Source organism: Notothenia rossii (assembly GCF_949606895.1).
Source record: "Notothenia rossii genome assembly, chromosome: 10".
In the NCBI taxonomy this organism is placed as follows: Eukaryota; Metazoa; Chordata; class Actinopteri; order Perciformes; family Nototheniidae; genus Notothenia; species Notothenia rossii.
The window spans coordinates 23,151,361-23,223,449 of record NC_136908.1 but is presented as its reverse complement, the minus strand read 5'-3'; the positions used below and the strand labels follow the sequence as shown (position 1 = coordinate 23,223,449).

Genomic DNA, 72,089 nt, shown 5'->3' with positions numbered 1-72,089 from the left:
AAAGTCAACTAACTGAGGGTCACTTGCAATGACAGTGTTGTGTCTAACTGTAAGCTTGTCACTCAGAGTAACCTACAGTTAATTTAGCTGCTGGAGAAGAAAGATCAGGGGGGAGTGGGGGAGAGAGCTGTGGTTGATGGGCCATTAGTTGTGTAAATACACAGCTGAGAGCTGCCGTTTCATTCAGACTGTTTAAAAAACGGTAACAACGGACTATTTTTCTTAGCGGATGCATGTCAATTTAAATCAATACATACAACTATTTTTTAAATCAATACATATTTTTTAAATCAATAAAAACATTTTCTAAATCCATAAAAGCATTTAAATTAATATTGGGAGTCATGTCGTTACTTTGTTGAGAATGTGGCCATGTAATAAGCGGGATAATTTGCAGTGACTTGTTCCTTATGGGGAAAATAACACCCATCATGTGTGTGTAGAGGTGTGTGTGGTTAAAACACTTTCATGAAGTGAAGGAGGTTTTCCTTCTATAAAACAGCTGTGGGCAGCAGTGAGTGTCACGGACATGAATTCATAGATCAAGGCAGACTGGTGCACACACTCTCCTGTCCTGCCAACACTGGCAGGACAGTAGGCGACACGCCTGTTCTAAGCCGTGTCCCTCACTCCTCACATCCCAAGCTGCATCCCCACAAGTGTATTATGTTGTTACATCTCAGATTTTATGTTTCAGTTGTGCTCTGTCTATGTTCAGTGATGCAAACTTGTCACCTTTTGGCGAAATTCGCCGTTTTGAATCCAAAATAAGTTGTTTGTGTGATTCATGTAGATCTGCAATAAAAATATTTTTGGGGTATGGGGGGGTCTGGGACCCGGAGTAATCTGCAGCCGTGAGCTGTTATGTGCCATCATGACACGCATGGTGTTCTTTTTTTATATATTATAATGAAGTGCGAGCTGTGTGCTCGAGTCTTCCTGCCTGTCGGCTCTGCTCATGGATGTATAATAAGGCTCTGCTGCTCCGAGATGATGGTCTAGCTTCAGCAGCTACATTACCTACGGGTGCGTTCGTTAATATTAACTGTGCGTCCGGAGTCACTGTGGCACAGACTGGACCGCTGGTGAACAGCTGTTAGAACGGGCCGTTCAGGTGTTCAGAGCAGAGCTCCCTATTGGAGCGGCAGAGCGTGATGTGAACTGAAAAGTTTTTCTGTGGCAATATTATTTAAGGAATCGTTGAGCTAGCTAGCTAGCATTATTGTCACTATCTGCTAACGTTAGCTTTAGCCTTCTATTTCTAATAGTTTTTTTCATAGGCTATAAACAGAGGTGGTATAAGTATATATATATTGTACTTGAGTAAAAGTAGAAGTACTCAGATCTTGTACTAGAGTAAAAGTAGAAGTACTCAGGTCTTGTAGCCTACTTGAGTAAAAGTAGTAGTAGCCTACTCAGATGTTGTCCTTGAGTAAAAGTAGAAGTACCAGAGTGTAGGAATACTCTGTTACAGTAAAAGTCCTGCATTCAAAATGTTCCTCAAGTAAAAGTAGAAAAGTATTATCATCAAAATATAGTGAAAGTAGCGACAGTAAAAGTAGTCATTGTGCAGATTGGTCCATTTCAGAATAATATATATGATATGTTTTATAATGATTGATCATGAAAGTGTTCTCAAAGCTGGTAAAGGTGCAGCTAGTTTGAATGACTTTGTATACTGCAGGGTAGCTTGTGGATTTACTCCAGGTGGAACTAAAGTCTGATTTAACACTTGATTATATTTCACATAATTCATCCACATCTGTAAAGTAACTAAAGGTATTAAATACATGTAGGGGAGTAGATATACACCATGTACCTCTGAACTGTAGTGGAGTAAAAGAACAAAGTAGCAAAACATTGAAATACTTAAATAAAGTACAAGTATCAATTGTGCCCAAGTATATTACTTGTTGAGTTTATGAACTTAGTTACTTTACACCATGTGGCTATAAAGATAGAAAGACTAAGCCTTGCACAGAGGCATGAAAATACATTTTCAAAATGCTCAACAGTGCTGCCAAAATTATAAACTGACTGCTACACAATTTAAAATAAATGCTTTTATATATTTCTATTAGATGTGACTCTTTGGCGTTTCTGTTATTATTAACACTGCTGCTTTAGTTGTTCTGACTGCTAAAATCCTCTGTTATTCCTCATTTTAAAGCCGATATTCCGTGGGGTGGGGGAGCCGGGGGCTCGGGTCCTTGTCACCTTTTTCATACCTGATGAGTTTGCATCCCTGTATGTTAAAAAGCCTCAGTCACCTTAATTCATGTAATAAAAACATCTCAGGTCAGTAACACTCAAAGCTAAATGTGCAATACCATGTTCAGCTATGTTACTATTTATGATGTCATTGTTGTTACATCAGAAGATGTACATATTGGAATGATTTCTTAACTTACAGTAGGCTATTTTTTACAATTTGTGTTGGAAGGATTTATTAAATTACTATGAATATTGTCATTGTTGAAGGCTTTTAGAGAAGGATGAACTATAAGCCTGAATTACATAACATCAGTGGCGGCTGGTGGAAAATATTTTTGGTGGGGCTGTTGATATAGTGAGTAAAACATTTTTTTTTGGGAGAAATGACCCCTTAAATTGGGACTTCTGGTGATGTAATGGCCCCTTAAAATCGTAGTTCTAGGGCCAGGAACAACCAAGCTGAGTCGGGCTGAGTATGCTAAACTAGAAAGAGAATCGCTGTCAAGGGGGCTACAACTACAACAAGATGAACATATTTGACCGTGATTTAATTGTAATACACGTTTCAAAATGATGCCGAATTAACAACATACTGATACCCGATAGTAAAAACAGGCAGGAAACATGTGACTTATCAGTAACTTTAGACATCGTAACACAATTTTAAACAAGATTTTATTGTAGATTATACATTTTACTGATACCAATTGTATGATATTTACCGTGTTCATTAAAAATAAAATATATAAAATATATACATGTATATATTTGAAATATATATATTTAAAAAAAAAATTTAATTAAATTTTTTTTAAAACATTTTTTAATTTTTGTATGTGGGAAGAGGTGGGGCGGCGCCCCTAGCGCCCCTATGGGCCGGCCGCCACTGCGTAACATGTTATACCTAAAAACATAAAAGCCACAATAAATAAATCACAATTATTCTAGTTATTTTTACCTCCCGTATTGCTTTCAACCCACCAGCTTTTATGGTGTTGTTACGTCACTAACTGTAAGCTTGTCACATACAGTCTATGGTCACTCAGAGTAACCTACAGTTAATTTAGCATCTGGAGAAGAAAGATCAGGGGGGGAGGGGGGGGGGAGAGAGCTGTGATTGATGGGCCATTAGTTGTGTAAATACACAGCTGAGAGCTGCCATTTCATTCAGACTGTTTAAAAAACGGTAACAACGGACTATTTTTCTTAGCGGATGCATGTCAATTTAAATCAATACATACAACTATTTTTTAAATCAATAAAAACATTTTCTAAATCCATAAAAGCATTTCAATTAATATTGGGAGTCATGTCGTTACGTTGTTGAGAATGTGGCCATGTAATAAGCGGGATAATTTGCAGCGACTTGTTCCTTATGGGGAAAATAACACCCTTCATCCAGATGAGGATCCCTCCGCTACGCTTTGGGATCCTGATCGACCGACGAGGCTCTATTAAAATATACATATTTTTGGTGAATTACTGAGTTTAGGCACGTTAATAACGTTTTAATGAAGTTGAATACAGTATATTCATATGTGTCAGTGATTTCATGTCAATTCGGCGAACATAAACATAAATGATCGTGGTGAAGATGATGATTCAATTAGGATTAAAAATCGAGAGCCGGGCTGCATTTCCTCCCGTTCGTTTTTTTCGACTAAACAACATTATTTTGTTAAATAACAACATGGTGATGTTTTGTAAATGATTACATGTCTCTTATTTAGCACAGAGTATGATATCCGTGACATATGGATCTTAACAAAGTTCCGCTGTACATCCAGCGTACTGTATCTGACTTTATTTCACATGAGCTCCAGTGTGGAACCCCACTGCACCCCCTGGTGGATCAATGATCCATTGCAGCTGGCTTCATTATAATTACATTTATCTATGACGGGGGCGGTCTCAAGTCAAGCTGGAGGTTTTCCCTTGAGCGAGGGCAGATCACGTACCAATCACGGCCCTCGTGTTTCAAACTGTCTGAAATGAATCGCTACATCTGTATATGGGCAACTCTCCACCTATCAGGAGGAGACAGCCATCGCCATTGCCATTCGAAAGTGCCTGTAGGTGGCACTGTAGTCTGCCACAAAAGCAGCGAAGAAGACTTCTCAGATTCAGCTCTTGCAAAAACAGGGCTAAAAAAGAACAAATAGAGCGAAATGAGGCATGGCTAAAATGCATGATCTGTTTGGTATTTTGAAAAAAAAACTTTGCAGACATGTTTTATATGGGTATGGCCCTACAATATATGTTTCAAATATAACATGATAGGTCCACTTTAAGTAAACGGTTTGTTTATTGTAATCTTAGAGGTCGAACTAATGAGTGTGTCCGATTGCATCGTTAGTGGACACAAAGAGAAAATCAATATTAAAAATACTTTTTAGAGGCCTTTCTGCCAGGTATATCTATAATGTATTTATATTTTGAAAGGGAAATAGCTGCATCCAACAGTTTTTGTATGTTTCCATTGTCCACATTTTCCAGAGATTAGAGAGTTACATTAGTGTTATGATTCTGTTTAGTTTTAGTTTTGTTGTGTGCTTTTTTTTGGTGTTTTTTCCTGTCTCCCCCCTCCCTTCTCTGTTTTCCTCTGCAGGGCTGGTGTGTGACAGGGAGTTGGCTGGCTCCTCCCAGCAGCAGACGGGGCACACCTGTTTCCACTCACCTCTTCACCTGTTGATATAAAAAAGCCCGGTCCTCTTGCCACTTCCCTGCCAGATAATTCCTTTGTGTTCGATCCTCCGGTGTGTCTCGCTGTTCCCCTCGTCCCTGTGATCTTTTTGACTGGATTTTTGCCTCCTGTCTCTGACGTCTCCGTGCCAGCCAGCTTCCTGCCTCCACTGACGTTTTTCTGTGCCTCTGCTTAAATAAACTTTTTGTTTTTGACCATCTCTCTCGAAGTCTTTTGCTTTGGGGTCCAATATCTCTAGTCCGTAATAGAATTATCTGGCCTAAGTATGGACCCCGCAGAGACTGAGAGACTTAAGCAGGCTCTTTTCCACACAGGGAGCCCTTGTGGGGCAGCACGAACAAGCTCTGCAAGGAATCATGGAATCCCTCCACAACCTTACTGCCGGTGTCACTCAGCTCAGCGGCCGCTTGGACCAGTTTTCCACCCAGCTCAACGTTCTGACGGCTCCAGCTCCTGCGCCACTGCCTCCAGCTCCAGATATTCCAGTCATTCATCCCGGCCAACCCCGTGAACCATTCATCCCCACCCCTGTGAGGTATTCAGGTGATTAAGGGACATGCAGTCAGTTTCTTCACCAGTGCTCCCTTGTTTTTGATCAGCAGCCTTTAACTTACTCCTCTGACAGAACTAGGATAGCTTTAGTTATGAGTTTGTTATCGGGTAAAGCGTCTGCATGGGCGGTGGCCATAGCTAAGGGTAATCCAGCTATCTACAACTCCTTTCCAGTGTTTGAGACTGAGATGCTTCGAGTTTTTGACCACCCGCTTCAGGGAGGCTGGTAATCGGCTCCTTTCTTTACGCCAGGGTTCAGAGTCAGTCTCCACATACTCCATTGATTTCCGCATTCTTGCAGCAGAGAGCGGGTGGGGAGAGACGGCTCTACAGGAGTTAAAGGACGAGCTAGCTGCTCGAGATGAGACCTCATCCCTTGAGGAATTAATTTCTTTGGCCATTCGCTTAGATAATCGCCTTCGTGAGAGGTGTAGGGAGAGAACAGTCAGGCAGAGATTCCCTTTCCCCTTTTCCCAACCCATGTCACCACGTCCGTCTGGACAGTCTGCACCTCCTAACCAACGCCTGGAGCCTTTCCCCTACCGAGACCCACTTCCATCAGCCTCCTCATCCCTAAGCCCAGGAGAGCCTATGCAGCTGGGGAGAATGAGGCTCTCACCTGCCGAACGTGAACGCCGCTTCCTCCAGAGGATATACTGTGGCCAGGCTGGCCACATTCGAGCCAACTGTTCCGCTCTGCCAAAAGAGCAGGCTCATCAGCCAGGGGAGGGGCGCTGGTGAGCCATACTTCTGTCTCCCCTTCCCACGCGAATCGCCTCCAGTTAAAGGGAACTGTTTCTAGTTCACAAGTTTTCCTTCCTCTCCAAGTCTTAGTAGAGTCTGGGGCTGACGAAAATTGTATTGATTGTTGTTTTCCAGTCAAATCTTCCCTCAGAACCCCTTCCCGAGCCCAAGGCCATTTTTTCTCTTGATGGTAGGCTTCTAGCCTGTGTAACTCACCGTACTGCCCCAGTGTCACTGTTACTCTAAGGCAGGGGTCACCAAACTACGGCCCGGGGGCCGGATCCGGCCCGCCACCCCCCTTTGACCGGCCCCCACCCCCTCTGCCCCCCACTACTTGAACCGGCCCTATGAGGCAAATCCCCAAAAGTCGTCATGGCTTATTTTTTTCAAATTGATTTTTGGAAAATAATAACATGTCTGCGTTTGGTATTTTGTTGATTTTGTTTCAGTTAAAAAAATTATATTTAGTTATAAAATAAAATGCACTATATTTGCCGAATTGTCGTCACCCGACATCTTGGAGATCAAGTGAGTGACAGACAACGCACGCGTAGAGAACTGTCAGTGTTCAGGACAGCAAAAATAGCTAACGTTAAACGAAAAGTTGATAGAGAGTGCAGAATTTTCAAAGAACAGTGGACCAACGACTATTTTTTTGTTCAGTATAAGGACCGTGCCGTTTGCATTATCTGTAAAGAGAGTGTGGCGGTTTTCAAGGAATATAATCTTCGTCGTCACCACGAAACCCGCCACAGTGACTTTGCTAGCTTGCGAGGGCAAGCAAGAGCAGACAGAATTCGCAGAATGAAAGGCGGACTGGCAGCACAACAACAAACATTCATTCGCCAAACCCAGGTAAACCACGCTGCTGTTCGAGCTAGCTTCAAGGTAGCTCACATACTAGCTACCCATGGGAAGCCCTTCACTGATGGGGACTTTGTTAAAAAATGCATCCTTGCTGTGGCCGAGGAGGTGTGTCCCGACAAGAGAGAGGCAGTCAACGGTGTGAGTCTCTCCGCGACTACTATGACCAGGCGAGTAGAAGAATTGGGGGACAACGTTTATGAGCAGCTGAACGAGAAAGCGTCACAATTCAAGTTTTTTGCTTTGGCCATGGATGAGAGCAATGATGTGCAGGACACAGCACAACTGCTCATTTTTATTCGTGGGATTAGCGAAAGCTTTGAAGTATCTGAGGAGCTGGCAGCACTAAAAAGCCTCAAAGGAACTACAACAGGAGAGGATATTTTTGTCCAAGTGTGCAAAACAATGGACGAGTTGGGTCTAGACTAGTGTAAATTTGCCAGCATCACAACGGATGGCGCACCTAGTATGGTTGGCACGACAAGGGGGCTAGTAGGGCGCTTGAACAGCGAATTCGAGGAACGAGGTCTCACCCCCCCACTACAAGTCCACTGTCTGATTCACCAGCAAGCCCTATGCTGCAAAGTTTTGAAGTGGGCGTCTGTTATGAAGGTGGTTGTGCACTGTGTCAACTACATCCGAAAAAATGGTCTGAAACACAGACAGTTCCAGGCCTTCCTCTCCGAGCTTGAGTCTGCCTACGAGGATGTGCTGTACTACACAGAAATCCGGTGGTTAAGCCGAGGCAAAGTGTTGCGCCGTTTCTACGACCTGCTACCCGAAATCAACACCTTCCTGCAGTCTAAAGGTGAAACGGTATGAGAGCTGACCGAGCCAGAATGGAAATGGGACCTCGCATTTTTAACAGATGTGACTGAAATGTTAAACCACCTTAACGTGCAGCTCCAAGGCAAAGGGAAGCTAATCAGTGACCTGTATTCCCCACATCAAAGCGTTCGAGGTCAAACTAGTGCTGCTTGTGAGACAGGTCGAAAAGCTGGACTTTACGCATCTCCCTGCCACCCAGAGCTACTGCGCTGAGAAACCATCTGTCCCGTTCCCAGTCGAAAAGTGCAAGGGTGCACTGGAAATGCTGCAGGGGCAGTTCAGTGTGCGGTTCCGTGAGCTTCATGTCAACGGTAAAGCAATACGTTTGTTCCAGAACCCCTTTGCTGCCGACATAAATGATGCCCATCCCTCTCTTCAGTTTGAACTAGCCGAGTTGCAGAATTGTGATATCCTTAAAGATGCGTTCAAGCCTGACAGTCTCATTGAGTTCTATGCTTCGCTCCCAGGGGAAACCTACCCAAACATCAAACAGCATGCAATGAAGATGTCCACAGTTTTTGGCAGCACCTACATCTGTGAGCAAACCTTTTCCCGCATGAAGCAAACCAAGAATACAACAAGGAACAGACTCACAGATAAACACTTGCATCAGACCTTGAGACTGGCTACCACTAGACTGCAACCAGACATTGAACTTCTCATCAGCCAGAAGCAAACACACAGTTCACACTGATACGGTAAGCACACTGATTTGAACAATTACTGATTTTAATTGCTATAAATATGAAATGTGAAGGCTCTTTTTAATTTGCTACATATGTTGTAAAATTATGTCACAGAGAAAAGCAGACAGCAGCATGTCTTGCCATTTACTGAATATGGTGCTTCTTGTGTTCAATCCGTCATCCCTCCATGCCAGGGCTCCAGAAGGCACTCTGAAGTGAGGAGAGGAGATTGCTGTGGCTGACCCCATCCCAAAGACAGCACAATTCATCAACAAGTACAAATCCAGCTCACCTACATATAGGCTACTGATTTTGATTGCCATTATTCTGTATTATTGTTGTGCTTTAGTTTTGAGCTTACACTGCTCATGTCCTTTTAACTTTGACCTAAACAAAATGTTAACTGAACATGCTCACCTGGATAGTCATAAGAGTTAGCTAGTTCTTTTAGCCTACTCATGTTATTATAATTTTGATGTTTTTTATTTATTTATTTATTTTATAGGCCTATTTATTTGACCTTTATTAAGTGCTGCACACAATTATTATTATTATTATTATCATCATCATCAGGCCTACCTATAATTTATCATTTTGAACTCACCTTTGCCAGTGTCAATCACCTCAACTAGGCAGATGTTTCTTACCTTGACAGCTTTGATGTTATTTTTATTAGAAAACAGATAAATGGAATATCTGTGGTATTTCAAATTAAAGCAAAGTGTGAAGACTCAATTGCTACTTTTGTAAACCACTAGTAAAGATGGTAAACAAATATGTGACAGGAATCAAGTGTTGATATAGTAGTGTGGAAGTAGTAGTGGGGATGGCTGTGCCGGGCTAGTAATCTCTTCTACACAATGAGCTGACTCGGCCCCGGCCCCCCATCACAGTCAGGAACAATAATGTGGCCCCCAGAGAAAAAAGTTTGGTGACCCCTGCTCTAAGGTAATCATCACAAGACCATTTCCCTTTATCTCATTCCCTCACCCCTCTCTCCGCTTGTGTTAGGTCTCCCCTGGCTTAAACTCCACAACCCACACATAGACTGGGCCACCTTATCCATCGTCAATTGGAGTTTGTTCTGCCACTCTCAATGTTTACACTCTGCCATACCCACCACTGTTACTTCCAAACCTGTTCCCCCCATACCTGTTGACCTCACGTCAGTTCCCTCTGAGTATCATGACCTCCAGGAGGTTTTCAGCAAGGATCTTGCCCTTTCTCTACCACTTCACCGACCTTATGACTGTGACATTGACTTGCTTCCCGGTGCTCCCTTGCGTTCGAGCAGACTTTATAATATCTCCAAGCCTGAGAGGGAAGCCATGGAGACTTATATCACTGACTCTGTTGCTACTGGTCTTATTCGCCCTTCTCGCTGTCCATTGGGGGCGGGGGTTTTTTTGTTGACAAGAAAGATAAAACTCTACGCCCCTGTATTGATTTAAGGGGCTTGAATGACATCACAGTGAAGAATAAGTATCCTCTCCCGCTCATAGACTCAGCGTTTGGTTTCCTCCATCAAGCCACCATCTTCTCAAAGTTGGCCCTCCGAAATCCCTACCAACTAGTAAGGATAAAGGAGGGAGACGAGTGGAAGACTGCGTTTAAGACGCCCCTGGGAGATCCTGTCTCCCCCCTCCCTTCTCTGTTTTCCTCTGCAGGGCTGATGTGTGACAGGGAGTTGGCTGGCTCCTCCCAGCAGCAGACGAGGCACACCTGTTTCCACTCACCTCTTCACCTGTTGATATAAAAGCCTGGTCCTCTTGCCACTTCCCTGCCAGATAATTCCTTTGTGTTCCACGCCCCGGTGTGTCTCACTGCTCTACTCGTCCCTGTGATCTTTTTGCCTGTATTTTTGCCTCCTGTTCCTGACGTCTCCTTGCCAGCCAGCTTCCTGCCTCCACTGCCATTTTTCTGTGCCTCTGCTTAAATAAACTTTTTGTTTTTGACCATCTGTCTCTAATTCTTTTTATTTGGGGTCCAATATCTCTAGGCCGTAACAGTTGGAAGTGTTTCAGTAATGACTACATTGTTATTTTCAAATCACTGCATCTTTACGCTCTAAATTAGACCAGTTTTTACAGTTGTCTTTTAGTTTGAACCCTCAGAAAATAATTGAACTTTGAAGGCCTGTTTCTTGTCTGTTCAAGCAGCATCATAGTGTAAGTAAATGGGTTGTTCAAGACAACCTCTAGTGGCCTTAATAATTATAACTGGAGCAAATGATAAAGTCAGTTGTAGTAATAGAAACATTGAGTCCCCGGGAATTGGTGGGTCAAACAAACTATTTAAGCCAGTGGACGTGAGTTCTTGTCCTGTACGAAACCAAAGGTATATTTCCATAAGATAGTAAATAAATGACGTACTTAAGATGGTACTAAATGTACATTTTCATATTCTGTCATTGAGATTTGAGAATGTGTTGTATAACTGGTTAAATGATGGGCAGAAATGAAGTTATAATTAATTATACCGTTTTGTTCGATGACAGTGAATGATTGGAGTATCTTTCTGGAACTTTTTTGATGAACCTTTCTTATAGCTTATTCTTTACAGTGAAAGCGGAGACAGACGGTCCAACCAGGCGAGAACTGACCCCAAGACCCCCTGCATAGTCCAAATGTCTCCTTGTGTTGTTTGGCCTAACCTCTCAACTGTCGGGTTACCTACTCTTTCTGCACCTTTTAAACCAAATTAGTCTATGTCCAGACCATAACCAATGTCTTTGTTTAGGGGTTTGTCCTTTAGGGACCAAGAGAGTCTGTGCCAATCTTCAACCTATGGAATATAAAGATTTCAATCTGGACCAAAGAGGACTGACCGACTTACTACTTACTTATTCTCCTGAGAATCCTGCCACTGCTAGAAGGCCCATCACTGCAACATCGTTCAGCGCCTGTCTTGAAAGGAACTTTGGGTTCTGCCGGCGCCAAATGTTTTGGATCAGAAAGAGGAACATGGATCCCTGGAATATGTAATGGGCATGTTGTTTTCTAACTTCGATACTATCTCCGGGCACCTGCTCTGAATTCTTCTTATCACAAGCTCCAGCCAAGAGAAATGAAATTGTCTATTTGTTTTGTGAGGTGCTGATGTATGTAGCTTTGAAAGTGATGCTAAAATCTTCTAGTACTGTGTCTTGCTGTCTGTCTGGCTTACAGAGAAGAAGGAAATGGTTGAAGTATACTCACATCTTTTACTTGAGTAAAAGTAGCGATGCCTATAAAAATACTCAGTGAATTTTTTTTTTAAATAATAAAAAGCATAAACAACTTTATATACTTTACATTTCAAAGTAATAGTATTTTTGGGGCAGAGATTTATTTGTATCATTTATATCAGTGATATATATATATATATATATATATATATATATATATTATATATATACTGATCCTCTTACAAAACAACAGGCATACCATTATAGTATATTCCATAGTCAATTGATTATAGTTAGGGATAAGGCTAGGGTTAGGCTTTGATATACATTCAGAACATGTAAACACTCAAATAAAGTAAAAATACCTCAAGTTGTTCCTCAGTCGATATACTTAGTCACTTTCAACACTGCTCACACACTCAAAATGTAAGATTTCAGAGGAGGGACAAACAACGAGAGGATGGGTTTTCTGATGAAGCCCAACAAAGGAGACTGGTTTCCTCTCATCGCCTCAGGCTGTGTGTCCAGCTGTCTGTCCCTCTCTGTTTCTGTCTGTCAGCAGTGCTAAAAGCTACTGCTCTATGAGGTCATGTCCTGACTAAAGCAATATTTCTCTCTTCTACAATGACGGTCTCTGTTTCTTACCACACTGGCTTCTTCCAGAGTGTATAGTGTTGGGATCCCTGTGCCCTCCCACAGCAATATATAGTATTCAAATAATTCCAAATACAAATGTACAAATACTCCAGTACGGTGAAAGTCCTACAAGCAAAACAATACTTAAGTATAAGTACAAAAGTATTATCAACCAGTTTGATCAAAGGAGGGAAAAGTAAGAGAACAAATTTCAGTTGTCAATAACCACATTTTGGGAAACATTATGTTTTTAAGAGCTATTTTAAACTACGTTATAAAGTTCAAAGAATAATATCAACTAACAATATATATATATATATATATATATATATATATATATATATATATATATATATATATATATATATATATATATATGTATATTAGAAACTGATTACCAGGGTTTAAAAGGTGGCAATTATATGTGGAGAAAAGTGTAATAAAAACGATAGAATTTCCCACTGAAATAAAGAGCAGAATTTCAAAGCTACGTGAAGTCAAATACCTAAACAAAAAAAGTACCTAAAAAGGTACTTTACAATATTTGACCATTTTTTTTTACTTTTAACTACTTGCCATGATAATTCAAGCTCCCAGACTGTGGAACGCTCTCCCTGACCACATGAGAGCACCACAGACCGTGGAGGCTTTTAAAAAAGACCTCAAAAGCCATATTTTCAATAGAGCCCTTTCCTAGACCTTTTATTTATTCCCACCCTTTTTATTTTATTTTATTTTTATTGTCTGTTTTTTTTTTTTTTTTTTTTTTAAAGTATTAATTCTACCGTGTTGTGTAATGTTTTTATACTGTTCATGCTCACTGCTTGTAGCACTTCGGGGTTTTAAGTCAAATATGAAGTGCTTTATAAATGAAACCCATTATTATTATTATCAAGTAAACTTAGGTTTAAGGACAACTAGTTTATTACAAATTGTATTTTATTTTCTTGGTTTCGAACATCACCACCATTAGTTATAATAACACTGCCTTTCTGTCACCCCAACTGTGTCAAAGTTCATCATCCTCTCCCCTCATTATGACCGGCGCTTCTTCAGTTCAGTAGCTGTGTATAGTTGCCCAGGCTTATTTTTTATAGTCTTTTTGTAGTAAGGTTTTGAACTGTACGAGATATGAAGTCATATTTTTAGATTTTATTTAATGTAACCTTTATTCAAGCAGTATAGGTCTCATTGAGATAAGAAATGTATTTTTCAAGAGAGTTCTGGCCTAAAATAGGCAGCAGCACAGTTACAGACAACTTAAAACATCCACAATCATAACCCAATCACAGTCATAACAAGATCAGCCAAAACATTTACATACACAGCGGCTGCTTCAAAGTAATTCAGAGTCGCTTTGGGTGGCGTACAAAGTTTTATAAATGGTGTACCACATCAGAGCTTTAGCACCACCCTCAGGATTGTTACCTGCGCTAAATAAAATTGGGGAGGACAAATAATTCATAAAATCCCTGAGAAATAGTCTACCATATCTCTAAACAAACATTCTGTAGATTTTTTAATGTGAAGTTGTCAGGGATGGAGCTTTTTGTCCCCAGTCCCTATATCAATTTGCATATAAGTATCTATAATATCTTTGTGTATGTTGGCTTGTATGCTGAAAAAAGGCGTGCACTTCCTCTTTAAAAATGTTTTGCTGGTAATGTTTATGCTCTAATAATGTTCAGTTCCAAGGAAGGGTAATGTGTACTTGTTAACAACTTTTTTAACAACATATAGGTTTTGATTTTGCCTCTTGAAAGGGTGAATTAAAGAGGCCTGAGGCCTGTACTATGAAGCCGGATTTTTGCTTAGCGAGCTAACTTCAGGGTTAACTCTGGGTTTCCGTTCCTACGACGCTGGTTCACTTCTTAGCTGGGTAGATCTCCATGGTAACTTATGCTGAACGGCAAACCTGGGGCCTATACTATGGAGCAGGATTTTCGTTTAGCAAGCTAACTTCACAGATTTCTGGTCCTACGAGCTGGTTCACTTTTTAGCGGGCTAGATCTCCATGGTAACTTATGCTGAGCGGCTAGCCTGCTCCGGCGCAGGATAGGTTCCAGGATAAGAGATCAACTCAGTGAAAGCACCGCCTGCTGACCAATCAGAGCTCAGTGTGCAGAGGAAATACAGTTTAAACTGCCGTTGCAGGAAAGACGGCCGGCCAAAATCACCGACTGTGTGAACGTGAAAATTAATAGAATATCACCTCCCATCTTCAGAGAAATCTTCTTGAGCCGTATCTGGCCGTGCAACACTCACAGTGTCACATACTGTATGCAGAAGTATTATTTTAAGCAACACATTAAGTTGACGAAACACTCGAGTCAAATGTAATTAAAGTCAGATCCACTCGTGTCTTAGACGGGGCAGTGATATCATAAACATGTTGATGTAGGCTACGCATTCAAACACTTTTTCTTCTACGAGCTGTATTCATGTTGCAGGTGCAACTATGTGGCTTTTATCCTGGATAAAGTGTTTAAGTCATGGATGTTTAAAGTTTAACTTCTTCATATGTCAAATATTATTGAATTTTCATTCAGGAAGTATGACGCACTGCGCTGTCAGTATGCGGCTTGTCAATGTTTGTGATTGGTCGATCGCTCCAAATACCACCCCTTTTATGTGAACGTGCACCTAACTAGATAGGACACGGCCGATCGAGTTGTTGATAGCCAGCGTCGCAGGACAGTTTAGCGAGAGCGGGATTGTTTTGGATTAAGTCAACCGGATAACTCAAAACATATCCAGGATATGTTGAACTAGATTCGTAGTATAGGGGATCAGGATTTTTTCGTTTGGCAAGCTAACTTCAGGGATTTCCGGTCCTACGAAGCTGGTTAACTTTTTAGCAGGCTAGATAACTTATGCTGAGCGGCTAGCCTGATCCGGAGCAGGATAGGTTCCAGGATAGGTTCCAGGATAAGAGATGTACTCAGTGAAAGCACCGCCTGCTGACCAATCAGAGCTCAGTGTGCGGAGTAAGTTTAAAGCTATCAAGTCATATTACAGGATAAAGGAAATACAGAAAGACTGCCGTTGCAGGAAAGACGGCTGGCAAAAAACAACTGACTGTGTGAACCTGAAAATTAATAGAATATCACCTCCCATCTTCAGAGCAATCTGATTAATATAACATTAGCGTTAAGAAAGCTTGCTTAAATATCTGCCACAACATAACTAACCGGATCAAAGTAATATTACGTACAGTCCGCAGCACTGTGAGTGCAGACGTCCATGTGTCCAATTATCATTCATATCACATCATAATGTTAATCATATATATTTCCTTATCTGAGTCAGCTTCTTGAGCCGTATCTGGCCGTGCAACACTTACAGTGTCACATACTGTATGCAGAAGTATTATTTTAAGCAACACATTAAGTTGACGAAACACTCGAGTCAAATGTAATTAAAGGTCCCATGTCATGGCCATTTCCACTGATCATAATTCTTATAAAACTTATGCTGTGCGGCTAACCTGCTCCGGGGCAGGTTAGCCGCACAGCATAAGTTACCATGGAGATCTAGCCGGCTAAAAAGAGAACCAGCTTCGTAGGACCGGAAACCCAGAGTTTTCCCTGAAGTTAGCCGACTAAGCGAAAATCCTGCTTCGTAGTATACCCCCCAGCAAAGCTGCATGCACTGAGTGTGTGTGTGTGGATTGGTCAATTTGGACCAATCAGCGGGGGCTTAACGTAACGGCTTTCGTAAGCACGTACCCGGAAGAATCAAATGGATGATGACGTTTCACCGACGAGGCGTTTTGGGGAGGTATTTTCTGTGTTAGTTTTACTCGCTACAGGGTGTACTTTAAGGGTTTTGACTCTGCACACCGTTTACATGCAGAAAAACCTTCATAACACACAAGGGGACGGGTAATAACCAGAAAAGCATGACATTGTACCTTTAAAGTCAGATCCACTCGTAGACGGGGCAGTGATATCATCAACCTGTTAATGTACGCATTCAAACACTTTTATTTTTACCAACTTTATTCACCTTGCAGGTGCAGGCAGCTATGTGGCTTTTATCCTGGATAAAGTGTTTAAGTCATGGATGTTTAAAGTGTAACTTCTTCATATTTGTCTAATATTATAGTTTACTTTTCATTCAGGAAGTATGACGCTGCGCTGTCAGTACGCTTGTCCATGTTTGTGATTGGTCAAATCTTGCTAACCCCGCCCCTTTCATGTGAACGCGCACTCAGCCGATTACCGAGTTGATAACCAGCGTTGTAGGACCGCTTAGCGAGATCGCGTTTGTTTTGGGTTAGTTAAGCCAGATAACTGGAGGCGTGTGGTGCAGTAGATAGAGAGTTGGTGTTCGGATCAGGGGGTCACAGCTTCAAACCCCACCTCAGTCAGCAAGTCGTTGTGTCCCTGGGCAAGACACTTCACCCCAAATTACTCCTGTGGGGATTGCCCACAGTATTGAGTATGTAAGTCGCTTTGGATAAAAGCATCTAACAAGTGACATGTAATGTAATAACTCAAACATATCCAGGATATTCATAGTACAGGCCTCAGGTGACAGGGTTAAAAGGTTTTGGATAATAGGAAACTTGTTGGTCTTTTTGCACTCTCTTTGAAAATGTGTGGTGCAAAAGAAAAGAAGAAATTCTAACAACTTGTCTGCACAGAACACTAAGTTAAAACGAATGAAATAGCCTGTTTTAGCCAGATATAACTTCTTTTATCAGGAAAACACCTGCATGCTGGTCCATTCTTCCCACTCACACTATTAACCTCAAGTATCCCACATTTGAGTTAAACTACATTAGTGCTCTAAGTATTTAAAACAAGACATCAGACATCCTTTGAAAGGATTTATTGCCTCTCTCTCGTTAAGTTGGTCATAAATCAAACGTGTTGGTCCAGTGTGTTTACAGAGTGGTATGAGTGAGAAATGGGAGACTTATTTTTAATATCAGCCAGCAATATGAGCAATGTAAACACAACACACAAGTCAACATCATGTCAATCAGCCCTATATCTGAATGCAAATCAAACACAGTCCATTGGATTTGATCACAACGAACCTTCAAAATCCTTGCAGACAAATAATTCACAGTTGAGAAATGCTAACGACAATTCTTATGTCAAAGTCCTGTGAACACTGTCTTGATTTACAAACATTACATATAATTTAATTTAGACATTCATCACATGAAAAAAGACAATCAGGTTGTTATTCGTTAAAATCTCTACATTCGCTCAGTAAAAGAGCGTATTTTAATGTATTTTTCAGATAAGCCTCATAGGAATAACAGCATCATGTAGATCCATTCCCTTTAGGTAAAATTGCTCTGTATCAAAATAAAGTAAAGGAGAAGTTTCACATTTTACGAAATAAACCGGCTACGCTAACCTCTTGTTCCAGCTTTATGTTGAATGCACAAGAGGGATATCAGTCATCTCATCTAACTCAATGAAAAATATCAAACTAATCGTCCGATTGTCCAAGACTAAACCTTGTTTTGAGCAGTATCTGCCAATAGAATTGTTTTTACTTTCATGATTTATTCTAACTTAAAATAATTCTAACTAAAATATTCAGTGTTTCATACTGAAGGTCCAACAAGTCCTCCAACTCATACGACCAAGTAGGTCAATTGTTCAAGCGCTTATTACAACCTATAATCATGTTTTAAAGTTTTCGACCTCTTGTGCTCCCGTTGACTGCAAACGCTCCGGTGGGTCGTATATTCAAAAAATAAACCTCTCTGTAAAATCCTAAATTGTAGGATAGTTTGGCCATTAAAATGCTTTTTGATTAGATTTCTAGTGAGAAGTGTATATTGTACTTTTAGAATCCACGTCCAGTGGATGTGTATGATTTATAGTTTAATAGATATTATGAAGATTATTTGAGGTCTATTCATTTCTATTGACGGCAGCGTCCATGTAAAGTTAGCGTCAACCAAACTACCCATAATCCTCAGCTATCGTTGAAGCTCGGTGATTGGATGTTTTAGCCGCAGTGAACGTTGGGATATGGTGTTTATGCAATGTGAAATCCGAAAACATTTTCAAAAAGAAAATAATACTTTATTCCGAGTGGGCTTGCTTTTCTCTTTGAAAGTCATCACATAACGGCATTGTAATACACGGTTCGGTTGCATTACATATTACACATCTGCAGTAATTATTTATTTCTAGAGCCCTGATCAGAAGTCCTTTTGACAAACTGGAAGAAATGCCGCCGAAACTGAATACGTGACGTGGATCATAGATATATCAGCAATTAAACAACATCTTCAATTTCTCTTCGCACAATACGTCATCTTGCAGTATCAACACTAATTCGGTTGACTTTTATATTTGATACAATTGGTAAATAGGCTATATTTACACCATAACGGCGCACAGCTTATAGAAAATGACTTTTTAAAGATATTACTGATTGTCTTTGCATTAAAGAATGTAAATACTGAGTTGAGAGAATAGTCAGGGGTTTTGGGTGATGGGAGACACATCTATGGAATCAGAATTTCAATAGCTTACCATTAAATGACGGATATACCTTTCTGTCTATGATGTTTCACAAATCAGATATTAAGGTGTAGAACTACAATATGTAAGTGTCCTACACTAATAATACAAAGTTATTATGGCATTGTATGCTGTGTGTTATTTGTAACATCTTCAAAAACTACCTTTCCAACTCCTCACCAGTTGACTGTTACAGGTCTATACAGGTTCATGGCACAATGCATAAGCTTCAAATCAAGAGACTGAAACTGTATTTTTCTTTACCGTTCCGTTTTAATTTCACAAAAAAGTTAACAGTAATATTATGTTTGATATTATTATGTTTTAACTATACCACTGGGTCATGTTGTTAAGACCATCTTTTCTGTCGGGTTGGTGTTACAAATATCAAAACAATATATGTGTGGATAACAAAATAAATCTGTCATAAACTAAACTGGAAATTACCCTAACCCTAACCCTAACCCTATACAGGAAAGTATAATTTTTTGTTTTAAAACTGAAAACTTAACAGTTTTTTAACTCGCACCGCCTAGTGGTTAAAGCACGTTATTGCATATTTTTTCTAATTATGGGAAATACAAAAACGTCTTTTAAAACTACAATTCCCAGTAGAGACGTGCCATAGAACATGATGCGAAACACAATTAGCCAGCATGTGTAGTTCTGGGGGGGGGGGGGAGGGGGGGGGGGGGGGTCTGCCGTGGTTTCATTCCATTTCAAGGAGCTGTTTGACCAACATCCAATCACAGAGCTTGAGGACTAATCATGGGGTTTGTCAAGCAAAGAGGATGTTGTAGTCCCAAACAATATCTGAGGATTATGGGTAGTGTAGTGTCTTCGGCCATCCTAAACTCCGAAAAAACTATTTGTTTCTCCGAATCGGAGGTTAAAAACACAAAAGCATTGTACACAATTTAAACCAATCAATGTTGTGTAATTAACAAGGATAAACTGTTGTTTTTTAGTGGATGAGTACTGAGGATATATCACTGTGAAATAATTTGACAGTGAGGGGAATGCTTCCGGTTTTATTATGAAAACTTCGAGACCGGAAATACTGTTTTCACCCAGTGAGGGATGACGCCAACTTTACATGGACGCTGCCATCAATAGAAATTAATAGGGGAATGACGTAGTATATACACGTTCTCCTGGCGAGACCTCAAATCATCTTCGTAATATCTATCAAACTATAGATCTTACACATCCACTGGACATAGATTCTAAAAGTACAATATACACTTCTCGCTAGAAATCAAATCAAAAAGCATTTTAATGGCCAAACTATTCTACAAGGGATGCTCTGATCAATTGGCCGCTGATCGTTATCGGCCGCTGATCGTTATCGGCCAGGCCCGGACTGGCCATCGGGAGGACCGGGAGGTTTCCCGATGGCCTGGCCCGCTAAGTGGCCTGCTGGCCTGAGGATTCTTTTTTTTATGTATGTATTGTGAACGCAACGCTGCACAAATGTGGGTCTGACTCTGCCTCACAAAGGGTGACTGGCTGTCTACATGATGTGGCCTGCCGACATGGCCACTTTCATACAGATCACACACTAAAGCCCTCGATTGGCCTCTGTGTGTCATTCAAGCTCGGGAGGGTGTGTGTTAGTGTGTTCGCGAGCGAGCGAGAGAGAAAGTGCACCGGTTACGTGTATTGTTGTTAGCATCTGGTGCTAGCTAGCTGCACTAACGGATATAATGAGCTGTCAACAAGGTGGAGGAGAGTCCTCTCCTGTCAGACTGAGAGACTGATAACTACAGCTCAGGTGAGGTAAAGGACTCTGAGTGTTTAGATAGTTAACTTAGTATAAGTTCTCTATGGGTCTCAAACGGTTTGGTCACCCTTTGTGTAAACACATATTTCCATTTGAAGGGGGAGTGATTAGTAAAATATGCATGAATAATAATAAAAAATCATTAGGTGAAAAAAGGTAAGATACACTTTTAAAACTTGTTGAGAGCTAAAACTAGTCTTTGCTGCTGCCTCAAAGAGGAGAAGGGAGGAGAGGAGGGAGACAGGAGGCTGATTCAGGAGCCCAGACACACTCACAACTATAAATGAACCAAAAACAAATAAATAAACAAGTTTCAATGTTTTTCATATTGGATATGGTATGTTATTGGTTATGGCCATGTTCTTATAATGTTATGATTATTTAAATGTATACAGTTCTGTTTCATATGGGTGTAGTCTCTTTATTTCCCCCTCAAAGTGCACCAGATTGATGCATTTAAGTCCAACATTTTTTTTAAAGTCTTACCGGGGGAGCATGCCCCCAGACCCCCCTATAGCATTTGAGGTCCACCCCCACTTAAAATATGTTCACATGAATAGGTTCCTAAATAGATTTGCATTTTTTTTTTTAAATAGTAACCCATCTCCATATGTTTATTTTTGGGTAGTAGATTTAGAGGGCTATCATCACTATGGGCAGCAACGCTGTAAATATTGACAAATAAATCCAGCAAAATGGCACAAAAAATTGGTAGCGGCCTGGCTGGGTGTATAATTCCCGGCCTGACTTATTGTCCCAGTCCGGCCCTTTTATCGGCCGATATTCACTTTCGGCCGATCGATCGGTGCTCTCTATAAAGGCCGACCAGGAGAGCCGATCACATGACGTAAAATACATGACACTTTTCTCTGTGTGCGGCAAAACAAGCTCGCCAAAATGGCTTCTCCGGCCTGGCAGTATTTAAAGTGTCTGAAAAAGACAATAAAATAACGGTATGCAACGTGTGTGAAGCAGAAATCCTGCAGCTCCGCCCGCTGTGACGGACCGGTGAGCGGAGCAAAACACACACTAAGAGTTAGACCTAACACACTTAGATATTTTATCTACCTCTGGAACAAGCTAAACTAGTTATAAATATGTTTATTCTTCACTGTCGGGTCACTCATTACTGGATCAGTGAGCTGCATGAGACGATACTGACGGGCTGTCAGGGGAGAGAGAGAGAGGGAGAGAGGAAAAGAGAGCGCTTCCGCTCATTTCTCCCGTGTTATTATCCAAAGTTAATGTAAACTTGAATAATGTACTTCATTTGAATGTAATAATTATGTTGGTTGTTTTTTGTGGAAGCGCATCATGTATTGAAAAATGTATCTGAACTTTTCGATCCGTTACGATTTATAAACTGAAGCAATATAAAAATGAGCCCCATTAACTGAGTTTTAAACATCACTTTAAATGGAAGATCCCCATAGCCCCCACCCACCCGAACGGATCGGCGAATGGTATCGGCCGATACTGATTCCAGCGATCTGCTCCAAAATTGGCGATTGGAGCATCTCTATATTCTACAATTTAGGATTTTCCAGAGAGGGTTATTTTTGAATATGCGACCCTCCGGAGCGTTTGCAATCAATGGGAGCATCAGCCCATATGCCGCAAATTGTTGTTTCATACACGACCACTAGAGGTGCCAAACTTTAAAACGTGACTATAAGTCGTAATAAGCTGCTGAACAATCGACCAATTTGGTTGTTTTTTGGAGGAGGACAGGCTGTGGAGGTCATGAACAAGGCTGTTCCAGCTGCAACAAAATTCTCTAAACATGTTCCCTTTTTAGGAAAAGGCTCATGGTCATTTGATAAACATGAATTAGCAGATCGAGAACACACTTCCTTTCCACCATTACTGGAAGAACCTTAAACCTCCTCTTACTCTGTTTTCTTTTTGAAGAGTGGTTGTTGTTAAAAAGGGGAAATTGTGAAGATGAGATTTACTCAACAATTATCCCATCAAATATCTTTAAGATTTCAGAAATGGGCCCAAGGGAGTCTTTAAGTCTAAATAGGAATTTCTGATAACTAGTCGTAGTTTCCTGCTCTGCCTCCTTTATTCAATTCAAGTAGATTTTGTAAATGGACGCATTAATTTGGATGAGGGGGACAAATACATTGTGGTTAAGAAGGCCTCTAAGTATTTTAGTAGTTTTCATTTACTGCCAGCTATTTGCAGCAAATTGCTAAATCTGCTAAATATGTTCCATTCTTAGCTTATTTAATACATTTTTAAAATGAAGAAAAAATAAAGTAATAATACATGTCTGGATTTGGCTACTTATTTGCAACAAAATAAGCCAACCAGTAGTAAGCACAAAAATGATTTCACATTGTTAAAATAAACCACAGACAGGAATATGAATCTATCCTGTGTGTTTTCTATATCTGATATTAGTATGTTATCCCACTTTCAGCAGGCACAGACATTTTACTGACACAGTAAATAGTGATATTTCCTAGATCCTGTGGCGATAAATACTGGCAGAAGGCATAATAAAGCTGATTTAAGCAGAGGGTTGCATCTGCATTTATTGGAAATCCTCATTTTCCTATGCCACAAAGCTAACCATGTTTTCAGTTGCACCCAAAATCAACTAGCATTAGCATTGTGTAAAGAAACCACATGTTAGACTTAGTTGTTTGAAATACAGATATTCTGAGACTTATCAAGACCATACTGAATCACAATTCAGTGTGAGGATCGGAATGAGTAATATACTGTATTCCCTGTTTCAAAAATCAGAGCTGAAGAGAATGAAGAGCTATTGCAAGATTGGGGGGGGGGGGGAATGGCCGTTAAACTGTTCTCTCTATAGACTTCTAATTTAATTTGGAAATTATAATACACACAGATCAAATGGTCAATTTTAGAACAGCAAAGACACTGTTAAGGTAGCTTGCACTTAAACTGAGCTTTGCATCTTTTTGTACAGTATTCACAGCAGGTTTCAGAAAGCCTCTCTTCAGAGGAAGCCTTTGCAGTGACAAAATATTCCAGATCCAAGATAAAGCCCTGCTCAGAGAGCCATCTGCTGGGGAGGCGATGCAGACGCAGAAAAGAGGAACACCTGCTACTCAGGACGCCACACATAGCCCTTCAATATTTTTGGGGAAAATGGCTCATTATGTAATGGCTTTAAACATGTTAATGCTTCATTTCCTGTGAATAATATTTGAAATTTACGTTGTTTCTACAGCTCTGTGGAGTTTTGCGTCTCTGCTTTGGGATCAGTGCGGGGAGTTACTCTCAGTGTGATGCACAGGAAGCGACAGATGGGATGGAAATCACAACCGACGTGACGACTCAAAACTGCATCCAGTTTCCGGCATTCTCTGGTCGTGATGAAGGTGGAACAGAGCTGGGAACACATACACTGATGTTAGTTTTATTCAGATAATGGCATATTTCTTATTAAATTGACAATTTCAGTGGTTTTACATTACCCTGTATATACAGTAACTCTTTGTTATGGAAGAACTTGTCTGGCCTGTACAGAGGTTTTGTATATTCTAAAGTACAAATGTATGTGACTTATAAAGTGCTTTGTATTGTGCTGAGTGAAATCAGCACCTGTTAGCATTCAAATATTTGTGTAAGTATTGTAATTATAGTTTTCACGCACCTTAAAGCTTTCATTTGCAAAACAATTTAGTTTCATGAGACACAAATACATTTAAATCAAACTTGATAAAGTAAGAATATTTTTAAACCAAATATTAATAGAATTTTAGGAACAATTATTGTAAAGTGGTATTAACCATCACTGTGATAAAGGAGAAATTACCTATGCTGTAATATTAATAGATGATATTGAAACTGTGACTGAACCAGGCCAAACATCACTCATGCCTTTGCGGTTGAAAGGAACAAACCACTTTGTAAAGACTTCCCTGAGTCATATGGTTGAAATGTTATGCCCACATAGTGTTTGCCCACATAGTGAATATTACAAAAATACGTTTTCTACCTTGCAGGAGCAGAGAAATCTCCCCAGAGATCAGAACTAGCGTTTGACTGGACCACTGTGTTAGAGTTACTGCTGTCCAGCTCCAACAAGCAGGCTGACGGAGAAACCATTTGGTTTCATGAGACACAAATACATTTAAATCAAACTTGATAAAGTAAGAATATTTTACACACAGAGCTTATTAAAGGCTGCTTACACACTTGACACACATTTCTTCTTATTTTCCTGCATCCTGAAGCTCTAAGAGCATGACTCATTCACATAGTGATTAAGAAATGAGGTCACTCCTGTATGTTAAAGCTGCACAAACATAATTAATACAAATTAAAAAAAACACAATTTCCAACACACTGTGAAGAAGTTGCTCTATTTGCCCTAATTAAATACACGTGTTGGTGATCGTCACAGGTACTAATTAATATAAGTGATAATATTTATGTGTAGCTTTAGTTTGATTGAATATGCCATCTACCTGTCGCCGTGTCTCCTGTCTGGGGCATGATGTTGTGATTGGATGGGCCTGACAGAGGAGGCGGGACTATCTTTCCTCCAGGTGGTGGTGGGAGGAGTCCAAATCCACCAGAGCTTAGGGGGCGGGGCTTATCCTTCTTTCTACCTTGCTAAAGACAAAGAACGAAAATGATTTATAGGAATGTTAACGCTTTCAACCACCAGTTTATTTACATTAAGTGAAACTTAAATACTTTAACTTTTGGATTATTATGGGCTGCTTAATAACAAATAGGCAACTAAATTGAAATAGTGACCATAACTTTCTACACCTGCCAACAGTCATTTCATTTTGAAAATATAAAATAAAAGATGGATATATTGATGTTCTTACCCCTATGTTGAGTGTGATGGTCTGCCCCTCTTTAAAGCCCAAGTCCAGTTTTGGTCCTGAATCCACTAGATGGGCATTTTTACTGATTTCATTCTCCTGTTTCACCCATCTGCAGGGTGGCAGAGACACAAAGATACAAACCATCAGCACATATACACAAACAAACAACGCATCTCAGCAGTTTCCCAAAAAAAACACAGACAGTACAGTATACAGTGCAGTACTGTATATCTCAGAGACAGCATTTTGTTTTGGCCTGGACTGCTGGTGCTGCAGAGGGTTGTAGGACAGCAGGACATGTAAAACAAGTTGTTAATTATTTAGAAGGAAAACTAATGGTCGTCTGCATGTCTGATGTTCAGTCGCATATGTATTGATTACTGTGAATGTACTTGCTTTTAACCACACTCAAACCACCCAGTCACTGCTTACTTGAAATGGTCCTGCAAAGACACGTTGAAATCAAAAGCGTCCCCTCGGTCCTCGAAGCCAACTCCTATGAAAGCACTGCGCCCTGTGGACAGGAAGTGATATTACAGATACTCACCTGAAAAAGAGTCAATATAACGTTCTTCAATTCTACAATCTTAAAAAGGTTTTTTTTTTCTAAAATGCACATCCTCACCGCTGTCATCCTGTATGCGCAGAACAAAATATCGGCTGGAGTCGCTGACCGTTTCAACTGAAACACCGGGGTACTCAGTAATTGGTGCCTGGGCAAACAGCTCCCCTGCAGGACATTTGGGGGAAAGACAAAATAAGCATACAAATTAGTTTGCCATCCATGCTTTTATCGAAGTGATTTCTGAATTGTTTAGCCTGGTTGAATAAGAGCTGTAGCCAAGGGTGTAACTTTGGTTTGAGAAGTGGGGGGGACAAAAACGAACGAAAAACGTTCTCGATTTGAATCCCATTTCCTTTCAAAAATTACAAGCCTCAACGACTACCGCCCTGTAGCACTCACCTCCATTATCATGAAGTGCTTTGAGCGGTTAGTCAAAACATTCATCACCTCCTCCCTCCCTCCCTCCCTGACTCTCTGGACCCCCTGACGTTTGCCTTGAGCAAACAGGTCCACAGACGACGCCATAGCCCTCACCATCCACACTGCCCTCTCACACCTGGACCAGAGGAACACATATGTGAGAATGCTGTTCATTGACTACAGTTCAGCTTTCAACAACATTGTCCCCTTCAAGCTGGTCATCAAGCTCAGAGACCTTGGGCTCAACAGCGCCCTCTGTGACTGGATCCTGAACTTCCTGACTGGGAGACCCCAGGCGGTGCGGGTGGGAAACATCACATCCTCCACCCTGATCCTCAACACCGGAGCCCCTCAAGGCTGCGTGCTCAGCCCTCTCCTCTACTCCCTGTTCACACACGACTGTGTGGCCACACACAGCTCCAACACCATTGTGAAGTTTGCTGACAACGTCATCGGCCTGATCACCGACGGCGACAAGACGGCGTAGAGGTCGAAAAACCTGACATCTTGGTGCCAGGACAACAACCTCCATCTCAACGTCAGCAAAAACCAAGGAGCTGATTGTGGATTACAGGAAGCAGCCGAGAGAGGGACACGCCCCCATTGCCATCAATGGGACTACGGTGGAGAGAGTCAGCAGCTTCAGGTTCCTCGGTGTCCACATCACTGAGGACCAGACATGGACTTATCACACTAACACCGTCACCAAAACAGCTCGACAGCGGCTCTTCTTCCTCCGCAGGCTGAGGAGGTTCAACATGGACTCCAGGATACTCTGCAACTTCTGCAGGTGCACCATAGAGAGTATCCTGACTGGCTGCATCACGGCCTGGTACGGCAGCTGCACCGCCCTCAATCGTAAGGCTTTACAGAGGGTGGTGAAAACTGCACAGAACATCACCAAGACGGAGCTGCCATCCATGGAGGACCTTTACTCCCAGCGGCTCAGGAAGAAATCCCTCCGGATTATAAAAGACCCCCATCACCCCAGCCACAAACTGTTCTGTCTGCTGTCGTCTAGCAGGCATTACCGCAGCATCCGGACTAAAACCACCAGATTCAGAGACAGCTTCATCCCACAGGCCATAAGACTATTAAACACCTGAACTTTTGAAACAACATCCATAACATGAATCCACTTGGAAATTATGTATCTAATATATCATATTCCAATCACTTGTATACTCTTATTGCACTATTTCACTATTTTTCATTTTGTATTTACTTGCACTATTTATTTTCCTTTTTTCAGTTTTATTGTGTTGCACCCACACATTTTTGCCGGCTGTTACTCTCATGAGCGAGGCGGAAAATAATAGCTGTATCATGCCAAAAAGCTGCGGTGTCGTTTATTGCACCTCAAACATTAAAACAAATCCAGAGTTCATTTTTTCTGTACTTCCTCTAAGAAAAAAGGACAATAAAAGAAGAGCTCTGTGGCTTCAGGCTTGATCGCCATTCAAATGACAGCGTTGGTTTCCCCCAAAAGTGGGCGAGGCCGTAAAGTGATGTAGATGTTACTCTCATCTATGGACATCGATCGCCTACAGCTATATTTAACCATATATCGAGCCCGATCTTCGATTTCCAATTATTTAATGCAGGGGTTCCCAAAGTGTGAGGCTCGCCTCCCCTGGAGGGCGCCAGAGAGCTTCAAGGGAGGCGCAGCCGCCAGAAAAAAATAAAGAGAAACAGTGAAATCTAGCTAGTTAACTTCAGCTAACTTTATGCGAGTGGCAAAATATGGGTAGATTTTTAGTGAAGTTACCTAAAGTGAGAGAGGAGACATCGTCTGTCATAAAACGGAGGAAGTATGACAATGATTATTTGAAGCTAGGATTTTCATGGACCGGTCCTGATGACACTCCAGTGCCACAGTGTGTTATCTGCAACGAGGTGCTAGCTAATGACAGTATGAGACCATGTAAACTCCGGCGTCATATTGAGACGAAACACCCATGTTTGGTGACCAAGCCACAGGAGTTTTTTGACCGGAAGCTCAAGGAATTGCAGTCACAGAAAAATGTCATTGACAGGTTATATGCAGGAATCCTGAGGTCAAATTTAATACCTTTTAAGACCTTTTTTAAGACCCTTTCCATACATTTTAAGACCTCATCGCAACTTTGAATTCTAACCGGTTACATTGGCAACACACTTTACCTCACATTTACTATATTGATTGTAAGATAGCACAACTAAACAGAGTGTAGACAGACTACTGAAGCCTCCTTTCCACATGAACTTCAATCTCTCTGTGAAGGTCAGGTTTAATGCAGTATGCTGCTTTGTTGCTTCTGTACTCTGTGCTCTTTCAATCCAGTAAAACTCCTCAGAAAACATTAGAAACCAGTATTTGACCAATAAACAAAACAATTGAAAAAACTTTGAACTATGAAATATGTTAAACTTTGGTGAGCTTCAGCGGGGTAATGCCATAGGAGCTCCCTCACAAATACCCAGGGGTTAAATTGGGCTGGGGCTGTCCGGGGCTAAGCCCTGGCACATAGGACGATGCTCTGACGTCATCACCCTCACACATTTGTCATATGTTTACAAAAAACGATATATATGTTAAGACTTTTCTCGTTCTTAATATAGACTATATTTAGGGTCTATACAGATGGAGCGATTCATTTCGGACAGTTTGAAACGCGAGGGCCGTGATTGGTACGTGATCTGCCCTCGCTCAAGGGAAAACCTCCAGCTTGACTTGAGACCAGCCCCGTGATAGATAAATGTATTTATAATGAAGCCAGCTGCAATGGATCATTGATCCACCAGGAGGTGCAGTGGGGTTCCACACTGGAGCTCATGTGAAATAAAGTCAGATACAGTACGCTGGATGTACAGCGGAACTTTGTTAAGATCCATATGTCACGGATATCATACTCTGTGCTAAATAAGACACATGTAATCATTTACAAAACATCAACATGTTGTTATTTAACAAAATAATTTTGTTATTCGAAAAAAACGAACGGGAGGAAATGCAGCCCGGCTCTCGATTTTTAATCCTAATTTAATCATCATCTTCACCACGATCATTTATGTTTATGTTCGCCGAATTGACATGAAATCACTGACACATATGAATATACTGTATTCAACTTCATTAAAACGTTATTAACGTGCCTAAACTCAGTAATTCACCAAATATATGTATATTTTAAATGGAGTTTCGTCGGTCGATCAGGATCCCAAAGTGTAGCGGAGGGATCCTCATCTGGATGAAGGGTGTTATTTTCCCCATAAGGAACAAGTCGCTGCAAATTATCCCGCTTATTACATGGCCACATTCTCAACAAAGTAACGACATGACTCCCAATATTAATTGAAATGCTTTTATGGATTTAGAAAATGTTTTTATTGATTTAAAAAATAGTTGTATGTATTGATTTAAATTCACATGCATCCGCTAAGAAAAATAATCCGTTGTTACAGTTTTTTAAACAGTCTGAATGAAACGGCAGCTCTCAGCTGTGTATTTACACAACTAATGGCCCATCAACCACAGCTCTCTCCCCCCCTGCCCCCCTGATCTTTCTTCTCCAGCAGCTAAATGAACAGTAGGTTACTCTGAGTGACCATAGACTGTATGTGACAAGCTTACAGTTAGTGACTTAACTGTAAAACTGTAAAATAGCCTACTGTAAGTTAAGAAATAATTTCAATATGTACATCTTCTGATGTAACAACAATAACATTATAAATAGTAACATAGCTGAACATGGTATTGCACATTTAGCTTTGAGTGTTACTGACCTGAGATGTTTTTATTACATGAATTAAGGTGACTGAGGCTTTTTAACATACAGGGATGCAAACTCATCAGGTATGAAAAAGGTGACAAGGATCCGAGCCCCCGGCTCCCCCACCCCACGGAATGACAGAGGATTTTAGCAGTCAGAACAACTGAAGCAGCAGTGTTAATAATAACAGAAACGCCAAAGAGTCACATAATAGAAATATATAAAAGCATTTATTTCAAATTGTGGAGCAGTCAGTTTATAATTTTGGCAGCAGTGTTGAGCATTTTGAAAATGTATTTTCAGGCCTCTGTGCAAGGCTTAAGTCTTTTTATCTTTATAGCCACATGGTGTAAAGTAACTAAGTTCATAAACTCAACAAGTACTATACTTGGGCACAATTTTGAGATACTTGTACTTTATTTAAGTATTTCAATGTTTTGCTACTTTGTTCTTCTACTCCACTACAGTTCAGAGGTACATGGTGTACTTCTACTCCACTACATGTATTTAATACCTTTAGTTACTTCACAGATCTGGATTAATTAAGTGAAATATAATCAAGTGTTAAATCAGACTTTAGTTCCACCTGGAATAAATCCACAAGCTACCCTGCAGTATACAAAGTCATTCAAACTAGCTGCACCTTTAGCAGCTTTGAGAACACTTTCATGATCAATCATTATAAAACATATCATATCTATTATTCTGAAATGGACCAATCTGCACAATGACTACTTTTACTGTCGCTACTTTCACTATATTTTGATGATAATACTTTTCTACTTTTACTTGAGGAACATTTTTAATGCAGGACTTTTACTGTAACAGAGTATTCCTACACTCTGGGACTATTACTTTTACTCAAGTACAAGATCTGAGTACTTCTACTTTTACTCAAGTACAATATATATACTTATACCACCTCTGTTTATAGCCTATGAAAAAAACTATTAGAAATAGAAGGCTAAAGCTAACGTTAGCAGATAGTGACAATGTATGCTAGCTAGCTAGCTCAACGATTCCTTAAATAATATTGCCACAGAAAAACTTTTCAGTTCACATCACGCTCTGCAGCTCCGACAGGGAGCTCTGCTCTGAACACCTGAACGGCCCGTTCTAACAGCTGTTCACCAGCGGTCCAGTCTGTGCCACAATGACTCCGGACGCACAGTTAATATTAACGAACGCACCCGTAGGTAATGTAGCTGCTGAAGCTAGACCATCATCTGGGAGCAGCAGAGCCTTATTATACATCCATGAGCAGAGCCGACAGGCAGGAAGACTCGAGCACACAGCTCGTACTTCATTATAATATATACAAAAAGAACACCATGCGTGTCATGATGGCACATAACAGCTCACGGCCGCATATTACTCCGGGTCCCAGCCCCCCCCATACCCCGAAAAAATATTTGTATTGCAGATCTACATGAATCACACAAACGACTTATTTTGGATTCAAAACGGCGAATTTCGCCGAAAGGTGACAAGTTTGCATCACTGAACATAGACAGAGCACAACTGAAACATAACATCTGAAACGATGTAACAACATAATACACTTATTATTTTATTTTTTTATTGATTTAAAAAATAGTTGTATGTATTGATTTAAATTCACATGCATCCGCTAAGAAAAATAGTCCGTTGTTACAGTTTTTTAAACAGTCTGAATGAAACGGCAGCTCTCAGCTGTGTATTTACACAACTAATGGCCCATCAACCACAGCTCTCTTCCCCCCTCCCCCCTTGATCTTTCTTCTCCAGCAGCTAAATTAACGGTAGGTTACTCTGAGTGACAAGCTTACAGTTAGACACAACACTGTCATTGCAAGTGACCCTCAGTTAGTTGACTTTTATGTTCAACTGCTAAATTCGTTACTGATAAAAAAGGGCTTCTACTGTACCTAATTACCTTAACACTAGAACCGCCAGAGGTTTTTGTATAGGCCTACCTAAACCCGTCAAATCCCGCTATTAGAATGCAATTTTTAACAACATAGGGTGCTACATAACACACTTTCAGGAAAAGTCAGGGACTGGGAGACTTTAATATTTTATTGAAAAAAAGTTACATTGCACACACACAACAACACATCACACAAATTGACCCGATTGGCGGTTCTAGTATTAAATAAACTCACTAATTAATGAAACCAGTTCAATACGCATTATTCTTATTCTTATCATTCTTTATGAGCGCAGAAATAGTCTTAAAATCAGATCTGTTTTTTAAATGAAATCTGACGGCAGGCAGTTAGCTCTGATCACTTATGATAAATGCGCCGCACCTAATCGCTGGCCATTCAGCCACAGACACTGTTCGAAATGGGGGGGAGCTAGGAGGAGCTTGGCTCCCCCGAAGAGGGAGGGAGCTCCCCTGAAGGCTGACTTTGAGATAAATAGGGGGAGCCCAAAACAGTCGTGCATATTTGTGTCACACAGATTAGAAATGTTGAGTTTCTGTAAATAACAGTTCTTGAAATAAATAATAGTTATTGTTCATTACAGTTTCTGAATATTTGTTTTATATTTGTGAATATGTCTGGGTGTTGCCATCTGTATGTGGCGGCGCTGCATTCTTACTTACGTTGCTATGATTATGGCGGTGATGCCGGCGCGGTATTTGAAATGTTCATATTGATATTTTTTTAACTCTGGCTGTGTAATAAAAAAATATGGCAAAACGAAAACAGCCAAGCGTCACAGCTTTTGGATTCACAAGCAAAGAAGCGAAGGAGTCTAAAAATGACAACGTGAACGGAAAACAACTTTTAGTTGGCCGGCTGTAAGCGGCGTTAGGGTCGAGTTTGACAGCTCCACACCGAGGGAGAGGCCTGCCGATGCGGAGCCTGAAGAGGCTTCAACAACGGCCACATCCGCCGGCATAGTGACACCGTCTGTATTAGTAGAAGAGTGTTTTTATAGCCATTGATCGCATCCGCGCTGCTGCGCCAGTCAACAGAGCGTGCGTGTGACATATTTAGTAGCAGGATGTGCTCTGAAAAATAGGGCTCCCCGAAAGCAAATGAGTAATTCGAAAACTGACAGAGCTCCCTATATACAAATCAAACTGTAGAAGGTGTGAAAGCACCTATTGTTTTAAATAATGGTCGGAATGTGACCTGTGAGCCTTCTGAATCACCGTGGGACAGCACATTCTAAACTAAAATGTTCAATCAATAAAGTAACATCTTATCTTATCTTAATAATATCTTCATATTAATAATAATAATAAATCATACAGTATGTGTCCGAAAGGGAGCAGGAGGAAGCAAACACAAAAATATACTGCATATTAAAGCAAACGATTGTAAAGGTTAAAGTATGAGCATAACAAATAAAGAAGTGTAATGTAAACATATACATTATAATTATGATTATTTAATATATAAAGACTATATATTATTGAATTGCAAGATTAGATATACTTTAGTTGATCTAAAATATTGATGTGTTAAAATGCTCTTCAAAACACAACTGAAAGTCCATGAAACTTGTCTTTCTGTATTTGTGAATGAAGCGCCATCTCCTGGTTAAAACCTGAAATTGAAAATCTGGCAATGCCCTCTTGGAAAATAGTGGGAGGGCTTAACATTCCTCTATACTGGTCTTTGGCTGGTGGTAGGCAGGAAGCTGTAAGCTGGAGTCCGAAATTCAGTGCTCCATCTGTATGTGTTGACTTTACTTTAAAATAGCAGATCTCTGTGACCGGATATAGTTTGGCTTAGACCCCGGCCCCACGAGGACGCATACGGTAAAACGCATACGCAAACGCAAAAAAGTCTTCCGTTCACACGCATTTGTTTCATTAATGTGTCCGTTCACACTAGACCGCTGGAAATGCTGGAAACGCTGTAGTACATATGCCAGGCCTGTAAGTGGCGCTGCTGCCGCCACAAAATACACCAAAAGCTGCGAAGAAGACCCCGGAGCATAATTGCCATTAGAGATGTCCCAATCCGATCACGTGATCGGGGATCGGAGCCGATCACGTGATTTTCAAAAGATCGGAATCGGGAGGAAAAAAATCGGGGATCGGGATTTTAAAAAAAAGATTTTTATAAATACTTTTTTTTAAATGTTGTATTCAATGTTACAAAACAAAAATGACCATGTACAAGTCTTAAAGTCATCCTGAGGCCTTAGTTTTGGTTTCAAATTACAGAACATCATGTATGTGTTGCTTCTTTGGGGCTTGTTTTCATAGACCTGGTTGCTTATTTCTCTCAAATCTGGCAACAGAGTGGGCAGGGCGCAGTGTCTAATTGTAGCAGTAAGCTAACGAGTACTGAAAGCTTTATTTTGTTTTGTTCCAATGCTGCACAACTGAACTGATCCAATGCTGCTGTGAAAAAAAGAAGCTATATCCATGTTGGATAGAATATCCAATTTAAATAAGAAAAAATAACCTTAAGGGACAACTTGAATAATTTTTTTTCTCTTAATGCATTGCATAAAGATCGGAAAAAATCGGTATCGGCAAATTGTCAAAATCAAATGATCGGAATCGGATCGGGAGCAAAAAAAGGTGATCGGGACATCCCTAGTTGCCATGGTTGCCCTTCTGTTTATTCTCCGCGGTGGACGACGTGTTCTCCTGCTGTATATCTCTCAGGTAGTCTTGAGGGGGTTTCCCGACATGTCGTTTCAGTAAATTAAAGGGTGTTTCATGTTGTCGTTGCTGTGGGACTTCTTAATACCTTGGAAAATGCCGTTTAATACTTTTTAAAAGCCTTAATTTTCGCTAAATTGATTTATCAACTTTTTAATACTTTTTAAGACCCCGCGGACACCCTGATTTAGCACTGTGAATACAAAGGCAACCGAAGCATCATACCGAGTGGCGTTACGGATAGCTAAGGCAGGTAAACCTCACAACATTGGTGAAACGTTACTCCTCCCTGCTGCTAAAAACGTCTCCGTTTCAACTATTTATCTCAGAGTGCAACGTATAATGAAGCTGCCATCCTTAACCTCAACATGTTTAAAACATAAAGATAAAGAGGTTTAAAAAAGCTATTGTTTAATGTTTTAAGGAGGTGACGCTCAGCCAATCAAAAAATAGAAAGGTAGCGAAAACAGAGCATTTTATGACATTTTCTCTTACTGGACCTCTTTGAAATGCAATTGAATACCCCTGCATTATAGCAACAACAACAATAATAATAATAGCAATAACAATTGGGAGGGGGGGCGCGGCTGTGATTATGTTCTCTGAGGGGAGGCTCACCTTCCCACACTTTGGGAACCCCTGATTTAATGTAATTCTTTGCCTGTCTGGCCATCGTAATCGGGCTCTTTGAAGATCCAAAAATCCACGTTTTTCTTACATTTTTGATCGGATTAGCAAAAACTTCAGAATTTGTATTCACCGCCATTCAAATAACAGCTTTGTTTTCCTCCAAAAGTGGGCGAAGCCGTACTTTTTGCCCAGAAGTGACGCATGTGTTACTCTCATGTATAGCGCAGCATTATGCATGAAGGGTCAAAATCCCATGCTTATAAAATGCTCATATATTTTTTTCTCTTCATTCCCCACGCCCTAAAATAAATAAATAAATATACACATTTTAGGAAAAGTAAGGAAGTTTGAGCAGTGTGGGTTTTATATGAACAGAGTTACACATATTTCAAAACACGAAGTGTAATAACTGCAGTTTGCCTCCCTGTCAGAATGACAAAGGTCCTCAGTGAAGCACAAGCCCACGTTTCTCACTAAATTGTAAGTACAACTTATTAAAAAGATCAGTTCAATACAACTAATGTAGTCTTATTGCATGATGCATGATTATTGCATGATGTTACAATTGGTTTTCCATGAATTTAGTGATGGATTGTAAACATTTGAAATGTAGCATTTAAGTGTTTCTCAGTTACAATGTTGTTGTTTTAATAAATCAGACACTGATGGTGCAGCGCTGTACTGTACCTCTTTATATAGGCATTTTTCCCTAACAAATTGTTTTTGCGCTGATCAGGGGTTACTTGGCTGAATAATTTTTCAAAGGGGGTACATTATTGAAAAAACTTTGAGAACCACTGCTATAGTACACATTGGAATGATTTCCTACCTTGTTTTTTTACAACTATATTGAATAGATAAAGGTGCATTCCAAATATGTGTTTACATAAATGGTGAACAAACCGTTTGAGACCCACTGAGATAACTTAGTCTAAGGTAACTATCTAATCACTCCTTTACCTCACTAAAGATCAACTATTATGCAACATTTTTCAACACTTTTTCATGTCTTTTATACATAAACATGTGTCCCCTCTGTGTAAAGAGATTCTGAAAGTTTCAGGAAAAAAGATTCTCTCACTTTTTGTCCTGATCCATTTATATAAAAACCTGTCTGAAAATGAGCTGATCAGATTTTGGCCATTTTATGATGCCATAACGATTTGTTTGGCTTGTGTAACCATTAGCCAATCACCAACCAAGGTAAATAAATAAATAATTAAACACATTTGAAAAGTGTGGGGGACACAAACGGGAGTTTGAAAAGTGGGGGGGACATGTAGGCCTGTCGCGATAAGCAATTAATTGAGTTATCGTACGACAAATAAAAATGAACTCGATAACTTTTCTGACCTCGATAAATTGCCGTTTACATGCGTGTTTGTTTACATAAGGATGTGACCAGCATTTTAGCTAGGAGTGCTGTGTCTGCCGGCCCGGCGCGCTGTGAGGGGCGGGGCTCACACACAGCCAGGTCAGAAAACTCTGCGTGCAACAGGTAGCAACCAAATGAATAGACAAGCAGGAGACAACGTGTGACTTACTCGAGGGGAATTTGAAGTTAAACGGAATTGGTTGCAAAACCAAAAAAAACTCCATCTCCGGTGTGGGAATATTTTGGATTTAAGCCAAATCAACGAGGCGAACCTACGGACTTGAATGAGCCGGGCGGTGTGTCACATTTGTTTAAAAAAGGTAGCAACAAAAGCTAGCAATACGACCAACCTTAAACTGCACCTGAAACACAACCACCCCATTCCGTTTTCCCAGCTGGGAGCAAACACGGCAGCTGGAGATGGAGAGCCCCCACCTTCCCTACAGTTTGCAATCAAAGATGGATTTGCCCAACAAACATGTTGGTGTTCCTTGCTCGAAACCTTTGATTTATACAGATTTGGATATAGCCTGTTGAGATTTATTTTGCTTGTGAGACAATGTGTGCTCATATTTATTTATTTGTATATATATATATATATATATATATATATATATATATATATATATATATTCAGGCTGTAAAGTTAACGCAACATTTTTTTAACAGCAATAATTATTTTAACGCGATTAACGCATGTGTAGTTTTTGTCCTCGGCCGCCCCGTAGTTTCAGAGCGCTTCGAGTTTAAAATACCATCTACAAGCTGATGCTGACAGCCCCGCTCCTGCCGCTCGCAGACCACACTTCCACGCTCACCGGCAGGCACCGACTCGCCATCAGGAGGACCCGAGGACCGGGAGGGTGTGTGTACAGTTGCAAGAAAAAGTATGTGAACCCTTTGGAACTACCTGGATTTCTGCATAAATTGGTCATAAAATGTGTTCTGATCTTCATCTAAGTCACAACAATAGACAAACACAGTCTGCTTAAGCTAAAACCACACAAACAATGATATGTTTTTATGTTTTTATTGAACACACCATGTAAACATTCACAGTGCAGGGTGGAAAAAGTATGTGAACCCTTGGATTTAATAACTGGTTGACCTCATGGCAGCAATAACCTCAACCAAACGTTTCCTATAGTTGCATATCAGACCTGCACAACGGTCAGGAGGAATTTTGGACCATTCCTCTTTACAAAACTGTTTCAGTTCAGCAATATTCTTGGGATGTCTGGTGTGAATCGCTCTCTTGAGGTCATGCCACAGCATCTCAATTGGGTTGAGGTCAGGACTCTGACTGGGCCACTCCAGAAGGCGGATTTTCTTCTGTTGAAGCCATTCTGTTTTTGATTTACTTCTGTGCTTTGGGTCGTTGTCCTGTTGCATCACCCATCTTCCGTTGAGCTTCAATTGGTGGACAGATGGCCTTAAGTTCTCCAGCAAAATGTCTTGATAAACTTGAGAATTCATTTTTCTGTCGATGATGGCAATCTGTCCAGGCCCTGAGGCAGCAAAGCAGCCCCAAACCATGATGCTCCCTCCACCATACTTCACAGTTGGGAAGAGGTTTTGATGTTGGTGTGCTGTGCCTTTTTCTTCTCCACACATAGCATGTGTTCCTTCCAAACAACTCAATTTTGGTTTCATCTGTCCACAGAATATTTATCCAGGTGCTCTTTTGCAAACTTCAAACGTGCATCAATGTTTTTTCTGGACAGCAGTGGCTTCCTCCATTTTATGACCAACTTATGCAGAAATCCAGGTAATTCCAAAAGGTTCACATACTTTTTCTTGCAACTGTATGTATGGCGCGAGCGAGAGAGAGAACGTGCACACCTTACGTGTATTGTTGTTGTTGTTAGCATCTTGTGCTAGCTAGAGTTGCACATAGCTCCAATGATCAATCACACACACACACACACACACACACACACACACACACACACACACACACACACACACACACACACACACACACACACACACACACACACACACACACACACACACACACACACACACACACACACACACACACACACACACACACACACACACACACACACACACACACACACACACACACACACACACACACACTTGAGGCGAATATTTGTAATGTTCAGAGGTTGTTGTGTTTAATATTCATGAGAATATTTGTCATTGTTCAAATGATAATAAACACACATTTGCATAAAGCATATTCGTCCACTCATATGTTGATAAGAGTATTAAAAACTTGAAAAATATCCCTCTAAGGTACATTTAGAACAAATAAAAAATGTGCTATTAATTTGCGATTAATCGCGATTAACTATGGACAATCATGCGATTAATCGCGATTAAATATTTTAATCGACTGACAGCCCTAATATATATATATATATATATAATAATGCTGTCAAAATTATCACGTTAACGGCGGTAATTAACTTTTTGAATTAATTACGTTAAAATATTTAACGCATTTAACGCATATGCAGAATGGCCTGCCCCATACATCCCACCAATGGCAGCGCCAGGGTATGGCTGGGGTAGGCTACACCCATGCCAAGAAATGGCTTAGCCCCACCATGAAAAATGATGTTAAAGTAAGCAAAATAAAGTCTGCCAACTCGCGCCGAGAATTGCACAGACAGCAGTTAGTAAGATTGATTTCAGTAGCCACTTGTCTGGAAATACCGAAGACCAGAAACGGTTTTGAAAACTTTTGTGACGTACTGATCGTCTTCTCAATAGAACATCTTTGATAATGTCTTCTGGCCAATCAGAATCAAGATAACGGCGTGGTGTTGTTGCAGGAAGTCCCGACGGAGAATACTTTTGCTGTAGTACAGGGGTGCACATAACTGGTACGCAGGTTATGTGCGTAATCTGAAATGCGTACCGTCACTTGTGTCACAAAGCGCATTTGCGTACCGACGTACTTGGGAAGCTTTTCCAGAAGGCGGTTAGATCACCTGACGACAGAGTCGGTCTCCGTGTTCACAGATAGGGCTGCTGTTAACGTCGGTCTGTACAACGGAATTGTGCCAAAACTACGCCAACCGGTTGCAGAGGGAGACTCCCCCCCTTCACTGGAGAACTGCGCTAAAACAGCTGATCACAACGTTCACACTCTGTGGTCACAAAGTACTCCACTAGCACCCCCCCCCGTCGACTTTCCTGAAGTACTCCCCCGTTGATAGATATCAACACGTAATGAATTAAGACCCCACGGTTTGATGATTGATAGGTGTCTGGGCTGTCTTTCATTTTGACACACAGACAAATGTTATAAACATATAACATGTATGTTAAATGGATATATCCGCCTTCTTTCATTTATCTTTCCATTCCCACAACAATATACAGAGGGGCAAAAAAGTATTTAGTCAGCCACCAATTGTGCAAGTTCTCCCACTTAAAAAGATGAGAGGCCTGTAATTTTCATCCTAGGTATACCTCAAATATGAGAGACAAAATGAGAAGAAAAATCCAGAAAATCACATTGTCTGATTTTTAAAGACTTTATTTGCAAATTATGGTGGAAAATAAGTATTTGGTCAATAACAAAAGTTAATCTCAATACTTTGTTATATACCCTTTGTTGGCAATGACAGAGGTCAAACGTTTTCTGTAAGTCTTCACAAGGTTTTCACACACCGTTGCTGGTATTTTGGCCCATTCCTCAATGCAGATCTCCTCTAGAGCAGTGATGTTTTGGGGCTGTCGCTGGGCAACACAGACTTTCAACACCCTCCAAATATTTTCTATGGGGTTGAGATCTGGAGACTGGCTAGGCCACTCCAGGACCTTGAAATGCTTCTTACGAAGCCACTCCTTCGTTGCCCGGGCGGTGTGTTTGGGATCATTGTCATGCTGAAAGACCCAGCCACGTTTCATCTTCAATGCCCTTGCTGATGGAAGGATGTTGTCACTCAAAATCTCACGATACATGGCCCCATTCATTCTTTCCTTTACACGGATCAGTCGTCCTGGTCCCTTTGCAGAAAAACAGCCCCAAAGCATGATGTTTCCACCCCCATGTTTCACAGTAGGTATGGTGTTCTTTGGATGCAACTCAGCATTCTTTCTCCTCCAAACACTTCTAGTTGAGTTTTTACCAAAAAGTTCTATTTTGGTTTCATCTGACCATATGACATTCTACCAATACACTTCTGGATCATCTAAATGCTCTCTAGCAAACTTCAGACGGGCCTGGACATGTACTGGCTTAAGCAGGGGGACACGTCTGGCACTGCAGGATTTGAGTCCCTGGCGGCGTAGTGTGTTACTGATGGTAGCCTTTGTTACTTTGGTCCCAGCTCTCTGCAGGTCATTGACTAGGTCCCCCCGTGTGGTTCTGGTATTTTTTTTTCTCACCGTTCTTGTGATCATTTTGACCCCACTGGAGGAAATCTTGCGTGGAGCCCGAGATCGAGGGAGATTATCAGTGGTCTTGTATGTCTTCCATTTTCTAATAAGTGCTCCCACAGTTGATTTATTCACACCAAGCTGCTTACCTATTGCAGATTCAGTCTTCCCAGCCTGGTGCAAGTCTACAATTTTGTTTCTTGTGTCCTTTGACAGCTCTTTGGTCTTGGCCGTAGTGGAGTTTGGAGTGTGACTGTTTGAGGTTGTGGACAGGTGTCTTTTATACTGATAACGAGTTCAAACAGGTGCCATTAATACAGTTAACAAGTGGAGGACATAGGAGGCTCTTAAAGAAGAAGTTACAGGTATGTGAGAGCCAGAAATCTTGTTTGTTTGTAGGTGACCAAATACTTATTTTCCACCATAATTTGCAAATAAAGTCTTTAAAAATCAGACAATGTGATTTTCTAGATTTTTTTTCTCATTTTGTCTCTCATAGTTGAGGTATATCTAGGATGAAAATTACAGGCCTCTCTCAGCTTTTTAAGTGGGAGAACTTCACAATTGGTGGGTGACTAAATACCTTTTTGCCCCACTACATAAAGAAATGGCATATTTTGAACATACAGTAGTTCGAATGGTGATTAATCATGATTAATTCATTTTTAAGCTGTGATTAATCTGATTCAAAATGTTAACCCTAATATATATATAATTATATATATATATATATATATATATAATTATATATATATATATATATATATATATATATATATATATAAATACATATATATGTATTTGTATATATATATATAAATACATATATATATATTTGTATATATATATATTTGTATATATAGAGAGAGAGAGAGAGAGAGAGAGAGAGAGAGAGCTCTGTTTTCCAGGCTGAGTCTATTTAATTTATTGTTTTGATTGTGTGTAATTTAATTAATTTTTTATCATTTTCTTATTAATGTTTTTATATATAATTTATATATTTGAATATTATTTCATATTTCTTTGTAATGTTGAATGTTCAATAAAAAGGCTATGTTTGAAAGGATGTACTTGAATTATTACTATTAGGGCTGTCAGTCGATTAAAATATTTAATCGCGATTAATCGCATGATTGTCCATAGTTAATCGCGATTAATCGCAAATTAATCGCACATGTTTTATCTGTTCTAAATGTACCTTAGAGGGATATTTTTCAAGTTTGTAATACACTTATCAACATATGAGTGGACAAATATGCTTTATGCAAATGTTTATTATCATTTAAACAATGACAAATATTCTCATGAATATTAAACACAACAACCTCTGAACATTACAAATATTCGCCTCAAGTATGTGTGTGTGCGTGCGTGCGTGCGTGCGTGTGTGTGATTGATCATTGGAGCTATGTGCAACTCATGGCATATGCTCGAACGGGAGCTGCCTGGACGCTGCAATTATGTTGCATGTCATACTATCCGTGCTGAGTGTGCTGACTTTTCGTACAATGTCCCACTGTCTGGCTACCTGCATAAAGTCAAGTGCTCGGCGCAGTTGTCGGCGAAATTTCGCTCCTCTGTTTTCATTGAAACAGCTCCTTATATCCGTTAGCGCAGCTAGCTAGCACCAGATGCTAACAACAACAACAATACACCTAAGGTCTCTCTCTCGCGCCACACATACACACACCCTCCCGGTCCTCCCGATGGCCAGTCGGTGCCTGCCGGTGAGCGTGGAAGTGTGGTCTGCCACAAGTGAGTGGCAGGAGCGGGGCTGTCAGCATCAGCTTGTAGATGGTATTTTAAACTCGATGCGCTCTGAAACTACGGAGCGGCCGAGGACAAAAAATACACATGCGTTAATTTTTTAACGCGTTAACTTGACAGCCCTAATTATTATATATTATCATTATGTCAGTGGTCTAAAATGGTCTTACAACGGTGCCGACGATATTATCGTTTATCGCAATAATTTCCGGGAAAATGTATCGTCCAACAAAATTCATTCTCGTGACAGGCCTAGGGACATGTCCCCCCTGTCCCCAGTGGAAATTACGCCCCTGGCTGTAGCAAATATATCACAGGGATTCTAAAAATGTTAAAGTACAGTTTGAGATGTGATGCTGTAATGTAATTAAGTCTTACATATGGGAGTATGATATTAGGATCATACCTGAAACTTTGTCCTCCAGTTTGACAATCGCCATTTGGCCCTTGGCTGTGATCCTCATTCTACCAGACCAGTCTGGAGAATCCAGCTTCCAGTCAGCTGCCCTGTGGACAAGCATGGTGTTAGACTGTAATGTTACGCATACAAAATTGAATATTAAGAGGAACATATTTATATATAAAACAACTATCTGTTTTACAAAAAGTAAGTTAGGTCTTTTTAACAGATTGAACAAATTTGACAATACTCATAATCTGTTATTCTGTCGTACGTGTGTCAAAAGGCATTATAAACATATAATATGGTTGTGGGTGCAAGTTTTAGCAAATTAAGAAACATTTGTTTAATTTTACAAATGCCTACAGATATAAAAGCCTAAAGGTACTCAGTATTTAACTTATTGTAAGGGTTTTTAGAGAACAAGTCAATGTATACAGTAGTCTACACAAAAAAGCAGGTAAAAACATGTTCAAAACATATTTTGTTTACCTTTTTCCTTTATTTTATATCATTCCTACAATCGTGTTATGAGCCTTAAACCTCCAATTTAAACTACATTTCATAATACATTAATAGTGGTTTGGACATTGACGGTCGCTCAAAATGTTATCATTCCCTGCATGCAGCACACCCAGACAATGTCACTGTCTCACATGCATGTATGCAAACATAAAGTCTAACTCTGTATTCCCAACCTCAATCAAAGACTATCCACACAGAAGACGATGCAAACCGTTTTGTTTCAGTTATATAGCGTCACTGTGGAGAGAGGACGTCCAAGCTGTCACACAAGAGCGGGACAGTCCTGGCAAATGGCCCGTATCGACCCGGCAGAATGACCCCCCCCCCCCCCCCCCCCGTCACAACTCTGACCGCTATTGACAACAAAGCGACACACAGAACCGGCCAACGATTCATATACTATACATATTTACAACAGGCGACCCATTTAATTTCTGCCTTCCACAGTCACAACATAAAGCCCCCTCGACGTGATATGAAGCATGTTCTGGCATCGAGCAGTGAAAGTGAAATACCCGCACCGGTACCGAGCGACACCAAACCCCGTTAAAGAACATTCCACAGCGCCGTTAACCACCGGCAGGTTCCTCTGTACCTGTATGCGCGGTTTGAGGCTCGCGGCGGGATGCGATAAACGTTGACATCGGGTTTTACGCACAGGATCGACTCGTACTCGCCCTCGGCCGCCATCTTGATTCAACTGTTATTGATGTGGGAGTTGTGGTTGTGACTCATGTATTCGGTGTGTGTGTGTGTGTGTGTGTGTGTGTGTGTGTGTGTGTGTGTGTGTGTGTGTGTGTGTGTGTGTGTGTGTGTGTGTGTGTGTGTGTTTGTGCGTGTGCGTGCGTGGTAGCACAACCGCATCAGAGATTTTATTAATTGTTAGGTACCTAAGTATCATGAAGCTGCTTTAAATTGAAGTAGGACGAATAATGACATGTTTATCAATAAATAAATAAATGCTAATACAAATATTGAAATATATTCGTAAATACGGAAATACATCTTATAGGCCTACTGAAAAACCCAAATAAATAAATACATTTAAATAAATAAATATTGCAATTCGATGCATACATGCATAACATAAATGCGCTAATAAATACAGAACAAATGAATCAAGTCATACTACAACTTAAGAATATAAATAAATAAATATTTTTGTATGTATTTGGACATTTTTGTTCAACACTTATCCTTTATATGTTTATATAATTGTGTCCTGTTTAATTAAACTTCAATTAATGCATATATATTTACTACAATATTTATTCAAATGTGTATATATTTGTATAACATTCTCCTCCTTTTTATAGCAACATAATCAACGTTCTGCTCAAATAAATTTCCGGAATAGAAAAACAAGGAGCTATGATTTTGTATTTAATTTAAAATATATCGTGAGGGGGCGTGGGCTTGCAGGTGCTGGGACTGCGGAAGCGGAAACCGTCGCGGTGTAGTCTCCTGGAAGATTCCTGAAGATCTGCTCAGGGTTAGTCCTTTCATTTTTTCTGCAAATACGCACATTTAATAAACGAAATAACACGCGGCGAGTGCGTGTTATTTTGAACTCATATTAGCGCTGGTTTTCTCGAAATACAACCCTTCATTTGTTGGCTGATGTCTGGTATGTAAGCTGATTCCAGCTGGCTTGACAACGGCAGGGTTAACCATTAGCCATATTGACGGCTGCTGGCCGTCTTCAGTCGCTCTCCGAGGTCCTGAAAACACGGACCGTGGATCCTCAGAGACACGTTACTACTAAGCATTTCGACTTAGAGTTAACATGACTCAGATTGATCATCAATGTGCACTTCAAATCAGGTTTCAGCGTATATTTTCCTCACCGAGCCACAGGAGGCTGGCAGCTAACTAGCTTGTAGCTTAGCCAGATAGCTAACCTTGATGAGAATCTGTGTTTGTCGCAGTGATGATGACAAACTGTCACGAGCTATCGTATAGAGCAGGTGTAAGCACACCTATAGTGTAGCTTTGCAGTCACACATTCATTATCGCATGCTGGCTTTTGTCACTCAGTGCCAACCCGTGCCTCAGCTCTTTTTTATGTTGACTGGTTCCTCCCTGCAGCTGTAGGATCTGGTTTCTGGAACCCTGAGACAAGTCAATGCAGTCAGGCGGAAGAGAGAGCAGCAGGATGAACGCTCACTGAGCCAGCACTGAAAACGTTTAAAAATACATCTTGGACAGCACAGACTTTACAAAGGTATTGGAGTTGTATTTGTTCGAGATTATGTTTAAACGTGTATATAATTGGGGATCATTCTTCTTTGTAAGCATGCAATATTGTTTACAAGTTTTTTCTGAAACAGATTGCGGTGGTTTGATTCCCCACCAACCCTACACACACCATGACGTCCTCTATGCTCCGCCGACAGCTGAAGAACCTGGTCCAGAACTACTCTGAGGCTGAGGTCAAGGTAAATCAACTCTATTTGAAAGGGGTAAACAACTCAATTTGGCCTTAGCCAGGGAATACAATGCTTTCCTATTGTATTCTTAACTCTAGTTTAGGAAGCATTTATACAAAAGGATGTTTTAATAATAATAATAATATTAATAATACATTGGATTTTTATAGCGCTTTTCCTAGTGCTCAAAGACTTTTAATTTTTGAACGTTTTTCGCTTTTAATATATCACTAGGCAGTAAAAGTGGCATGACATATATCTGATAATGAACACTTTAAATCTGTGTACTATTAGCACAAGATGCCATGTTTTAATATCACAAAACAGAAACAACTGTTCAACATCTTGAACAGTTGCCCCCACCAGCCGATCAGTTGATTTGACATTTGAAGGAAACATAGAGATGTGGATGTTTTTGGCAAAAATGCTTATCCGATGAAACATGATCTGGAAAGAACAGACTCCTTATCATTTTTGTTGGCATGATGAAATTTGATTTTAGCAAGGATGACTTGCTACATTTTTAATTGGGGTCACTGTTTGTAACTGTGAGCCCTTTGGCACAAGCTGGCATCTGACCTTTGGAATGCAGCCACCTTGGGTTCCCTTAACACTGACATGTCTTGCTTCACTTCCTCTGCAGGTGAGAGAGGCGACTTCTAATGACCCATGGGGCCCATCCAGCACTCAGATGGCAGACCTCTCTGATCTGACCTACAATGTGGTAGCCTGCAACGAGATCATGACAATGCTCTGGAGGCGTCTGAAAGACGACAAGAACTGGAGACACATCCACAAGGTATCAATACACACACAAATGGATTGTGTAACAAGACTGTGGTAAAAGTGCCATTCAAACAGTCATCATGGATGTTATGTCAGCTATAAGGGGGCCCGATCAGGCTTTTTGGGACGTTTTCCTTGTCCTTCTCTCCAACACACTCACCCCACCCCCCCCCCCCCCCCCCCCGTGCCTGAAACGCCTCAATTGTAATCATTTGTATACTTCCGTAACATAGTGAAATCGATACATAACACTTATAGCACAACTATTGTACGTGAAGGGGCAGGACATCTCTAAGCGGTTGAAAAATAAAGCACTTTTTGAACATTAAAGCATGTAAACATGTAACAGTAGAGGCACAAAATACATTACATTACATGTCACTTGTTAGATGCTTTTATCCAAAGCGACTTACATACATTCAGTACTGTGGACAATCCCCACAGGAGCAATTTGGAGAGAAGTGCCTTGCCCAGGGACACAACGACATGCTGACTGCAGTGGGACTCGAACTTGCTACCCCGTGATTCAAAGTTCAGCGCAATACAATTATAAAACCTGAAAATTAGCAAAATAAGGCCCCTTTAAGATTTAAGTACTTTTGTAGATACAGGACATTTTGTAAAAAAAAATTGTAAAAGACAATGTGGCTCCCTCTCTGGTGTTTCAAATGGACAAGCCTTCTTTTCAAAACAATGGCTTTTACCATCATGATCTTCTTTTCGAATGTTTTAATAGTCCATCTTTTACTTAGCGTTTGGTACCCTACACTTATTGATTAGGTAATGATTAAATAAATGATAGAAAATGTAATGAAAGCACGATATTCCCACTAGACTGATCGTTACATGCTCAGGGATACCCGAAGGTTTATAAGATTAAAAACGTTGAATTGTTCACTACCAAAGCAGTATTTCACAGTTTTTATTCAAATGAAATGTACTGGCATTTAGTTGAAGCACTCTCTCTTCCTTCACATGACATTAATTATTTATCTGCTTTTTAGTAAAGACGTCAACTGCACCGCATATCTGCTATTAAGTTACGGGTATCACCAGGGTAACATGGCAGTCCATGGTGACTTTGCCAGTTATGTGCCTTTTTTTTTATTGGCACATCAGTTACGCTATAGTCCGCTAAAAGCATTGTGTGTTTTGAAGCTTTTCAAGTGTTTATCCTGATGTTTTTTATTTAGCTCATTCAATTCAAACAAAAAATAAGATAAACGATAGAGATTGTCTTTTTCTGTTTCAGTTATATGTATTTCTTTCTCATACATTTCTCATGCCTATTTCTATACAAGTCCCTGACACTGTTGGAGTACCTGTTAAAGACCGGGGACGACCGCGTGCTTCTGCAAATGAAAGACAACATCTACATCGTCAAAGCTCTCACAGAGTATCGCTTTATAGAAAAGGATGGCAAAGATCAGGTAATACTTTTAATAACCATTTAAAAGAATAACATGTATAATAAATGTATAAAAATGACTAGGAATATATTTTACATTACTTTACATTATCCTACATGTTTTCAACAAACCTAGAGAAATCCATAGTTTTAATCAAATGTACTGTCTGTTTCATTCGGTCTACTGGAACTGAGGCGTATTCCCTTTACACATGCCATTTTACGATACACTTTCTAGATCTTGGTCATTTTAAACTATTTACTTATCATGGATGAATGATTTTACTCACTAAACATTCAGATCTTGAATTATCAGAGAAAATGCTGAGCCAATTAAAATCTTCTGAACGATTGACCATAATAAAGGAATCCTATTTTGCTGACCATAATATTTGCAATGGTGGTAAGGTTGTGTATTATTAAAACTAAAATACTAGGGCTTTCAGTCGATTCAAATATTTAATCGCGATTAATCGCAAATTAATCGCACATTTTTATCTGCTCTAAATGTACCTCAAGTTTTTAATACTCTTATCAACATATGAGTGGACAAATATGCTTTATGCAAATGTTTGTTTATTATCATTTGAACAATGACAAATATTCTCATGAATATTAAACACAACAACCTCTGAACACCGCTGTCTGTCTACCTGCATAAAGTCAAGTGCAGCTCCTTATATCTGTTAGCGCAGCTAGCTAGCACCAGATGCTAACAACAACAATACACGTAAGGTGTGCACGTTCTCTCTCTCTCGCTTGCTCGCGCCACACATACACACACCCTCCCGGTCCTCCTGATGGCCAGTCGGTGCCTGCCGGTGAGCGTGGAAGTGTGGTCTGCCGCAAGCGGGCGGCAGGAGCGGGGCTGTCAGCATCAGCTTGTAGATGGTATTTTAAACTCGATGCGCTCTGAAACTACGGGGCGGCCGAGGACAAAAAATACACAGTCGTTAATCGCGTTAAAATAATTAGTGGTGTTAATTTATTTTTGCGTTATTAACGCGTTAACTTGACAGCCCTATAAAATACCCATATCATCATTTTCCTTTTAACCTCTAGGCTAATTTCACAATTAGATAAAACCAGATTCAGTCTTAGATTGGTGTAAATGTAAGAATCCCTTGATTTAATAACTTTCCACAGTGGCAATGCTTGACATTTTCAAGCTTACGCAATGTGTACAATTTTTGGAAGTTGTTTTTTAAGCATCATTAGGATTTTGATGAAAGCTCAGAAACAACATTTCAATCCAATGTAAACATCTCTGTCTCAGGGAGGTAATGTGAGAGAGAAGGCCAAAGTCGTCCTTGTTCTTATGGAGGACGATGATAAACTGAAGGAGGAGAGAGACTTTGCCATCATGACCAGGGAGAAGACGTCAAAGGGTGCTGGTGGTGAGCCCTTTTGTCTTGAGTTTCTCTGCTTTACTGTTTTAGTATCATAATCTTTTTTTGTTTGTGTATGCAGTGTTTCCCCTAGGATGGAGTCATGGCAGCGGTGCTAAGGCACGTGGGCCCGTCATAATGTGAGCGCGGAGTGCGTGGAAGTTTTTAGTCTGTGCGCCTGCAAAGTGCGCCCCGCCAATTTGTTTCTATGTGTTAGCACAAGAAAGGCTCTTTAGGCCTAGTACCAGGGCCGGTTCTAGACAATTTGCTGCCCTAGGTGAGATTTTAGGCGACATTTTATGTGTAAAGATAAATGAAAAATCTCTACAAAAGACAAATACACTGCAAAAAAAGAAACTTATTGACATGGGTAATAGATGTAAAAATGGCTTCAAATGTATTCAGTATTGTATGAACATGTTTGAATTGGGGGGTGGACGTGATATCCTCTAGGGGGGTCCGGGTGTATGCCCCCCCGGGAAGATTTTTTTTTTAACATTTTTCAGTAAAATGCTTCAATCTGGTGTACTTTGAGCACACAATTACTAGAGACCTGATCTAGGGGGTACAACTCTAAACACCCATATGAAAAAGATTGGTTTACATTTTAATAATCAAATAAGTATGTGAACATAACCAATAACCTACCATAGCCAATAACAAATAAATGTAGCTTATTTTATTTTTGTTGTTCATTCATATCTTATTTTACCTAGTTAACCTAGCGCCCACCGTACAGGGCAAATTAAACGTGTAACCGGGGTGAAAAGGGTGTTACATCAAGGCCGAACATTTGGATGAGCGGCAACGGTCAAAAATGTTTTTTCCCTCCCAGAGCTACCAGCGCAGTGCCCCCCAGATCTGGCGCCCTAGGCGACCGCCTGTGTCGCCTATGCCAGTAACACAAATACTACAAATCTACATAACAAACAATCAAAAATGAAAAAGGGTCGCCACTTATTATTATTTTTTTGGGTACCTGGCTGGCGCCCCCTAGCAGCGGCGCTCATATTTCAGCAGCGGCGCTGCGCCGCCACTATTTGTATATAGGGGAAACACTGGTATGTAACACAAATTGTATTCAACCTTTTCTCCATCCCTTGCAACCAGCCTCATCAGTGGCCGTAGTCAAGGATCCCAACTACAAGCCATGCTACGTTGCCGGGACCTCTGGGCTTCCATCTTTAGACAACATACCCTCTGTGGCTGACTTGACTGCTTCCTTTGCTGCTCGCAAAGAGGAGCGTATTAAACAGGAAGCTGAGAAGAAAGACATGGAGAGGAGGGTAAGCGTTAAGCTAGTAGACTACTCTGGTGCAGCAAGTACACACACTTAAATACTACACCAGTGCAATATAATGCGGTCAGATATAACAATACTACAAAGCATATCCTAAAACATTGTATGTACATCCCTTTGACAAGGTCTCAACATTCTATAACACAGTTTTTGAAGGAAAGAATCAGTTGAACAATGGAGCATTTTAAATCCGAATAAAGCGTTTTTTACAAACATATACCCATTGCAGTTAATTACTCTTCTTAAAAAAACAAGTTCAATATTTTCTGTCAATTGGACTTATTTAGACATACCACTGATGAAGCTATTTGTAATAGTTTAACTTTTACTTCCCTTATTTTTTCAATTGTTATATCCCAGGCCAAGATGAGTGAAGATGAGCTGAAATGGGAGGATGCCGGCAAAGGCAATGATGCTCAAGGAGCTACTTGGGGAGGAGAAAAATCAGAGGAGAAAGAGGAGGAGAAGGAAAAGGAGGTAGAACCAGACCCATGGGGAGCCTCCAACGAACCTAAAAACACCACAGATCCATGGGGGGCAAAAACTGATGAAGATCAGTTTTCAGCACCAAAAACCAATGAAGATTCATTTGATGTGCCAAAGAAGGAAGAAGATCCTTTTGTAGCTCCAAAAGATGAACCAGATCCATTTAATGCGTTGAATGATGACCCGTTCAACGCACCAAAAGATAGTTCAGACCCCTTCAATGCAAGCAAGGATAAGGGAGATCCATTTACTGCTCCAAAAGATACCCCAAAAGTAGATCCCTTCAACAGTGCAAAGGTTGATCCATTTAACGCTCCGAAAGATGATCCATTTAATGCTCCAAAAGATAATTCATTCAATGCTCCGAAAGAGGATCCATTTAACGCTCCGAAAGAGGATCCATTCAATGCTCCAAAAGATAATTCATTCAATGCTCCGAAAGAGGATCCATTTAACGCTCCGAAAGAGGATCCATTCAATGCTCCAAAAGATAATTCATTCAATGCTCCAAAGGATCATCCATTCAATGCTCCGAAAGAGGATCCATTCAATGCTGCAAAAGATGATCCATTCACTGCTCCAAAGGATGATCCATTTAATGCTCTGAAAGATCATCCATTCAATGCTCCGAAAGAGGATCCATTCAATACTCCAAAGGATGATCCATTTAATGCTCTGAAAGATGATCCATTCAATGCTCCGAAAAAGGATCCATTCACTGCTCCAAAGGATGATCCATTTAATGCTCTGAAAGATGATCCATTCAATGCTCCGAAAGAGGATCCATTCAGTGCTCCGAAAGATGATCCATTTAATGCTCCGAAAGATGATCCATTTAATGCTCCAAAGGATGATCCCTTCACTGCACCAGCATCAACACCCCCTAAAGAAGACCCATTTTCTGCACCAGTATCATCTAAAGGTGACCCATTTACTGCCTCCACGACATCACCTAAAGAAGATCCTTTCTCTTCCCCGTCCAAACCTTCAAAAGAGGATCCATTTGCTTCTCCAACAACACCACCCAAAGAGGATCCTTTCTCTGCACCATCCGAACCAACCAAAGAGGACCCTTTCGGTGCACCAACGACACCCCCTAAAGAGGACTCATTCAGAGTGCCATCCACTCCACCAAAAGATGATGCCTCAGATCCCTTCAATGACCCTCCATTGAGCTCGCCCAAAGAGAGTGCAGATGCGTGGGGAGCCCCTGCTACCTCCACACCCTCCAGCAAGGCAGATCCATGGGGGGCGCCATCTGCTCCAAAGGAAACAAAAGGCGGAGATCCCTGGGATGACGGAACAAGCGCCTCCTCACCAATTGAGAATTCCTATGCATTTGGAGATGCATCCAAACTGGACGATGACCCTTGGGGAGCCCCAGGTGAGAACAGCAAATATGTATTTCAAAGATTACCCCTAGATGCAACTTGTAAGGTAACTGAAGTTGCTTTCCAAGTTAACATGATGACATTTTGGCCATTTCCAATTGGATGAAAAAGCCAATAGACTCAAATGCTTGGCTTTTTCCTCTATTTCTTTGTTCAGCTGCAGCTACAATAAGCACAGATGATGCGTGGGGATCACCCGCTCCCCCCATGGACTCCTCCGCACCTAGTGACCCCTTTGGAGACGGAGCTTCTAAAAAAAGCGATCCTTGGGGTGCACCGAGCAACGCATCTAACGGGACAGGTACAACACTCTTTAAACTCTGAGTCTGCAGAACATTTATTCCTATGATTCTTCCATTATTCATGAGACTAAAACCTCATTGGTTTCTTTGTACTCAGCAATTAAAACCCTCCCCTCTGATTAAATCAACATAATCTTTCTGCTGCGTAGTCTGCTAAAATGTATGTTTGATTTCAATCGAGCAAATTCTATGCCAACTGGCTTAGTGCTTGACTGAGAATGGTGATTCTAACAACGTAACTTTTTTACCTTCATGTATGAATACGCTTTTCTTGTGTACACCTTATGGTCATTTGCATGTGACTGTTGTCCTCCATTTCAACTTCCATCTCTCCATCTTTCAGCAGTTCGCTAACAACCTTAATCAATTTAACTTCTCTTTCCCGCTTTGCTTTCTCTTCCTCCCTGACCAAAAGAAAACACCTTTTAGAGTAGAATTGGACCTTTATTGTATTGCAGGAAATCGAACAGCGCTGGAAGAGAACTCGTATAGAAAGACTGCTTCGTTTCTGGGCTCTGCAGGGGCGTCGCTCGTTGACTTGGACGATCTATTTTCTTCTAACCCTAAACCCAACCAGAGCCCCTTCGTCAAAACGCTCGTCACCCAAACACAAGTCATCGGTAAGGACAGAAAAAATGCTTCAGAATGGGTGAAAATCAACATCTTTGACGAAGGCTTCATGTGGAATTATCTGTGGTGCGCTTGATTCTAATGGATGCATGGTCAACCCCAAAGACTGAAAAACCACTGAGATGATACAAATCCGTAATTCCTCTGTGATGTTTCAAATGTATTCCACTACTCTTCAGCTGCAGTTCAGAGAGGGAGACTGAGAGAGGGGTGGGGGACAGTATGAGTGACAAATACATATTTATCAATAGGTTTGTATGAAAATGTGTTTTGGACCAACCAACCCCCTACCCTGTGGTGTCACTGTATAATTTGTAATGGTGTGTGTGTGTGTGTGTGTGTGTGTGTGTGTGTGTGTGTGTGTGTGTGTGTGTGTGTGTGTGTGTGTGTGTGTGTGTGTGTGTGTGTGTGTGTGTGTGTGTGTGTGTGTGTGTGTGTGTGTGTGTGTGTGTGTGTGTGTGTGTGTGTGTGTGTGTGTGTGTGTGTGTGTGTGTGTGTGTGTGTGTGTGTGTGTGTGTGTGTGTGTGTATATTTGTGACCTTTTGGAGTACAGTATATAGACTAGTGTATTTAAACCAGCTGATATTTAACTCTTCTCACCCCTCTCTCTGCTCTGGTGCATTTCTTTGCTGGAATACTTCAAACTATATATCCCTCCCCCATTCCTCCATCCTCCTATTACTCCTACTTATTTCACAGGCGCTTTCAAAGCCAGGGGCATGACATCTGGCCCTGTGGTCAGATCAGGGGCTGTTGCTGGACTGTCCCTTCCAGAAACATCAACCCCATACTGCAGTCCCTTCGGTCCCTCCTTTGCTCCGTCCTTTGTCGCACCTACTCCAAATTTTGAAGCCGCTTATCCTGCCAGGGAAACTCCCTTATTTCGGCCACCATCACATACCATGGGAGTGTCTCATCCTGGCTTAAATATGCTTCAAAAAGCTCAGGTGGCTCCTCTGTGTTCAGGAACTGGAATGGTAAAATCACCTTCTGTCGGAGGGGGTCCACGCATGGAGCTTAACATGAACCCCCTCTTTAGAGGTGTGGTGCAGTCTGGACCTCTGGGGAATCCATTGGCAGACCCCCTCTTATTGGGAACAGGAACGGGACAGTCCAGTGTCTTTGGAGGGATTCGCCTAACAGGCAATGCTAACATGGGAGGATCCACTCAAGGGGGGGGAGCCCCCTTCCAGCCACAGTTGCTCTCAGGCAGTGGGTCGGGTGAGACGGTGCACAAAAACAACAATCCATTCCTGTTCTGAAAAATGTACCTCTTTCCTGTCAAGCACTGTATTCAATGAAGTTGAATGCATATGTGTAGCAACCATTTTCCAAAATGTAGCTCAAGGATTTTCATTTGCTTTCCCGTGCATGCAACAGGCTGCCATGAGCTACAATTTCCCTCCTGTGGGGAATTTTCCATCAGGATTTTTGTCATAACTTAAATATAGCCTTCCTTTCAGGGACGGGTGGAGTGAAATATCAGGCAGACTGGAATTAGGGAAACATTATTAACCCTTTTGGTATGCTTTTGGAAAATGACCAGTAGTTAAAAGAATACAACTCTAAAACATGCGTACCACTTGTGTGACCCTTACATTAACCCAACAGCTCCTCCGTTAAGGCCTCCACACACTGGGGGGTTTGACACATTGACAATAGCTGAAATGTGAAATACTAGCCTGCTAATATTGTACAGTACTTTCTAGGGCTTTTATTATGAAAGGTAAGAACAAAAGCACTGGATCAGGTATGCGCTACCATGATAGGAGAAAACAAGTTTACACTTTTGGTTCGGTCAACCGAGCCTATGTGTTGCTGTTATAGTTGTTATTAATAGGTGCAACTCAACATGGACTGCCCAATGTAGTTGGATGTATTTCTGGGTGCAAAAGCTCAGAAATATTGAGGGGTAAGGATAGGTTGAGGGATCAGAAAAATAATTACATTGCTTTTTTATTGGCCTTCTGTGTGAAAATAGTTATGACAAAAAACAATAGTTTAAAACAACACTTAAACAAAAACGCCCCCAGTGTGTGAATGCCGACTTGCCTACCCCTGCAATCTACACATGATCAACTAATGATAGCCATGACTTAAATGTAATGTATAAATAGAAACACACACAAAATATGGATGAAACTGCATACTTCCTTTCATGTAATTTATTGGAACAGCCAGCCGTAGTCTTTTCCATGCACTAGTATGAGAAATGAGAACACCTAATAATTGTTGATGTGGAAATACTGAAGAATAACTGTTGATGTGAGGGTTGACCTGTAAAACATTGGCAGAACTGAGGTGGGAAAGATGTCCCTCTAGTCTCTAATTAAGTGTGTATGTGTTTGTACAAGGTGGTGTGTGTGTGTGTGTGTGTGTGTGTGTGTGTGTGTGTGTGTGTGTGTGTGTGTGTGTGTGTGTGTGTGTGTGTGTGTGTGTGTGTGTGTGTGTGTGTGTGTGTGTGTGTGTGTGTGTGTGTGTGTGTGTGTGTGTGTGTGTGTGTGTGTGTGTGTGTGTGTGTGTGTGTGTGTGTGTGTGTGTGTGTGTGTGTGTGTGTGTGACCTGCATGCACGCAGTGTGTGTGTGTATATATTGTTCTGTTGTAAATAGTGCAAGTAATCACAGATAAACCTTGAAACATACTGTATATTAGAGTGTTACAATCATGCGTAACTATTTATTAATCTAATAATTGATTGATTTATGACTTAATTATTTATTGATGCAGCAATGGGTGTCCAACAAAGTTCAGGTTAACCTCCATTACAGGTCATCTTCACACGGGTTGACCTGAAGGTATTCATTTTAAGCGTGATCGGCTTCAAACACTGCATTATCAATCAACTCGGTAACCAATGGTGGCTTTCTTTTCCGTGTTTATTTTTGTAGTCGTTCTGGATTCATTGTGTACTTGAACATTTCCCCACTGTACCTCCTACCATTTTCAAGTAACACAAATGAAATTACTGTATGATTACAAGTTGCAGTGTTGGCTGAATAAAAACCGAATTTGAACCCATCTTTGAAGAGCATCGTGTGTGTGTGTGTGTGTGTGTGTGTGTGTGTGTGTGTGTGTGTGTGTGTGTGTGTGTGTGTGTGTGTGTGTGTGTGTGTGTGTGTGTGTGTGTGTGTGTGTGTGTGTGTGTGTGTGTGTGTGTGTGTGTGTGTGTGTGTCATTTTGGTGGAAGAATAAACTGCAAGACAGTCTAGCTTCAACTAGTTATAGTATAGAGAAAGATAAGGATGACACTACAGTTATTTAATTTTGTATCAAATGTATTTATTTTGCTTTGTATTTAAATGTAAAACTGTGATGTAAACTGTGACAGTGTACAGATCATTTGAGAAATAAATTGATCAATAAGTGATGCACTCACTTCTATTCTGTAGCAGATTTTTATTTGTTATTATTTCTTACATTTTACACTAAATTGCTTCTTATTTGTTGTGAATTTCTTAGAGTTCAACTCTGTCTTACAACCTTTAAAACATGCCTACTGTCACCACAAGGGGGCTATAAATACATGGTTTGGACACAAACTATTCCAGTCACTCCATGTGGAAAGCAAGCCTCATTTCCACTGTTTGATGCTAAGGTAATTTGTATACTATCCATAGCATTTGATTATAAATATTTAAATAAATAAATTAAGCCACAACATAAAGAAACTAAAAAATCCTACTGGATTGGAAAAGGAAAATGGAAAAATATGATTTTTAACTTAAAAATAAATAACTTGTCTATAATTTGCAACATGTGTTCTTGAGAAAATTTGGCAAGTTTGGCTTTTTGGAAGAAAAAAATGGAATTATTACTCAAAGGAAAGTATTTTTAGATGTCCTCAAACACATCTGTAAAAGATTCAACTCAAGCTGTTTCTTTATTTCTGCATTCACTACATCTCCGCATTCATTTATAGTGTGAATGGAGTGTAGTCAGTTAAGGTCACTACAAATTTGGTTGAGAAGAGGAAGAAATTAGGATTGGCTGTTGAGCCGACTGAGCCTCCCAATGATGAAGAGAGGGCTTAGTGTCTAAAAACAGAACATGCAAGAATGAGATTTTGACAGTTAGTGAGCATGTGTTACATTAGGACACAATGATAAATGAATCCTCGTGTTGCCTTAAGCAAGTCAGATTGCATTATTTTAACAGATGCGTTCTATTTCGTATATGGCTTCGCCCTCTAAGGCTATCGCTATTGGGTAATCCCCCTGCGCCCCCGCGCAGCACTGAAACACTTGTAGTCCACGCCCACCCGCAAGGTGGGCACCACCCTCGGGCCTCCTTCCGGTATAAATAGGAAGGTGGCCCGGCAATCTGCTCCCTCCCTCTTTTTTTCAGCAAACCAGCACAGTTACTGAAGCACAGCAATTGAGAATCATCATGAGCAACAACTGCGTCCGTGGTTGTCCCTCATGTGGCTCTGGGTTTATAATGAGTTATGACCTGCAGAGATAAAAGCAGTATGCAAATCCTGCCGGGGGTCAGAGCACGCGTACGCGGCTCTAAACCAGCAGGTAGCATGCACTGCGCTCGTCTCCCCTCGGGCGACAGGAAGCGGAGAGCGGACACTCTTGCTGCTGTGGCCGAGGAGGACGATTGGCCCGTCCAGGCTTACAAGCCCGCGTACGGGGCCTCGTGTCCCTGGGGCAGAGTGCCGGGCAGGAGTCCGAAGCAACTCCTGCCCCGCCTCCCTCCACGGTTCACCGTTCGGTTCTCCCCTCCCTCCTCTCCCCCGGACGGGGGAGACAGAGTCGGAGCAGGGTGCCAGCTTGGCGGCCGAACATGCTTTCCCCCTCTCCGTCACCACAGCGCGGCGGCGTCTGTTATGGAGACGGCCAGAAAAGTGCTGGACGCTCCAATCAGCCCGGACGGGCTGTTCGGACCCCAGTTCATGAAGACGGCCACGGAACAGGTGGACGGCATTCGCCAGCATGTACAGCTGGCTCCAGTCGGCTGAGCTGCCACAGCGGCACCAACGCCCGCAGCAGCCGCGGCGTCCACGCCGGCCACAGGAGGCCGCAAGCGGAGAGACGCCCACAGCAACCGCCCCGGCGGCTGCAGGGGCTCCGTCCCACGTCTCCGCTCCCCCGCCACCCCAGAGACAGGGTCTCCCGGCGGCGAGTCAAATGGGAGTGAGGCTCCCCCGCTCCTGGTCGGCTCCGCGAGAGCCTCCGAGGAAGCGGAGCCGGTAATTAAGCCGGCTGCCACTAATCTGTTGATTAAGTAGGCAGCAGGGCTCCCTGCAGAAGCCTGCTGGTTTTAACCTATCGGTTAATAAACCTGCAGAGCTCGCGGCATTCCTCTGTCCGAGATACGCCTCCTACACACGGTCATAACCCATGAGCGCCGGTATAACGCCTCATGTGGACAGCACTGCACACACCTCCACTCATCCCCTGAGCGTGTACACGCCTCATGATGAGAGCCGGAGTGAAACGCAGCGTGTGGAGACTCCCTGGCGTGGCTCGTTGCCATGACGACCACAGAACATCTCGAGCATGTGCGCCCGCTCTTAGAGTGTTTCTCAGAGTGGCAGCGCGTGTGTCTGATGGACAGATGGATGAGCAGGCTGATCAGCAGAGGATACGTCCTGCAGTTCGCCTCTCCCCCACCCCCACAGTTCAATGGGATACAGGAAACACTCCTGTCCTCCCAGAAGCTATGTCTTGCGCTCCAATCCGAGCTGCTGGAACTCCTGTTGAAAGAGGATATTTCCAGGGTTCCTCAAAGGGAGGAAAATCAGGAGTTTTCACTCCCGTTATTTTTCTAATCCCGAAAAAGACTGGGGGAATGAGACATCCTCGATCTGTCAGTATTCCACATGCTGACGATCAAACAGGTGCTGGAATGTTTTCACAAGGACGACTGGTTCACTTCCACCTGAAGGATGCATACTTCCACGTACCCATCATCCCGAAACACAGGAAATTCCTGCGTTTTCCATTCAGGGAATATCAGACCAGACAATCGTCTGCCGTTCGGATATTTCCTGGCTCCTCGCATTTGTGTAGAGAAGGCTGGAGCCACTACACAGAGGAGGGATGAGAGTGTGGTTTTCCTCTGGACGACCTGCTATTTGCTGGCTCGCCCCAGGGAGGAAGTCGCTTTACAGACGGTACATCTCGTATCGCCTCTGTCAAAGCCTGGGTTTCATAATAAATTGGAAGAAGAGCTGTCCTCTTCCCTCTCAGACAATCGTTTATCTGGGAGTGGAGTTAAACTCAGCCAGCATGAGAGCGCGACTCTCGCGGCAGCGAGGGGAAGAACTGACAGCTCTCCTCCGGTGTGTCACAACCCACACAGCCCTCTCCGTGACGCAGCTGCTCGGCGTTGGCGTCAGCTGGTCACGTGATGATCCCCCTGAGTCTCTTCCAACAGGGGGACACTCCAGAGGTGGTTCATTCGCTGCAGAAGCCTGCTGTTTTAACCTATTGGTTTATAAACTGCAGAACTCGCGGCATTCCTCTGTCCCAGATATGCCTCCTACACACGGTCATAATAACCACGAGCACCGTTATAACACCTCGTGTGGACAGCATGCACACACCTCTCATCCCCTGGGCGTGTACGCGCCTCATGAGGAGAGACGGAGTGAAAGGCAGCGTGTGGAAACTCCCTCGCAGCCCTTTTGCCTCACGGGCAGCGGCGGCGATGGCGTGGCTCGTCACCATGAAGACCATTACGGCACTTCACAGAGAAGCCTCTCCCCCCAGCAGTTCCATGGGATACAAGAAACACTCCTGTCATCCCAGGAACAGTGTATTGCGCGGTTTTTACCCCCGCTATTTTTCTAAATCTCCTCTGTCCGGTGCGCGCGCTGTCCTGCTATGTGGCGCGCACGGCGGCCTGGCGCCGTTCTCAGCGCCTGTTTGTGCATTATAGAGAGAGCTCGATCGGGCAACCTCTGTCTGCACAACGGCTGTCACACTTAGGGGCGGAGCTTCCTACAGGCAATATAGGCGGTTGCCTAGAGCGCCACCCAGAGGGGGGCGCCAAAAATTGCAAAAAAAAAAAAAAAAATTTTTTTTTTTTTTTTTGCTTGGCGCAGTTTTGGCGCCCCCCCTCTATATCTGCAACCATTATTCTTACATAAAAAAAAAAATTCTAACATAAGGGAAAATGAGCCAAAAATCTAAAACGGTCGGTCGGTCTAAGAGCCTCGGCTTTAGGTGTTCACAGTCAGAACATGCTAGAGCGCTGTGCATTGATGGGTATCGGTCAAGTGTTTATAAAATTGAGCGTTGAGGAAAGAAAGACTAACGTTAGAGAACTATGAAGAGGCAAAAGCCATCTGGGGCGCAGTATAAAAACAGAAGAAAAGAAGAAGAAGAGAAACGTGCCAAGGTGAAAGGTATGCAATTTTGATTGTATTGTCAACATTAGCGAATGGATCATGTAATCTTGCTAGTTAGCCAAGCCAACGTTAGCTAGCCAGCGTTTGTTATTGCCATTCAGTCGAAACTGTCATAAGGCTATTTTCTTTGTGTCATGAAATAGAAATATTAGTAATAATAACAATGTTAGTTTTGGTGTAGCGAGCTAGCCAGTGTGGTGGAATGTTAGTTAGTTGGTAACGTTAGCTAACGTTAAGTTTACCTCAGAAAGCACATTGACTATCCGAGTCAAACATTTGCCAAATTCAACCCTGTCATAATGTGCGCTAACGTTAGCTAACTAGCTCAGTGGTTCTCAACTCCAGTCCTGTTGAATGTTTTCGTTCCAACCCAGAACTAACACACCTGATTCAACTGTTCTAATAAGATAGGCATAGCTCTTGATTAGTTGAATCAGACCTGTCAGGCTGTCCTAATGCTTACTAACTAAATAATAGCTACATTTAACAAATGGAAATTATTCAATGTTGATAATACACATTTTGTTATATCATTTTAGATTCACTTTTAAAATATCTGGGACCATCTGCTGCATCAGTTGACAAGGAACCGCCATGCACCTCAGCTGTGCCGGCTTCCTCAGGTGAGTGCAATGTGTCAATAGATGTTCCTGATGATAAATAATTTAATGTGAAATCCAGTCAATATATTTGCTCTTGTGTGTTCTTTCTATATTTATAGACCTAGAACCACATGAAGGAACGTCAGAACAGCAAGCTGCTCATCCTGATGAGATGACCACTGATTCCACCCTGCCACTGACCACTGTGTCTGTTTGTTCTGGTGAGTACAATATGTCAATAGATGTTCCTGATGTGATGATAAATAATTGAATGTAAAAATGACTGTCGTGCCATTTCTAATCCAGCCAATATATTTGCTCTTGTGTGTTCTCTATATATGTATAGGCCCAGAACCACTGCAAGGAACGTCAGAACAGCCTGCTGCATCTCATCCTGATTGCACCACAGATTCCACCCATACACTCTTCTCAGGTGTGTGCCTGATGAATGTAAAGATGTTTAGCTATAAACCTAATTGTCCTCATGCTTTCAAATAATTGCTTTCTGTTTTTATTTACATTTTACACACTGTCCCAACCTTTTTGGAATTGGGGGTGTGTGTGTGTGTGTGTGTGTGTGTGTGTGTGTGTGTGTGTGTGTGTGTGTGTGTGTGTGTGTGTGTGTGTGTGTGTGTGTGTGTGTGTGTGTGTGTGTGTGTGTGTGTGTGTGTGTGTGTGTGTGTGTGTGTGTGTGTGTGTGTGTGTGTGTGTGTGTGTGTGTGTGTGTGTGAAGATATTGTGAATATGAGGTGAGAAAATGTGCTTCACATGCCCTCCAGATGCAGCAAAGACAGACGATCCACTACCAACCGATCCTGCTGACTGCCCTTCACATCTCACAGACACAATGAGGACAGAGTTTGTTCGGAGAGGACCATATCAGATAACACCTGATTTCATTTTCCCAAGGAGAGATGATGGGAGAAGTTGCCACCACCAGTACTTCAGCAGGACCTCAGTAAATGGAGAAAGGATCAAAAGAAGTTGGGTGACATATTCAAAAAAGAAGAACAGTCTTTTTTGTTTTTGTTGTCAACTTTTATCTCCAAAACAAATTCATTTAACAAATGCAGGACTGTCGGATTGGAAAAATGCAAGTGCTGCTTTGACCAGCCATGAAAATAGTCCGGAACACCTGAACAATTTGGCGTCATGGAAAGAATTGGCAGTTCGATTAAAACAAGGTACAACAATAGACAAACAAGAGCAGGCCCTCCTTGAGGCAGAGAAGAGTCGGTGGAGAGCAGTGCTGACACGACTGGTTGCTATTGTACAGTCTCTGGCAGGGCGAAATATGGCATTGAGAGGAAAGACAGAAATATTCCACTCTCCTTCAAATGGAAACTTTTTGAAAGAGGTTGAGCTTTTGGTGCAGTTTGACCCAGTGATGAAAGACCACATCCACAAGATTAAAAGTCAAACATCCCACCACAGCTACTTGGGCAAAACCATTCAGAATGAGTTGATTGAATGCATCAGTGGAAAGATTCTATCAACAATAGTGCAAGAAATAAAGAAATGCAAGTACTTTTCCCTCATTTTAGATTGCACGCCGGATGTTAGCCACACTGAACAGCTGTCAGTAGTCATCAGAATTGTGACACTGGAAGAAGACCCCCAGATTAAAGAGCACTTCATGGGATTCCTAGTAGCAGAGGAGTCCACTGGTGAAAGTTTGTCCGCCCTGATTTTGAAGAGGCTGGAGGAGTTGCAGATTGCCTTTGATGACTGCAGAGGACAGTCATATGACAACGGCGCAAATATGAGAGGGAAGAACAAGGGAGTACAGGCCAGGCTACTGCAGTTGAACCCAAGAGCTTTGTTTGTGCCTTGTGGGGCACATACACTCAATTTGGTCATTGCTGATGCTGCCAAAAGCTCCAAAGATGCCATATCATTTTTTGGCATTGTGCAGAAGCTATACTGCCTGTTTTCTGCCTCTACACAGAGATGGGCCATCCTCAAGAAACACGTCAACCTTTCACTCAAAATGTGGTCAGAAACCAGATGGGAGAGCAGAGTGAAAGCTGTGGAGCCTCTGCGATATGAAGCCGCAGCTGTGAGAGAGGCACTGCTTGAGGTGAGAAACCAGGCCAAAGACCCAATCATCAGGATTGAAGCCCAGTCTCTGGCAGAAGAAGTGGGGTCATTCCGCTTTTCACTGTGCACAGTGGTCTGGTATGACTCAGCAGGTGAGCAAAGTCCTGCAGTCCCAAACAATGCAAGTGGATGTAGCAGTAAGTCTACTGAAAAAGACTGAAAAAGCTCTCAAATCCTACAGAGCCACAGGCTTTGTGGCTGCACAAACATCAGCCAAGGACATGTGTGAAGACCTGAATGTGGATGCAGTCCTTGTGCAAAAGCGGCTGAAGTCAACAAAGAGGCACTTCTCATATGAGTCTCCTGATGAGCCATTGAGGAATGCCTTGCAAAATCTGGAGGTAACGTTCTTTAACGTGGTGGTAGATGCTGCAGTGTCAGCACAAAAGGAGAGGTTTACCACTCTTGAACATGTGCAAGACAAGTTTGGCATTCTGTACAACTTCCCAGACCTGCCACACCAAGAGCTGATGAAGCAAGCAGAGGCACTTGCACACACCTTAAGCCATGGAGGGCAATCTGATTTGGATGGGAAGGAGCTGGCTCAGGAGTTGGAAAATGTACCTGACTTGCCATCAAAGAGCATGACAAGTCTTGAGTTGTTGAAATTCATACACACAAAGCAGCTCACCGAAATATATCCCAACTTGTGTATTGCTCTGCGGATCAGTGCAACGCTACCAGTAACAGTAGCTTCAGCCGAGAGGAGTTTTTCCAAATTAAAACTCTTGAAAACATACCCGAGGTCCACCATGGCTCAAGAACGCCTCAGTGGTCTGGCTGTAATCAGTATTAACCATGAGGTTGGTGGTCAGATTTCATATGATGATGTGATTGATGACTTTGCAGCGAGGAAGGCCAGAAGGATTGCACTGTAAATGGAAACCAGTAGGAGCTAATATGTAGGCCAACCTTGTGTGATGATAGGGAGTGGAATGTAAATAGTTCTTGAGACAAAGTGAATTTGTAATTTTTATGTATTTGTTTGTTTATTTAGCATATTATATTTTGATTATTTGACATGTGTAACATATTTTACAATACATAATTTTCTTTTAAAGCAAATGTGCACGTTATTTTATTGTTTGTTATTGTTATTATTATTATTGTTTGTTAGCTAAGTTGTTTGTTTTAATTCTTTAGTGTGCACTTTACATTTCTTCTTAATTTTCTTTGAAAGCAAATTTGCACATTCTTTTATTGTTTGTTATTGATATTATTATTGTTTGTTAGCTAAGTTGTTTATTTGTTTTAATTCTTTTGTGTGCACTTTACATTTATTCTTAGCTCTTGTTCTTGCTTGTAATAAATAAAGCTGCAGTACTTTACTGTATAACTGTTAAGATGTTTTGATATTTTTTTTGGGGGGGGCGCAGTGGTGAAGCTCGCCTAGGGCACCAAATGTGCTAGGTCCGCCCCTGGTCACACTGGCTGTGTGAGGCTGTGTCACAGGCATATGTCTCCTCTGGGGTGGAGCCCCCGGAGAACATCAAGGCGCACTCCACCAGAGGAATTTCCTCCTCCACGGCTTTGCACGGAGGAATGTCAGTGGAAGATATTTGCACGGCTGCATCTTGGTCTTCCCCCTGTTCATTTATTCATTTTTATTTGAGGGATGTCTCCCATTCCTCTCTGACACACCCTGTACTGGGTGTCCTGTCGGGGTGAGTGACGTCAGGGAGCCAGCTGTGCGCCTCTCTCCTGCCTTTTGGCACGCGGAGAGCGGCCCATTTCCCCTCCTTATAGGAGGGATGTTCCTTTTTCCTCTAACACACTTTGTACGGAGTGCCTGGTCAGAGTGAGTGACGTCAGGGATCCAGCTGTGCGCTCTCCTGCCTCTCTGCACGCAGAGAGCTGCTGTTCCCCCACTACGATCGCAGGACGAGGTGGGACTTTCGTCTCTACTTTCTCACAGCGGCCGGTATGTATTGTTCCCAGCCTTCACCCCGTCGGGAAGATAGGCATGTTTTACTATGTTCCAGGTACGGTGATGAGCCATTACGCATGGCACATAAGGCAGGGGGGTGTTATTGAGCAGGTATGTCTGTGCTTCTAGTGCCGGGCGGACCCAGTGGGGCGCAGACTACATCATGCTTCGCCCTTAACCCAATAGCGATAGCCTTAGAGGGCGAAGCCTTATACGAAATAGAACTGAGGTTACCTACTGTAACCCCAGCTTCTATGAGTAAATGGCGCAGCCCTCTAAGTGCGGGGCCCCACTGGCTCTACGAATAGCTGAAGAAAAGTTATGTTGTATGGGAGCAGATTGCCGGGCCACCTTCCTATTTATACCGGAAGGAGGCCCGAGGGTGGGGCCCACCTTGCGGGTGGGCGTGGACTACAAGTGTTTCAGTGCTGCGCGGGGGCGCAGGGGGATTACCCAATAGCGATAGCCTTAGAGGGCTGCGCCATTTACTCATAGAAGCTGGGGTTACAGTAGGTAACCTCAGTTCTTCCATTGAAATAGTTGCTGTAAATAGAACTGCTTTTCTAAATCAAAATATGTTTTTCTCTCACCTGGTTTACCTTAGTTTTAGCACCATTACTTTACATTACATTACATTGCATTTAGCTGACGCTTTTATCCAAAGCGACTTATAATAATTGCATTCTACGGTTTCGACCAAGAAGATACAAACTTGAAGAAAACAGGATCATATACAGTAAGTACATCAGGTTTCATAGAGCTAAAACACTTAAAGCGCTACTCAACTGGCTTTAGATAAGCCAGTCCTTTATTAGTAGGCCTCAGGGGCGGATCTAGACAAATATTCATGGGGTGGCAAGAGGGTGGCAGGAGAATTTCAGGGGTGGCATCCCCTGGCAGAAGTATATGCTGATTTAATCGCAGTCATATCAATCAATGTTAACTTGGAAAGCCACAATATTGATATTTTAACTCAATAACATTAGGTGACATTATTGTGGCACATCAGTAAAGCCTTAAATATAAATATATAAGGTGGCACACGTAATTTAATGAATTTTAACTGAATTAGTTGGTTTAACTCTTAGACCAGCAGGGGTACCAAATATGCAGACTGCTGCAATACGTACATTAATTAACTGTCTCATCGATGTTTGTCTGAATGAATATGATAATATTAACAATCGTATTATTCCTATCAGCTGTCAATCACTGTTATGATTCACATATTCAGTGTTATTATTAAATAAACTATATTTTTTGGAGGAGTTAATGATGAACGTTCCTCAAGATGCTTGCTCACCCTCCTTCAAATTTGAAAGACCAGTAATTACTATCATAATTCAAAAGAATCAAAGGAACAGTTCAGCGCCCCACAACTTCATTGCAAACAGTTACAACCTTGACTTTACATCAGAAAGAACAAACATTAAAGAAATGACTAACTGCATCAGTTAGGGTTAAAAAACGTGTATTCAGCTAAAACATATACATTCCTGAAGTTATTATCCAGTGGAAAGCCCTTACCAACTGGCCTAGTTAAATCAAAGTAGTTACTTTTTTTTGGCTGGGCAGTGAAGTTTTACACACCGTCTTATTTGACTTTCTCAGGACTTGAAACTGTTTTTTGGGGGCAGACCCCCACAAAGAAGAAACATGTATTTACACATGTAAGGTCATCTTCTTAAACAGTTTATTATTCTCATCGACTCATCCGTGAGCAGAGCATCAAGTTGGCATGCCTATAACAGCTGAATGTGGCGATTACCATCTTGATCAGCAAAACGCCTCACAAACTTATTAAGATTTAAAGCTATGGTGCGTTTTGATTCAATGCTGAGTACAGCCAAACTTGACAGGCTCTTCTCTATCATAGTAGACCGCAAACATTGGCGGTGCCAGAGTATTTGTGTTGGGTAATCTATGGTAGGGCTAACCCATACAGTGGTGGGGCTCAAGTCAGTATTTGCAATGTAATTACATACACGCTCCCCTTGACAGTGAAACGCCACGCGTGAGGTTTAGATTATTTCCCTGTCTCAATCCAAATTGAACTGTATGAAATAAAAAGGCAGATTTGTCTTGTAGTAAATAAAAAAATGGTGGGGCTAAGCCATTTATTGGTATGGCTGTAGCCTACCCCAGTCATACCCTGACCGCAAATACCTCATTCCTTCTCTCCAGTGGTGTAGTGGGGATTTTTTTACTGGGTGGACGGGAGACACTTGCGCTCGTGAACTGTCAACGTGGGGAGGGGGGGGGCTTGGGGGACCTCTGTGTCACCTGTCAGCGCAACTTACATGATGCTGTCAGCGAACCGATCCGGCCTTTCTGCGCGACTATCACTCAAATGCGGGACATAGTCTCAATGTGTGGGACGCGGGACAAATAATACAAATGCTGTGTGTGCAGTCCCGCACAGTGCGGGACACCTGGTCACCCTACTAACACGCTTCAAATCAAGTTGTATAAATGCTTGAGCTACGTTTTTATTATAATTACTGTGAAATCTGCCAATTATGTTTTCGTCATTAATACAACAAACACACACTTGCAACTGATAACACTGGCAATGATTTTAGATGTATTAGACTATTAAAAAAAGAAATCATGCTTCAAATAAGTGGGGGTACGGCGTACCCCCGCGTCCAACGCCCACTACAACACTGCTTCTGTCTACTTGTATCCCAAATGCTTCTCGTTTTGCCCTGTCCTCCCGTTCAAATGAAATCGCCGCCAATCATATTTCCAAGCTCGCGCCAGGTGGGGGGAGGGGTTACAAGGCTCGCGTCTTGTGCTGCATTCACTTGCACTCGGACATTAGAGATTTTCTCTCATAAATGTCCGATGAGCTACAACTTTTCTTTCAAAACAAAGCTGCCAAATGGGGTGGCAGCTGGGGTGGCAAGGCATTTTTCTGAGGTGGCAGCTGCCACCCCGTGCCACCCCGTAGAACCGCCACTGGTAGGCCTATATAAGTGCTTTTTTAGTAATTCTATCGCTCGAAGTGGAGTCGAAAGAGATGAGTTTTCAGTCTGCGCCGGAAGATGTGTAGGCTTTCTGCTGTCCTGATGTCAATGGGGAGCTCATTCCACCATTTTGGTGGCAGGATAGCAAACCGACGTGTTTTTGCCTTTAGATATACAGTCTATGGCTTTTGCTGATGGGAATTTGGGTCCCCCTCGCAGTGCGGGTGCAGCGAGCCGTGTATGGAAAGCCCATAAGTGCCACTATTCACCCGTTTAAAACGCCCGTTTTTTGTAAAAACGCGCGTTTTACGCCCGTAAAAACGGGCGTTATTTAATATGATAATGAGCCCCAATTTCGGTATTGCATAGCCAGAGAATTAAAAGTGTGTACAACCAATCAGTGAAGAGTTAAACCAGACTAAAGCAATCTGTTGATGAAAAGTTCCTGTAACCTACCCCATTGTGAGATTTATATAGACAGATAGATAGATAGAAAGAAAAAAGAATCATCATAATAATTAAATCGAAATTAAACATTTACAGTAAATAATATAAAGTATAAACATATCTACAGTCACAACTTCATTATTGTTATTCATACTTTCTGTTATGTAGTTTATTAATGTTCCCGTGCTTCCAGTAATATAATCACAATGCTATTTTGAAGGTGTGTTCAAAACAATCTATGTAATGCAACTTGCTGTACGTACTGCTACACCTACTATTGGAGAATCTGATGTATGTTGTCATGTTTGTGCTGGAGCCGCTTCATCCAAAACAGTACTCCGGTTAGAGAGATGACACCTGACGGGAAATACAGTCTCAATTGGTACACACTGTGAATATGAGAGGGGGGGAAATGAGTGTAATAAATGCTTTTTAGACAATAAGAAATACATTTAACTCAACCAAAGTTGCTCAGTATTTTTTTATTGTCAAAACTATAACGCCATAATTAATATCTCACATATTAAGGTTTAAAGAAAAGGCACCGTAAAATAAAGATTGGTCTTTCAATACATTTAGTTTATTTAGTTTTTTTAATTGTTTATCTAACTGGTACTTATCGTTTTAAGATACAGTCTGGTTATAATGCTGTTTGAAGGAGGCACACAGGTAAGAGCACTAACTAGCTAATGTATCTTAACTTGAATTAAATGTATTTAACGTATAATTAAGTGACTGAAAAAGACAAATGACTAATGTCATGCAAGAATATTAATCTTCGCTTGATTCCAGTGTTGAATTTATATATATCACATGTACTGATTTATATCCAGGTCCAAACAGAAAGCGAGCTTTATTCTAACAGCAGGCAAGGTAGTAGGACAAAAGTAAAATTAGCTAACACTGACAAGGGGACACAAGGAACAGGAGCAGAGGCACCTGCAGCCTTGGCTGCTGTGCTCTCAGTGTTTTGTCTCCCTGTTCCTGCCTGTTGGCGGCAGCTGATAGTGTTATTGTGCTTTATCTTGTTATGCACAATGTTGATTATTCTCTCAGAACTAGCTAAATACATGGGTCTGGGGTAGAGACCTTCAGAACATTTCTTGTGAATTCTCCGGCCGACGCACCAAATAAACCATCAGTGTTGCCATCAAAGTTCCTCTCCCCGTGTCTCTCTGTGTCTCCATTGATCCAGAAGTTTCCATCACACTTTTCAAATACTTATTTTTAATTTGAATTCATCATTGTACTCTTCAAAGTGCGGTATCAAAACCTCAGACCCAGAGTTAGCTCCATATGTGTTCTGTTTATGGAAATTTGATAAGCTCAAATTGATCTGTTATTAGCATGACATAGGCTACCTTTGCACAAAGCTTTCTCCGTGCTGTTGAGGATTTTGACGTTCTTCAGAATGGTCCAAAATGCGGTCCAAGTTCTGATTCATCCTTTGTTGTAGTTCTAAAAGTCTTCTCCGCATTCTGCCTTCGATTCAGAACGTTCTGGTAGAGTGGCCAGTAACTAAGCCGTGCGTTGGTACAGTTATAGTCAATTATTATATTATAGTCAGTGGCGGCTGGCCCATAGGGGGCGATAAGGTGCAGCCCTCCAATATATATATATATATATTTATATAATATATATATATAATATTATATAATGCGCCGCCCTCCCATATATATACATATATTATATAAATATATATATACATATATATATATATATGGGATATATGGTATATGTATACGTCAGAGTTCCCGTTAGACGGTAATTACCGGACTACGACCGGCAAAATATGCTGAAGACCGGCAAATCTAAATCTCTCCGGTCAAAGTGTCCGTTCAAAATCATTTCCGTTTAGCGCAATACCACATCAGTTGCGCAACTTGCGCCACTTATGTGATAGACAAAAGAGTATGTGACAGTGTTGTAAGGTCATATATATATATATTGCATGTTAGTTCACCAGTCCACTAGGTGGCACTGTCACATTGAAGTTGTTGCCGTTCAATAAGCATAGAAGAGGAACTGGGGGCTATGTTGTTATGCTAAGTATGTGATGAACCGGAGTAGCAGTTCGGCACTACCATTAACCATTAAACTCCACTATGATGACCAGAAGCCTCCTGTGAGTTACTACATAATGGCGACGAGGATGAAAGTACAGCAGATGCCTATTGGAAATGCACGCAAATGAGCGAGACTGTTGAGTGGCTACGTTAACGGCACAAAACACCTGCCAGTGGTGTGAGCTAGAAAATGGCAGCGGCAACGGTAGGAAACACCGCTCCTTTTGATAGTCAATCCCAGACGTGGGAGGAATATTGTGAGGTTCTCAGATATTTCTTTGAAGCTAATGAAATCAAAGATGCAGGTCGGCAGAAAGCTATTTTGCTCAGTTCAGTTGGCAGTCAGACTTACAGCCTTATGAGGAACCTTATCAGCCCGGCGAGGCCAGGAGATAAGACGTTTGATGAGCTTGTTCAGCTGCTGAAAGACCATTTCAACCCCAAACCCAGTGAAATTGTACAGCGCTACAAATTTAACTCAAGAAGTAGGACGCTGGGAGAAACAGTCATGGAGTACGTTGCTGTGCTAAGGAATTAGCACAAGATTGTAACTATGGAGACAAGTTAACAGAAATGCTGCGTG

At 41.5% G+C, this 72,089-nt stretch overlaps 3 protein-coding genes across 9 annotated transcripts; 2 read left to right on the top strand and 1 right to left on the bottom strand.

The window, feature by feature from the left end:
- Window positions 1–17,306: 17,306 nt before the first annotated feature.
- Window positions 17,307–44,643, bottom strand: necap1 (NECAP endocytosis associated 1). The gene is made up of 8 exons (XM_079653061.1): window positions 44,510–44,643; window positions 43,396–43,496; window positions 26,129–26,233; window positions 25,936–26,017; window positions 25,504–25,612; window positions 25,132–25,279; window positions 24,660–24,753; window positions 17,307–24,050 (listed from the first exon to the last, which is right to left on the bottom strand). Exons 1-8 carry the CDS (start codon window positions 44,602–44,604, stop codon window positions 23,996–23,998), a joined length of 789 nt encoding a protein of 262 aa, XP_079509187.1. The 5' UTR covers window positions 44,605–44,643; the 3' UTR covers window positions 17,307–23,995.
- Window positions 44,644–45,296: 653 nt separating this feature from the next.
- LOC307021055 (uncharacterized protein) lies at window positions 45,297–57,423 on the top strand. Of its 2 annotated transcripts, XM_079652815.1 has the most exons (11): window positions 45,297–45,406; window positions 46,003–46,138; window positions 46,245–46,352; window positions 46,987–47,142; window positions 48,431–48,559; window positions 49,814–49,934; window positions 51,036–51,211; window positions 51,586–53,095; window positions 53,260–53,403; window positions 53,863–54,024; window positions 54,734–57,423. In XM_079652815.1, the coding sequence occupies exons 3-11, from the start codon at window positions 46,284–46,286 to the stop codon at window positions 55,294–55,296; spliced, it is 3,030 nt and encodes a 1,009-aa protein (XP_079508941.1). In that variant the 5' UTR covers window positions 45,297–45,406; window positions 46,003–46,138; window positions 46,245–46,283; the 3' UTR covers window positions 55,297–57,423. The 2 variants fall into 2 exon arrangements, with proteins under 2 accessions (XP_079508941.1, XP_079508942.1); XM_079652816.1 differs by lacking the exon at window positions 54,734–57,423 and having other exon boundaries at window positions 53,820–53,968.
- Window positions 57,424–61,066: 3,643 nt separating this feature from the next.
- On the top strand, window positions 61,067–66,174 carry LOC307021056 (zinc finger MYM-type protein 1-like). Of its 6 annotated transcripts, XM_079652820.1 has the most exons (4): window positions 61,067–62,018; window positions 62,117–62,218; window positions 62,344–62,430; window positions 62,777–66,174. In XM_079652820.1, exons 2-4 carry the CDS (start codon window positions 62,170–62,172, stop codon window positions 64,255–64,257), a joined length of 1,617 nt encoding a protein of 538 aa, XP_079508946.1. In that variant the 5' UTR covers window positions 61,067–62,018; window positions 62,117–62,169; the 3' UTR covers window positions 64,258–66,174. The 6 variants fall into 6 exon arrangements, with proteins under 6 accessions (XP_079508946.1, XP_079508944.1, XP_079508945.1 ...); XM_079652818.1 differs by having other exon boundaries at window positions 62,117–62,430; XM_079652819.1 differs by having other exon boundaries at window positions 61,067–62,218.
- Window positions 66,175–72,089: the final 5,915 nt, after the last annotated feature.

Coding starts and splice junctions, on each gene's coding strand:
- LOC307021055 (XM_079652815.1), top strand. CDS start 46,284: ATGACGTCCTCTATGCTCCGCCGACAGCTGAAGAACCTGGTCCAGAAC. Junction 49,935..51,035: donor GACGTCAAAGGGTGCTGGTG/GTGAGCCCTTTT, acceptor CCTTGCAACCAG/CCTCATCAGTGGCCGTAGTC. Junction 51,212..51,585: donor AGAAAGACATGGAGAGGAGG/GTAAGCGTTAAG, acceptor GTTATATCCCAG/GCCAAGATGAGTGAAGATGA.
- LOC307021056 (XM_079652818.1), top strand. CDS start 62,277: ATGACTGTCGTGCCATTTCTAATCCAGCCAATATATTTGCTCTTGTGT. Junction 62,431..62,776: donor CACCCATACACTCTTCTCAG/GTGTGTGCCTGA, acceptor CATGCCCTCCAG/ATGCAGCAAAGACAGACGAT.
- necap1 (XM_079653061.1), bottom strand. CDS start 44,604: ATGGCGGCCGAGGGCGAGTACGAGTCGATCCTGTGCGTAAAACCCGAT. Junction 26,234..43,395: donor ACTGGAGGACAAAGTTTCAG/GTATGATCCTAA, acceptor AATGTCCTGCAG/GGGAGCTGTTTGCCCAGGCA. Junction 24,051..24,659: donor GATTTCTCTGCTCCTGCAAG/GTAGAAAACGTA, acceptor ATGTGTTCCCAG/CTCTGTTCCACCTTCATCAC.